The following is a 72,089-nucleotide window of genomic DNA, read 5'->3' as shown; positions in this document are numbered from 1 at the left end:
ATTACTCCTCATCTAAGCACTATTAAATTAAATAATGGTGTAAATAGTGTTCCTTGAGAAAACATGGAAACAATAAAAATTTGCTAAATTACATTTAAGGGATTAAAAGCCGAGCACTTAGTGTGCCGTGGCAAAACATGGGTATAATAGTAACATGCTGTGTTAGTATCGGGCCTGCAGGGGACTAAATTATAGTAATATGGTTCACATAATTAAAAATAGTGGTGACTTGACAATATGTAGGCAAAATGGCAATCCTCACAATACATGGGCAACAAATGGGCAAATGTATACAATAGGCAAGTTGGGTTCCTTTCACGCAGAGCATGTTTATAAATGCCTGGGACCAAGCTGGAACTGCAGTCATGTGAAAGTCCAACATTAAGGCAGTTCCCTAACTTCAACATGAGCGTTCACGTTGTGAGCAGTAAAAGTGCAGAGTTCCTCTAAAAAGTGATTTCTTGTGCCATTACACACTGTAACTTAATGTTTGTTGCATTAGGAGAGATGCTGCTGAGCCCACTCCCTCTCCACCAGTCCAGTAACAACATTTTGTCCCACCATGCACCTATTAACTCCTTCACTCCCATACCCATCTGAACAGGCCATGGATCTTGGTTCTAGTTGCTACTGGAAAGTGACTGCTAGGGTGGGAGTGAGAACACTGATTTTCACTACCGAATGACATGTTATCTTTACCAGGTACCACACCTAACAAACGGTTGCTTGTGTCTTACTAGTGCCTGGTTACTTATAGCAACTGTTACTTGTATAGTTACTTATAGCAACTGCATTGCTCTTCCTTGTCTTGCCACGTTAACCTCTTGGTAGTAGCTGAGTTTCATACCCAACGTGAGCTTTACATTGTGTATAATGTTCCTAACAAGTTCTGAAACAAGTGGCGCATTTATCCTCACCAAGGTGACGGTGATACTAAGGAGTGGTTAGAGATTGCTTAACAATCCTGCATGTCCTGAGTCCACCGTGACCATTGATGCTTCAGCAATCAGCTGTGTAAAGTGTGATGTGGCTTGACATTTGGCGTGGTTATTAATTCTTAAATGTGAGTGCAATTTGATAATAGTTTTTATGTGTGGTTAAAATCCAACCCTTTTTCCACTGAAGTGAAGGTTTATGCATTCCAGTTCACAACCCTGAAAAAAAAAGGGGGAAAGCGTGTCTAGCCAAACACGAAAGTGGGAGGCTTATACAGCTGGTGAGTCTATTCACATAATGGGAGAGGAATCACATTCACAACGTTGTGGTGGAGGAGTGTAGATGGGAGCTGTTTTCCTGTCCAAGAGGCACTGATCATTGTGTTTTTCACTACTTTCATTTGTTATGTGAAGCATGTTTTGAAGATTTATGGACTTTGTAACACTATATTTACATTGGGAAGTGTTTTGTTAATTGTAGCATTCCCAGAGGAAGTGGGTTTGTGTATGATTAATTATGTGGTGCGGTTAATCACTTGGTCACAGGGTGATTTTATTTAATAGATTAATATAATTTTTTATTTGTAGGTTATTTTTTCACAAGATAATTATTTATTTAATTTATTTTCTTTTGAATCACTGAACACTTAGTGAAATATTATTAATTTCATTGATACAGATTTATAGGATTTAGTGGTGGAAATACACACTATATTCAGCACCACTTGTTTCAGTACTTGTTAAAGGAACATTATACACATTTTATATTTTTTAAAGTGGCGGCTTAGAGTTGAGGGTGTGTTTAGCGCAGTGGTGATATACAGGTGACTGGGAAAGTGAGTGTATTATTGGTTTACATATGATCTTTACATTGCCTGGTTCTTTTGATAAGCCAGAATCAACATGCACCCATTTGAATAACTTCAGGCCAGACTCAGAATAGTCGATGCAACTTTACTGAAGAGCTTCATAGTACAGTCTCAAATGAACAGTTAAAATAATGCCCCTAACTGCCTCTAACTAGCTGCCCAGGCATACCCCAGGAAGGTAGTAGTCCATACTGGCATTTTCCATGTTTTTATTGTTCTCTAAAACCCCAGTGCCTCTGGCAGATTGCAAGACGCAGCTTTCCTAATCCATATAAATCACAGCATGTCTTGCCTAATAAGTTGATAAAAGGCCCTCAAAACCAGCCTTCTATATTTATATCATTGGTGAGTAGGCTGAATCCAAAATGCCCGTGAAGTGATGAATACACATTTAACTCTTTTCCCCCTCAGCTTGGACCAGCCACTATCTAATACATCTGTAGGCCACCTGCTTTAGTGCTATGCCTGGGAGGACAGCATATGGACACCCACTTTTATCATACAAGGGACGGACCCCCTTGGCAGTCTATGGGAATTCTGTAATTACACCATCCCTCTGGGGCATTCAGTGCTGTCTTACCCATATGTTATGATCACACAGCACCTCACTCTTTCTTTGAGTACTAACACATCCTTTGGTGTCTGGACATCAGTGGCTCCTCTTGTGGGGGGACCTCTGTGGGGGCTTTCTGGGACCCTGTGGCGGTGACGTTTCACTGATTTCCCTTCACTGATTTCACTGCATCTCCCTTACAATACACCCGAAGAAAGGTTGTTGACCTGAAATGTGTTGGATAAAATGTAGACAACATATAATAATATATATCAATCAACAAGATGTTTGTAAATGAGCTGTGAATTTTATTGTTTATATGTTTCTGTCTCTGTCATTATTGGAACTTTTTTTTAATGTGTAACAATAAACTCATGTTTTTTAATATATGATTCTGGTTTACTGGTTGCCCATAAAGTCCCATTTACCAGTGACAGATTTTGGTTCGTATACCTGCCTAAACTCTGACTAAGAAGACATTTCAAATCCTTAAATATAAATGAAAACAAAAAAATGAAATTGGTTGAAACAACAGCACATTATGTGAACTAACAAATTCTTTTACTTAGTCTTCCTGTCAACAGGCACAACACTACTGGATAAAACTAATATCAGTGTTGTCTACATGCAAACAGAAATCATATTTCACTTTAAAGGTTAAGCCATTCATTTGGCTGCCTTTCTGTTAAATTAGCTCAATAAACCATCTGTCAAAATGTTCTAAATCTAAGATTACAACTAAAGCATTAAAACTGTGTTTTTGTTCATGCTTCAGAAATATGCATTAAGGGAACACAGAGAAATTCTAACACAGTTGTGTATTGCAACAAATTAGCTTCTAGCTTGAATTTTCGAAGCCTAACTGAACAAACTGAAGATAGAATCTGATTAGTTGTCATGCACAGCTGCTCCAGATTTTGTCTTCTCCAGTTTTGATGAATTCTACACATTGGGGTTGCTTTACTAAAGGCAAACCCACTTTGCACTATGAGTGCAGTCTCTGTAGATCTGAGGGGAAGATCTGAAATGAGGGGAACCTCTGCTGATTTTATCACCCAATCAAGTGCAAGCTAAAATTCCATTTTTTATTTATCTTGCATGGTCTCCTTCAGATCTACAGTGACTGCACTTACAAGTGCACTTTCAAGTGCATTTGCAGTGCACTTGTAGTGCAAAGTGGATTTGCCTTTATTAAATAACCCCCATTGTGTTTTTTAGCTTGACTTCTGTATGTTATATTCTTTATATTCAAATATTCATTTGGTTTTAAAAAATATATAACTGAGAATATCCCCTGTAAAATAAATGTGTATGTAAAATCTTTTCAGTTAACCTACAGATGGTGACATTTGAACTGAGTTCTCAATTCCAAGAAGCTGTCAAATTATTTTTGATCGATGTAACTGATTATATTTTCATAAAGTTATCATAAAATTTCTATGTTATTGATACCTTATTTTAAAAGCATATGGCATAGTAAATCAGTATGTGGCAGACAACCCCCTTCTTCCTTTGTCTGCATTTAATTGGAGATGGTGTTCATGTTACATACTTTTAACACCCACCCTTGGAAGGGAGGAGAAGGGAGAGAAAAAGGAGTATTATGGGAGTGTTTGATTTTCTGTGCGATTTCTAACAAAGAAACAGATTGGATTTAAGGAAAGCTTTTCATGAAAAAGGACACCCTTATCTTGCTCTGCACTTCTAACTACTATAGAACTCAGCATAGAGACAACTGCTCTCAGAACAAACAGCAGTCATTTTTTAAGCACATGGTTTGAACTTATCTTTTGAAACAAACAACTTTATCTCATATCTTTAATCATATTTGAAGCTGTATTTATTTTGTATTTGAATGTACATTTTTTTGTAAGTATTTTTGTAACTTTTGTGTGGAAATAAATCACACAGTTTGATTCAAGCTGACTTAGTCACATACAATTAAGAAATCTGTCGCACATTCATCGGGCTAAGGCAGAAGTCTTTCACATTTTTACATTGGCACTGCCAGCCAGAATCAATTCGAGAATCAATTAACTTTGCAAACATTGAATGAACCTAGAGGAAAAATCGATCAATTGATGATTGTGAAGACCTGAGAATTTCAAGTGGAAAACAGAAACAGGTTAATTGATTTCAGCGCAGAACGGAAACAGTTTCATATTTGTTGAGTAGAAAAACATGGATTGTGTTGATTGTTTAGCAAATGAAAGTAAATTGGAGTTTAAAGGTTTAGCCAATAATGTGTCAGACACTATTTTGTGTAAATCAAAGTGTGAGCAATGCTTACAGGCTAATACTGAAATTGATAAGGCTAGATTCTCATTAGCTAAAACAAAAAAGAAATTGCGTAACATAAGGAAGTTAGTTACAGTTTTTAATTCAATGGTTTATGATGTGCCAGAAAAACATATGATTTGTGTAGTGAACAAGTCAGGAGGTCAAAATGGATCAGAAATTAGACATGTGCATTCGTTTTCGTCTGAATGCATTTTCATCCGAATTTCAGGAAAAGAGGGGGAAAGAGAGGGCCCCCCCCCTCCTGAACCATACCAGGCCACATGCCCTCAACATTGGGAGGATGCTTTTGGGGTCCCCCCAAAGCACCTTGTCCCCATGTTGATGAGGACAAGGGCCTCATCCCCACAACCCTGGTCGGTGGTTGTGTGGGTCTGCGAGCAGGGGGCTTACCGGAATCTGGAAGCCCCCTTTAACAAGGGGATCCCGAGATCCTAGCCTCCCCCTGTGTGAAATGGTAAGAGGGTACAAAAGTACCCCTACCATTTCACCAAAAAAGTGACAAAAGTGTTAAAAATTACAAGAGACGGTCTTTGACAATTCATTTATTAAAGTCTTCTTTCATCTTCTTTCTTCTGGTCTTCTTCCTTCTTCCTTTCTTCATCCTTCAGTTTCTTCCTCCATCTTCTTCTTCCTCTGATACTCTCCTTCCTTCGATCTGCTTCTTCTTGCTCCGGTGTTCTCGTCTGGCATCTTCCTCCACAGCGTCTCTTCTTCATTCTCGGGCCGCTCTGCGCAATGGGAGGCTCCTGCTGTGTGATGCTTCTCTTTTTCTGACAGTTCTTATATAATGGAAGATGGGACCATCCGGTGACTCCGCCCCCTTTGATGCATGGAACCGTGCAATACAGTGTAGGAAGTATTTAAAAGCTATTGAGTTGAAAAACATTGGGAAAGAAAATGGATTGATATCTACTCAAACGTCTGCCCCACCATGGTATGAATACACATTTAACCAGTGACATCAATGACAGATAGAGGAAAAATAAATAGTTTCTCACTCTTTAGTTTATGTAGCTCCTATATTTCTAGACAAGAATGGTCATCCTTATTAAAAAGCTGAAATTAATGGACAAAAGGCGAGAACGTTATTGGACACAGGAGCTCAGATCAGTGTCACTGGTTTGAAATGACCTGTTTTATCGGATGCAGAAATTTGTACAATTTTGGGGTTTAATGGAACTGGAGATTCTCAGGCTAAAATGTGTAAAAAAATCTCTTTTGAAATCCCAGGTTGTTTGAAAACTGAAATACAAATGTGGTTTTCTAAGGGAGCTGAACGTATAATTGGAACTGATATTGTATCAAAGAGGGTGGATTATTGATTTAGGCAATGGAGTGATTTGGAAAGGTTCAGCTAATCATAAGCCTGTGGTAATTGATCCAGCCAATTATTCAGAAGTGGGAAGCATCTGTTTGACAGAAGCAGTTGACACTGATTACAGATGGCCTGATACAGGAGATAATTTGAAGTTAAACAAGGCACAGTCACACAAAAAACGATGGAGTCAGAAAAAGAACGAGGTTGGTATATTTAAAGGTATTGAAGTTAACATTGAGGGCAAATATCATCCATTTGTGAAGCCATACAAATTACCACCAGAGTCTGATGAACCTGTTTCAATGATCATTCAAGAGTTTTTGAAACAGGGTATCCTCAGGAAAGCAAATTCTGTGACAAACAATCCTTTATGGGTAGTGGCTTGAAGTTAAAACAAGGTACAGTCACACAAAAAACTATGGAGTCAGAAAAAGAACGAGGCTGGTTTATTTTAAGGTATTGAAGTTAACATTGAGGGCAAGGATCATCCATTTGTGAAGCCATACAAATCACCACCAGAGTCTGATGAGTTTTTGGAACAGGGTATCCTCAGGAAAGCAAATTCTGTGACAAATAACCCTTTATGGGTAGTGGCTAAATGAGATGACCCTAATGCATACAGACTTTTGATTGATCTAAGAATGCTAAACAAATACATACCATGTTATTCGCCTATTGTATTGGAAACACCAGGTATCATGTCGCAATTAAACACTAACGCAACAGTGTTTTCTGTACTAGACATTGCAAACCTTTTTTTTAGCATTCCTTTGGACAAAAGCTGTCAATATAAATTTTCATTTATCTATAAAATGTCCAATATGTTTTTAATAGACTTCTGCAAGGCTATCACAGTTCGCTGTCTATATTTCATCAGGCGTTGGCAAATGTTTTATCAAAGTTCTCAAGACGAGATTGCTTAATTCAGTATGTAGATGATATTCTTCTTTCAAGTGAAAATGAGGAGGAGCATTTGACTCTTGTTTGACACTTCTGAAAGAAGAAGGTCTCAAGCTGAATACATGCAAAGTTCAGCTCATGAAAAGAGAGGTAACAGTTCTAGGAATTTCAATTGGTCTAGGGAAGAAGCAGCCTTTACAGGAACATATAGAGACTATTGCATATTTACCTGTAACAACAACATTGAAAGCATTGAGACCATTTTTTGGTTTGGTAAATTTTTCCAGAGATTTTATCCAGTCATTGGCAGACAAGGCGAAACCGCAATATGACTTGTTAAAACATACAGAGAAGAATGTATTTGGTCCCTGGACAGAAGTCCAGCAAAAAGCTTTTGAAATGCTGAAAAATGATTTGCAGTCAACCCCTGCACAGTGGATAAACAGGCACCATTTGCTTTGCAAGTTTATGCTTCAGAAATTTCCAATCTCAGCTGTTTTGCTTGGGTATTTTTCGCTACTGATTACTCCAGTAGAAAATGGATTTGACGAATGTATATGACAATTAATAAAGGAAAAATAAACTGCGCTTGAGTGAAACAAAACAAACAAAAAATGTATAATGATCTATAAAGAAGGCAGCAGCAATAAGTGAGATACAGACACCTAACAGCAATAAGGAAATACAAAAAGCTGCGCCAACAAGGAAATGATCTATACGTTAACTCCCCAAAATAAAAAATAAAAAATAAAATTGTAAAGGTTATAAATAGTTGATATATTCAAAACTTAAAGATAAAAAATGACAATTAATATGATTTCTTAATCAAAGAGTTCATGAAAAAGTCCATAGATAATCCACAGTTGCGATCCTATGTAAAAACACCACGGTGGTTACACACACTCGAAAAGCGCACAAGTGCCCGTCACCTTATAGTGAGTGCGCTTACCAGATGGAAGCTTAATTAAAGTGTTGTAAATATATCCCCAGTCTCCTCAGAATACTCCTCCTTTTAATGGATCAGCTGACCGTAATGAAAAGCAGTATTCACATATACACATCTTATTCCACGATCCCAAAAATTACTATCAGTGGCTTACAGTTCGCAATCTTTCTTACAGTGTACAGTGCTTGCATTTGCTGGGTGCATAGTAAATGGACATAGGTCAGGGACACATATACAGTGCAGGATGTGCTGGTTTCCCTCCCAGGGTCCTCCACTGATCAGATCTCCCACTAGAAGAATGCAGCAGCAGATCCTATACTCTGACTTCCAGCTCTTACAGCCCAGCCCAGCCACAGCTGTGAGAGCTGGAAGTCAGAGTATAGGATCTGCTGCTGCATTCTTCTAGTGGGAGATCTGATCAGTGGATGACCCTGGGAGGGAAACCAGCACATCCTGCACTGTATATGTGTCCCTGACCTATGTCCATTTACTATGCACCCAGCAGATGCAAGCACTGTACACTGTAAGAAAGATTGCAAACTGTAAGCCACTGATAGTAATTTTTGGGATCGTGGAATAAGATGTGTATATGTGAATACTGCTTTTCATTACGGTCAGCTGATCCATTAAAAGGAGGAGTATTCTGAGGAGACTGAGGATATATTTACAACGCTTTAATTAAGCTTCCATCTGGTAAGCGCACTCACTATAAGGTGACGGCACTTGTGCGCTTTTCGAGTGTGTGTAACCACCGTGGTGTTTTTACATAGGATCGCAACTGTGGATTATCTATGGACTTTTTCATGAACTCTTTGATTAAGAAATCATATTAATTGTAATTTTTTATCTTTAAGTTTTGAATATATCAACTATTTATAACCTTTACAATTTTATTTTTTATTTTGGGTAGTTAACGTATAAATCATTTCCTTGTTGGCGCAGCTTTTTGTATTTCCATATGACAATTAATGGGTGTACATTATGCGGTAAAAGCAACAGAGCATATTGTAAGATTTAACAGAATCGTTTTACAAACCCCACATAGTACCTAGAAGTTCCTTTTTTGAGAAAAATGTCCCTGTTGTCTCCAATCAAAGATTTTCTCAGTGGTTTTTGTCTCTGTCACCTAAAACAAATACAGGTTGAACACATTGTTAAGTATAACCTTCCTCAGTTGATGGAATACAATGGGCTAGAACATGAATGTTTGTGTGAAGTCAATGAAACTATGAAGCAGTAAAAACAGTACTGACAATTGACAAGGGAGAGAATAGAGCCCCACTATTACTGACAATTGACAAGGAAAATAATAAAGTCCCACTAGTAATTTATAGCGATAGCTCATATGTTTTTCGTTCTCTTACTGATTACTTACCTATTTGGAAACGTAGAGGTTTTGTAGATTCATGCAACAAGACTCTTGTGCAGAAAGAGACACAGAGGGTAATCCTCTTGCATATGCTATTGTAAAAATTCCATCACATAAAAAAAGATAATAGTGAGTTATCTATAGGCAATAGAACAGCAGACACATTAGCAGATTTGCATGAGGAATTCATGATTCAACCTGAAACGGTTTCAATCAATGCTGTGAAGAAAACAGGCACACAGATTCTCTCATTTGCAGAGGAACAGAAGAGGGACAAGTCTCTTTTTTCTTCTTCTCCGGGTGACATAAGATCTTTCTTTGTTTGTGAAAACGGGATCCTGTATCATGACTTAGATGGGTTTTTGCATCCTGCTATACCACAACACCTACAGGTGGAATTCACTAAGTTCAATCATGACAGTTTAGGTCACATTGGTAAGCAAAAATTGCTTGAAATTCTTAGAGAAATTTTATTGGGGCAAAATGGAAGAGACTGTAGACAGTGTAATGACATCTTGTCTAATTTGTGTACAAGTGAATCCTAGACCAAAGGGTCAGAAACCTCCTTTACAAGGAATTCCTCCAGCAGATGGACATTGGTCTTCTATACAAATAGATTATATAGGGAAACAGGGATTCAGATTTACATTAGCTTTGGTTGAAATTTTTTCAAAATGGATTAAGATCCTCCCAGTTCACAAAGATGATGCTTTAACAACTGCTAGGATGTTGAATAATCATGTTTTTCCCATTTGGGGTATACCAACAAACCTCAGCAGTGACAGAGGATCCCATTTTACAGGTAAAATCATGCAGACGATATGTAAAATCTTGGGAATGGAACAGAGATTTTATGTACCATATCATCCACAGTCTGCAAGAATTGTTAAAAGAATGAATAGGACTATCAAATCCAGAATTGCAAAAATGTTATCAGACAGAGGAAATACTTGGGTTGATGTTGTACCTTTTATTTTAACCTCCCCGCGCCCGCCCTATAGCCAAATGACGGCCGTAGAGCAGGCGCTTTCGTCCAGGAGGTCGTCCCTGGACGTCCTGTTATTCACTTCCGCAATGCGCGCCGCCGCGGGCGCGCATCTGGGAAGTTCTGTGTTTTTGTAAACATATGAGATCATCTCTCAGCGCCGCTCTCCCTCCTCACACAGACAGCGTGTGAGGAGATAGAGATGAACGGCTGCAGCGACCGTGAGTGTAAAAAAAAAAAAGTTAAAAAAAGTGCCATCCTCCCCCAGTGCCATCCTCCCCCAGTGCTATCCTGCCCCAGTGCCATCCTGCCCCAGTGCCATCCACCCCAGTGCCATCCTGCCCCAGTGCCATCCACCCCAGTGCCATCCGCCCCAGTGCCATCCACCCCAGTGCCATCCACCGCAGTGCTACCTGCCCCCAGTGCCACCAGTTAGTGCTATCTGTCCCCAGTGACACCTGTTGTCACTGCCATTTATCCCCAGTGCCATCTGCCATCAGTGCCATGTATAAATGCCATCTGTCATCAGTGCCACGTGTCATCAGTGCCACATAGTGCCATCTGTCATCAGTGCCACATATTAGTGCCATCTGTCAGTGCCACGTATCAGTGCCATTTGTCATCAGTGCCACCCGTCAGTGTCACGTGCCATCTGTAGTCAGTGTGACGTGTCATCAATGACACTTATCAGTGCCATCTGTCATCATTGTCATGCGTCATCGGTGCCACGTATTAGTGCCATCTGTCATCGGTGGCACGTATTAGTGCCACGTATTAGTGCCATCTGTCAGTGCCATGTATTAGTGCCATGTGTCTTCAGTGCCACGTATTAGTGCCACGTGTCATCAGTGCCATGTATAAGTGGCATCTGTCATCAGTGCCACATATTAGTGCCATCTGTCATCAGTGCCACGTGTCATCAGTGCCACGTATAAGTGTCATCATTGCCACGTATCAGTGTCATCTGTCATCAGTGTCACGTGTCATTGTCCTGGTGCTCCAAGGCCTTCAAAAGTGTAATAGGTAGTCAACAAGTTAGATGTGTAATTTATGCTCCTAGAACATGTGATGGCGCTCCCTGCATGTTGGGCCTCTCTATGTGGCCAGGCTGTGAAAAAGTCCCACACATGTGGTATTGTAATACTCAGGAGGAGTAGCAGAATTTTTTGGGGGGTGTCATTTGTGGTATACACATGCCATGTGAGAGAAATAACCTATTACAATGACAATTTTGTGGAAAAAATAAAAAAAATGAAAAATCTTCATTTTGCAAAGAATTGTGGGAAAAAAATGACAACATCAAAAAGCTCACCATGCCTCTTACTAAATTTCAGGAAAAGTGGATCATGGCAAAGTAATTGGGAAGGTCCATTTGATATCTTGGATGTTCAAGGTGTAATGGTACAAGTTCAAAGACTTCTCAATCCAGTGAAAAATGCACATAGACAACAAAAAATGTGGGTACACACTGATCAAGGCAAATTGTATATGCCGAGATAATGATGCTGCATCCCTTTTTTCAGGAATGAATTATAAAAATCTAACCTGGAGGAATCACGGATTCCAAAAAGAAGAAATGATGACAGCACAACAAAAGAAAAGTTTTAAAGAGAGAAGACTTATCATCATCACAGGATTCATCTTTATTCTAGTGATAATTTTATCTGTGGTGAAATATATCCCAAACTGTTCCAGTTATGCAGAGGTTAACAGGATTGAAGATTTACATAACAAAGACATAACATTATTCAGAAACAAAAGAGATGTAGACATTGATATCAATATAGATGACAAAAGTGATAAAAACATTGATGTTAATACAGATAAATAAATTATAAAGACACTGATATCAATACAGAAGACAAAAGTGATAAAGATATTGATCTTAATACAAATGACAGAAATAACAGTGTTAGATAAGTTAATATCAATACAGCTGAAGATTTGTTTGGATATGTATGCATAGGACCGGGATATGATTGGTGTATGCAATTGTATTTCATTCATAGTAATATTGAAATCAAAGTTAAAATACTATAGAATCCTCTCCCTTTCTTCATCTACTCTTTTCGCCTTGTACTTTGATTTCTGTCTTAAGGATGTACCCAACTGTGATAAAGGTCCACCCTAGTGATGATCCTGGGTATAACCAGATATGATTTGTATGTTTAGTATTTGTTTGCAAACACGAAATTAGATGTTCTGCTTTCCTTTTGAATAATAACATCCTGGCCTTTGTTTAAGATGTTCACGTTTTCTATACACTTTAAAGGTCAGACCATGAGAATATTTGTTCTCAAGAAGCTGTATATTATATTACATGGCTTTTATGTCACCACTATTACAACTTGATGCAGATTTAGGTACTATCTGTTATTATTTTTTCTTAATGTTGTGCAAGACGAATTGTAAAGTTCTCTGCGTTGTATGTACCTTGCATTAATAAAAATTTTTGAAAAGAAAATACTATAGAATCCAAAACAAATTTTGTTAAAATGCAGGGATCTTATAGATTAAACAACAGAACCGGAATTTTTAAATGTAATATATTGGGATAGGGATGAGCCAAACACCCCCCCCCCCCCCCCGGTTCGGTTTGCAGCAGAACATGTGAACAGGCAAAAAATTTGTTAAAACACGCGTTTGAGTCTATGGGACACGAAGATGAATAATCAATAGTGCTCAATTTAAAAGGCTTATATGCAAGTTATTGTCAGAAAAAGTGTTTGGGGACCCCGGTCCTGCCCCAGGGGACACGTATCAAAGTTTTAAAAATAGAATTTTTTTTGGGAGTGGTGATTTTAATAATGTTTGAAACAATAAAAGTGAAATATTCCTTTAAATTTTATACCTGGGGGGTGTCTATAGTATACCTGTATAGTGGCGCATGTTTTCCGTGTTTACAACAGTCCCTGCACAAAATGACATTTCTAAAGGAAAAAAAGTAATTTCAAAGTCCCAACAACACACATAAAAGTCATTGAAAAAAAACAGCATGGGATTCACCCACAGTCCATTACCAGGCCCTTTGGGTCTGGTATGAATATTAAGGGGAACCCGAAACCAAAATTAAAAAAAAAAATGCGTGGGGGTCCCCTTAAATTCCATACCAGGCCCTTCAGGTCTGCTATGGATATTAAGGGGAATCCCAGGCCAAAATGAAAAAGAAAATGGAATAGGAGTCCCCCTCAAAATCCATACCAGACCCTTCATGTCTGGGATGGATTTTAAGGGGAACCCTGTGCCAAAGAAAAAAATGGTGTGAGGTCCCCCAAAAATCCCTACCAGACCCTTTTCCAAGCACAAAACCTGGCAGGCCACAGGCAAAGAGGGGGGAAAGAGGGGGGATGAGCGAGCCTCCCCTCCTGAACCATACCAGAACACATGCCCTCAAAATGGGGAGGGTGCTTTGGGGTAACCCCCCAAAGCACCGTGTCCCCATGTTGATGGGGACAAGGGCCTCAATCCAACACAACCTTTGCCCGGTGGTTGAGGGGGTCTGTGGGTGGGGGGCTTATCGGAATATGGAAGCCCCCTTTAAAAAGGTGTCCCCCTGATCCCAGACTCCCCCCTGTGTGAAATGGTAACGGGGTACAAATGTACCCCTACCATTTCACAAAAAATGTGTGAAAATGGTAAAAATTACATGACTTGGCTTGGGACAAGTTCTTTATTAAAAAATTTAAAAATAAAAATGTCCACAAAGTCTTCTTTTTTTTCTTGCTCCGCCGACGGATCAAAAAAGAAAAAAATGCGGGGGCGTGGCTAACCGCCGAGCAGGATGGACGTCTGACTCCTCAGCTCCCGCACCGACCGGACCATATACCGGAGCACCAATACGAACCCCTCATCGCATAGGGAGACTACCACAGGGCTCAGCCATGCCCCAGGCGAACCGCAAACGCAAAGATTACCGGCCGCCGAAAAAACTGACAGATTACTTTAATCAGCCGCCGGACACAGACATCCAAGATGGCGCCCGCGGCCCTGTCAGAGATTCATCTGCTTACACTGACCTCCCTGATGCGGACGAACCTGCAATGCCTATTCAGCAGCACTCCCCTGAACCATCTCCACATGATTCTCCCTCCTCGGCCAGCAATAGCCCAGCAAAGGCGCAGATGCGGCTGGATTCTGCGGGGCCTAACTCTGAGGTAAGCCCTGCATCCATCTTACCCTCACATTAGCCCTCAGCCATTGCGGCCTTCCCCACATCTGATAAGCCTGTTCTGGACACTACCATGAAGGAGATGCTCATCTCCTTACAATCCTCTATACACACTGAGATAACATCCATGTTCACTAAATTCTCATCTCATATGCTGCATTTGGGACAAAAAATCCAGCGTATTGAACATCATATGAGCGACCTGACTGTCACAGTCAATGATCTTGTGGATGCCCAAGATCACACACATGATGAACAAAAATGGCTGAAATCCAAAATGGCGGACCTCGAAGACCGCTCTCGACGTAACAACGTCAAAATCAGGGGGATCCCTGAATCGGTCCTGCCCCATGATCTTAACTCATACGCCAGGAAAATGATTTCAACTATATTACCTGACCTGTCACCGATGGAGACCATAATTGATCGCATACACTGCATCCCCAAGCCGCCGCACCTAGCTGCAACCATACCCAGAGATGTTCTGATGAGGGTGCACTTTTTCCATGCCAAAGATCAACTAATGTTCAAGTCCCGACATCTGAACAAGTTTCCTGAACCGTTTTCTGACCTCCAATTGTTTGCGGATCTGTCTCAACATACCAGACAACTGCGCAGACAGCTAATTACCATCACCAAACCTCTGTTCAACCACAAAATCCCTTACCAATGGGGTTATCCAACTAAACTCATTATCACCAGAAATGGGTCGAAGAACATTGTCACGTCAGTCCCTGAAGGCATAAAGCTGTTACAACAATGGGATATTATCCCGGAAGAGCCTACCGCGCTGTCCAACACCCGTAGAGGGCCTTCCCAACCCCTCTATTCTAAACCACCACCTAATACTCGCTGAAACCTCCCTACAGGCGATGCTCATTCATTTCACTCTATTTTTTCTGCTACGTTGCTCCGGTTGGTGCCCTGCTCGGGCAGTGTTTACCACAAACTTTTACCCCACTCAGTTGACACAGCCTAGTGTTTTCCGGCTGTTTTAAGATATCGTTTTGTTCAGTTATATATTGCTCTGCCTACCATTAACGAAGTGTTACTCTCTACCTCTTCCATCCACCCCTTCCTCTTCTTTTCTTTCTCCCGGTTTGCCTCCACCTTGAGAACTACACCTACACCGACTACAGGAACTCGCATCCAGGAACCATCTGACGCCTTAAAGAGACTCTCATCTACTGTAAGTACCTACTACCACACCTAACACTCACGCCTGAACTATAAAATGCCAAAATTCCTCTCCCTTAACACTAAAGGACTTAACCACCCAGCGAAAAGATCCTTGCTGTGGAGGACTGCCCTCCAATCCAAACGTGATGTCCTATGTCTCCAAGAGACCCATTTTAAAAAGCTAGATGAACCTCGCTGTTCTAACCGCCATTTCCCCCACATTTTCAAATCTTCAGGACCACACAAACGTAATGGGGTTATGATAGCTGTGAAGGACACTGTTGCCTTCACCCTTCACAACAGTATGATAGACGAGGATGGCAGATATCTGGCTCTGGACTGCACTCTAAACAAAACCAGATACACTATCATAAACATATACTCCCCCAATACTGGCCAAATGAAATTCCTTTCTAGATTGATGAAAAAGCTTGACAAATTTCGGCAGGGATGCTTCATTATTTGCGGAGACTTTAATATAGTTCCGGACAACTTGACGGATGCTTCTTCACGTTCCTCCAGGTTTTCTTCCCCTATGACTACCTTCATAAGAAACAATAATCTATACGACATTTGGAGATGCCACCATACCACAGAGAGAGACTACTCCTTCTTCTCCCACAGGCATAACTGCTACACGAGAATCGATTATTTCCTTGTGGATAAATGGACATTGACCAAATCAATTGAATCAGACATTGGTACGATAACGTGGTCCGACCACGCTCCAATTTCACTCACTGTCACCGACCATCTGAATTCTCCGCGGCACACGGTATGGAGAGCGAGTGCAGACATCATTCACTCTCTAGAATACTCTTCATGCATACGTACCCATCTTGAAGAATTTTTTACTTTAAATGCGGGTTCAGTCTCCAGTGATACTGTCCTCTGGAATGCACACAAGGCATTCGTCAGAGGGATCATAATGCAACTCTCTGCACGAGAGAAGAGGAGGAGATCACAGCGTCTAGACACCATAATAGCCAAGATACATGCACTTGATGTTCAAAACCAAACAAATCCAGACCCTAAATTAAAAGATCAGTTAGTCCTCCTCAGGCAGGAACTCAGGAATCTACTCCTAGAATATCACACTAAAACTAACACGAAATTCAAAGCACACTATTACACTACAGGCAACAAGGCAGGGAAAGCACTTGCTCTCAGGATTAAGGGTCACTACGCTAAATCTAGAATACACCACCTCTTTCACCCTATCTCAAAGCAGAAACTTTTTGACCCTCAAGCTATTGCAGATGCCTTTAGCCATTACTACCAAACCCTGTACAATTTGAAAGATGACCCTGACACAATCCAACCCTCTCTTACAGACATCAATACCTTCTTACAAACAATTGACCTACCAACATTATCACAGCACCACTTATCCGACCTGAACACTCCTTTTACCCAATTGAAAGTTCAAAACATTGTATCAGCTTTGCCTTCCAATAAATCGCCAGGGCCTGATGGTCTAACCAACGAATACTATAAAAAATTTTGTACTACCTTGGCTCCCTACCTATCCCAAGTGTGTAATGACGCTGCCTCCTCCTCTTCTCTTCCCAATGAAATGCTTAACGCTCTGATAATTACACTACCGAAGCCAGGGAAGGAACCCAATACACCACAAAACTTTAGGCCAATTTCACTTCTCAATACTGACACCAAAATTTTCGCTAAACTCATAGCTAACCGATTAGTCCAAATTATGCCCACCCTAATACACCCAGACCAATCAGGCTTCACGAAGGGTAGACAAACTTATGACGCCTCCAGGAGATTGATAAACATAATCCACCATGCAGAGACTAGCAGAACGCCTTCTCTGCTTCTATCTCTAGATGCAGAGAAGGCATTTGATAGAGTCCATTGGGCTTACCTAGAAGCCACCCTTCACAAATTTGGATTCAATGGTCATATATTTTCAGCTATCATGGCCCTATATTCCTCTCCATCAGCACAGGTCTACACGGATGGAATACTCTCCCGCTCTTTTTCAATAACCAATGGTATCCGCCAGGGATGCCCCCTATCACCACTTATCTTTAATCTGATCATGGAACCCCTGGCGGCACATATCAGAAGTTGTAACAATATCTCTGGATTTAACATAGGCCACATCGAACACAAAATTAATTTGTTCGCTGATGATGTCATATTGATGCTTACCAACCCCATAACTTGGCTTCGGTACAAAGTGTTCTCACCAACTTCAATTCGATTTCTTATTATAAGGTTAATGAAACTAAATCATATATTTTAGATTTGGGTCTTGATACTATCACTAGCAATATTCTACGAAACCAATATGCATACCCCTGGGCCGATCACGGTATATCATATTTAGGAATCGTACTCACAAACTCGGTATCTAGGCTATTTCCATCGAACTATATCAAAACCAAACAAATGCTAATCAAAGAATTGTCCAACTTATCCAAATTCGAACTTTCATGGTCAGGTAGGCTAGCAGCCTTTAAAATGCTCATACTGCCCAAAATTCTGTACACATTTCGTACCCTCCCCATCCCCTTAACTAAATCGTACCTAACTTCATTACAATCGATTCTTGCTAACTACATATGGCAAGGTAAGAAACCTAGAAGCAACCTTTCTAAGCTCATCAAACATAAACATGCTGGAGGTATGGGTTATACCGACATCTGGGATTATTACTTGGCCACCATCCTTTCCCAATTACGTGAATGGACTAACCCCCCCCCCCATACTACACTTTGGGGGGATATAGAGAATCATGCCACACCAGGTTCTGACCTCAAAAGCTGGCTATATAGCTCCCTGGACTCAGTGCCAAATCTCCACCTATATTCACCAACCATACAGGCATCGATTTCCGCATGGAAAATACTTCACAACAGTAGGTGGTCATCCTCCCCCATGAAAGATCTACAAGTACCCATACAAACCCTTCAAATCTTATCTCCTGATCTGACCCTCCCTCCATGGCTCACGTCACGGGCCTCTACCACTAATGATCTTAGAATCCTCACAAATTGCAAATCTTTCCCTGAGGTTCAATTCATATATGGGGCACCAACTTCAGACTTTCTCACATACCACAGGATACGCTCCAGTCTGGTTGCGCACACCCGCATAGAGGGAGCCCTACCTTTGAAATTATGGAATTTCTATTTTTCTCACGACTCCACGATTAAAGGTATCTCACTTATCTACCCCTTACTGCAGGAGAAAAATATCTTCTTCAAATCCAAACCTTTCGTAGATTGGGAATCAGACATACAATTCCAATTCTCTGATGCCCAGTAGCAACAAGCGTTAACCTCTATCTACAAAGCTACACAGTGCACAGGCTTATGGGAACTGACAACAAAAATCACACTTCGCTGGTACCTGACTCCTCATAGACTCGCTACATTTCAACCCAACACTGCCCCACTATGCTGGCGCAACTGTAATCATACAGGGACCCTATTCCACATTCTGTGGCACTGCCCAAACATAAGCCCCCTTTGGTCAGCAGTCACACAACTTATTCGAGAAGTGAGCAATGTCCCCATATCCATGTCACCGCAACTTGCTATACTTAACATAATTCCGGAAGCTGTCCCCTACACATTCCGCACGGTCCTTACTCATATTCTCTTAGCAACTAGATTACTTTTGACCAGAAACTGGAAATCCCCAACAATACCTAGTATTCTGGACGTCACCACATTAGTACACTCCCACTACACCTATGAACTACTAGGGTCCAGAGGCCTAACTTCCTATAAGACAACCCAGGCCAAATGGTTTCCATGGCACCAATGGTACAATTCCCAGATAAACTGATCTCATTTCTGATGACTACCCTTCTTGCTACTATACCTGAGATTGCTGGTTTCCTCATTTTATATTTTGTTCTCAAGACTCTACCCCCCCACCCTATTCTCCACCCCAATACCAATACTGTATTTTGTTAAGTGGCACACTCATAGCGTATACACTGCTAAGACCTGTTTTCTGATATCTATGCATTTATGTGCCAAGGTTATTGTTACTGTTACTACTGATAATCTCTGTTGTGATATACAAGAATTGTAACAGATGGAATTGTTACAGTCTTACTACTATTGTACCTTGTGAAAACTAATAAAAACTACTTTGAAAAAAAAAAATGAAAAAAATGCGACCGACCCGCCTCCATGGGAGGCTCCCGCTGTATGATGCGTCTTCGCTTTGACAGTTCTTTTATAACTGAGGGCGGGGCCACACCGTGATGTTCTTGGGTGACCCCGCCCCGCTCTGACACACAAGGACTTCCCTATGGCTTCCCCATAGCGTCAGAGGGGGGCAGGGCCACCCGGTTATGTAAACATTTAAATATAATAGGAAATTAAAAAGGGGACGTTTTAAGAACATGGGATTTTGAAGTAATAAGACAAATAGATCAAATAAGGGTTAAAATTAGGATTTCTGTGGTAGATATGATTGTTTCAGAAGTTAAAGTATCTCCACAATCTTTAAAAATCATTGAAGACAAAGATCATTTGCATTTGATATGTAATACAGAAATATATTTACCTCAAAGTTCATTATCAACTTGGAAAAGGAATGGTGAATTTTTGGGTAGCTTTCTTTACAGTACTACTAATATAATTCATAAAGGAATTTTTGGTAGTGTGGATTGGATCAATGATACATTTGTTTATCACCTTTAAATGATACTAGTATATATGAATGTTCCATATCAATAGGAAATTATCCAGAGAAATGTGCTAAGGCAAGTGTTGTTGTAATGTCTCCAAGGAAAACTCCATGTATTAATAAGAAAAACGTTTCTGCTAATCCTTTTCAGATTAACCGTTTCCAATCCAGGGCACTCTTGAGAGATTGAAAGTTTGCCATTATATTGTGGAACTTTAATGTTTCAGAATGGAAAATTTATACAAGGATTCCACAGTGTAAAAGACATTTGGTTAATATGAATTGGATATTGAAAGGTGGTTTGGAATTAATAGTAGAAAGCATAACAGAAATAAAAGTGGTATTGTTGAAGGTATTTTAGGATGAATTGGCACAATTGGAAGTATAACAAATAGTATGGATATTAACACTTTAAAGTCTGATCTTGAAACAGCTGGTTTAGTGGGAAGTAAAGGTATTAAGATACAAATAAATTTAAATCAGATATTAGAAGAGATGGTTATTAAACCAGATATTATAATGGGTCGATCTATATTACATCTTCAAAATATTACTCTTAATTTTATGACAAGTGAACAACATTCTCATATAGCCAGAGCATGTTTAGAGATCCAGACTGAATATTCCACTCATTTTAAAATAATTGTGCAAGCATTTCAAAGTGGAATAACTCCTCTTGGCATTTTACAGCGTTTACCCAGAGAATATGTATATGCTACAAATCATACAGATTTATGGGTAAATGGATGGATAGGATGCAATCAGGGTGTATGGTACAGTTCTTCTATGATTCCAATAGCAGGGAAAGAACAAATATTGGTTTCAATTACTGTCTTGGGATTACCGGTCAGCAATACACAATTATTATATTATAAATTACAGTATACAGATTTTGCATTTAAAAATGAAAATTCGGAATTAGAACAATTAGATCTGTCATCATGTTTACAAGTCCATTCTAAAGTTATCTGTTTACCTAATCAATATAAAAGTATATTTCATTCTTGTTACCATAATCATACATTATGTTCAACAAGAATAGAAAAAGCTGAAACTATTTCTGAATTAAATACACTTTCAGATAAAAAGAAGGTGTGTTTCCAAATCATGGCAGACACAGAAAGGGTTAAATCTTTTTTCCCTTCTTGTACAAATACAGACACCCTAAACCAAGGCTTGTATTGTATAGAAGGAGACAATGTAGCAATAAGTGTTAATGGGTTAAGAACAAATTTAACAAATATGCTTATGAAAAATATAAGTGCTCTTCCCACACAATATAATATATCTCAGATAAAAGAATTTCCTTGGGAAAAATGGGCAAATGTAATTCAAAAGGATAAAGGTTTATTAATAGCTTTAGCTATGGAACTTCAGAATGCAGAAATATTGTTTAAACATGAACAAGGAAATTTACAAGAAATAGCTCATCAATGGTCAGAGTTTTCAGGAAATAATTGGTGGAAATTCAGTAAGAGTATATCAATTTGGGGAACAACTTCAATAACTTCAGCAGTAGCAAATTGTATCGCATCCTATAGCTATTAGTTTTATTATTATTACGTTATTCATTATGTTTCAGTTATGTTTAATGTTCAGAATGAAAAAATTCTATTATCGAATTATAAATGAAATCAGGAGAGGAAATCATTTGTTGCAAAATAAGCTTAAAAGAAGAATGGCTTTTGGAGTTGCAAACTCAGTTACAAATGAAAATAGATCTGGAAATATTAGATCAAAGACAGAGTATCTGTGACATGAATGAAGTATGAATGATTAGAACATAAAATATGGTTATTATTCATATTTCAAAGGGCGATGTTACATACTTTATATTCAAATTTTACTTCGGTTTTAAAAAACATATACCGCATTTATCCGCCTATAACACACACTTTTTTCCCCTTAAAATCATGGGAAAATTGTGGGTGTGTGTTATACACCGATCCCCCGCCGATTGTGAGCTTCTTTGTGGCTTTTGGACGTTCTCGGTGGCTTTTGGCTATTTTCGGCTATTTTCGGCTGCACTCAGCCGTTCTTGCTGGCATTTGGCCTTTCTCTGCGGCTTTTGGAAAGCTGAAAGCCGTGAAGAACGGCCGAGTGCATCCGAAAGCCAACAAGAACGGCCAAGTGTAGCCGAAAATAGCCAAATATAGCCGAAAGCGGCCGAGAGATACCAAGCGCTGCCGTGATACACATGACATCCGCTCTGTATCTCGGTGGCACCATTTTTAATTGGCAAGCCTGCAGCAACACTGACAAGGCTGCAAATGACTGACAAGGCTGCAATGCAAGGCTGCACATGACTGACAAGGCTGCAATGCAAGGCTGAAAATTACACTGACAAGGCTGCATTGATGTGCACTTAAATGTAAGTTTTTTCCTTAAACTTCCCTCCTAAAAGTTTGTTTCCTTAAATTCCCTCCTAAACTTGGGGTGCGTGTTATACGCCAGTGCGTGTTACACACCGATAAATATGGTAACTGAGGATATCCCCTGTAAAATAAGTATGTATGTGAAGTCTTTTGAGTTAATAACCTACAGATGGTGACATTTGAACTGAGTTCTCAATTCCAAGAAGCTGTCAAATTATTTTTGATTGATGTAACTGATTATATTTTCATAAAGGAATTTCTATGTTATAGATACCTTGTTTTAAAAACATATGACATAGTCAATCAGTATGTGGCAGACAACCCCCTTCTTCCTGTGTCTGCATTTAATTGGAGATGGTGTTCATGTTACATACTTTTAAAGTGGTTGTAAACCTTTACAAACCACTTTGACCTACAGGTAAGCCTAGATTAAGGCTTACCTGTAGGTCCAAGAAATATCTGCTAAGCCTATACGGTTTAGGAGATATATACCTGAAGACAGCCACCTCTGTCTACAGCGCATGCGCCGTACACAGCGCCGCGCAGGCGTACTGGGTAAGCCGCAGATCGCGGTAATATGCCGCGAGTGTCGGCTCCCGTGCACATGCGCGGGAGTGACGTCATCGCTGCTCCGGCAAATCACAGCGCCAGAGCAGCAAGACCCACCAAGAAGATGGATGCTCGGAACTACAGGGGACAGCGGTGACTTCGCTGGCTCCTTTGTCAGGTAATTGACACATAATGGACTACTATGCGATGCATAGTAATCCATTATGCTTTACCTTTGCAGGGAATGAAAGAGGAAGTAAACCCATCAGGGTTTACTTCCTCTTTAACACCCATCCTTGGAAGAGAGGAGAAGGGAGAGAAAAGGAGTATTATGGGAGTGTTTGTTTTTATGCATGATTTCTAACAAAGAAACAGATTGGATTTAAGGAAAGCTTTTCATGAACAGGGACACACTTGCGCTACACTTCTAACTACTACAGAACTCAGCATACAGACAAGCCATGTTTTAAGCATATGGTTTGAACTTATATTTTGAAACAAACAACTTTATCTCATATCTTTAATCATATTTGAAGCTGCATTTATTTTGTACTTGAATGTGCAACTTTTGTAAGCATTTTTGTAACTGTTGTGTGGAAGTAAATCACACGGTTTGATTCAAGCTGACTCAGTCACATACAATTAAGAAATGTGTCACACAATCATTGGGCTAAGGCAGAAGAGTCTTTCACAGCTATTTAGCGAGATTTTTACACTGTATAGTCTTAACAGTGTACAGTATGTAAACTCTTGCAATGAACTTCTCTTATTTACTTTCTTTTGGTCTGTTTAACACTGGAACTCTCAATTGCAAGGAGCTGTCAGATTATTTTTGATTGATGTAACTGATTATATTTTCATAAAGGAATTTCTATTTCAGGTCTGAGGCTGCATGAGTGCTGCCAAAACTGGGGAGCTACAGTTCATTGAGGGAACCATGAATTGCAATATGTATTATGACATACTGAAGCAGAGCATGATCCCCTCCCTTTGGAGACTGGGCCACAGGGCAGTCCAACATGATAACGACCCCAAACACACCTCCAAGATGACCACTGCCTTACTAAAGATAAAGCTGAGGGTAAAGGTGATGGACTGGTCAAGTATGTCTCCAGACCTAAACCCTATTGAGCATCTGTAGGGCATCCTCAAATGGAAGATGGAGGCGTGCATGGTCTCTAACATCCACCAGCTCCGTGATGTTGTCATGGTAGAGTGGAAGAGAACTCCAGTGGCAACCTGTGAAGCTCTGGTGAACTTCATGCCCAAAAGGGTTAAGGCAGTGCTGGAAAATAATGCTGGCCACACAAAATATTGACATTTTGGGCCCAATTTGGACATTTTCACTTAGGGGTGTACTCACTTTTGTTGCCAGCAGTATAGACATTAATGGCTGTGTGTTGAATTATTTTGAGAGGACAGCAAATTTACACTGTTATACAAGCTGTACACTCACTACTTTACATTGAAGCAAAGTGTAATTTGTTTATTGTTGTCACTTGAAAAGATATAATAAAATATTTACAAAAAATATGAGGAGTGTACTCACTTTTGTGAGATACTGCATATAGCTTCAAGTGTGAAGCACTTTCTCATTTGGAGAAAAACGGCAGTAGCGCCACATTGACAGCAATGTTTGCTCTATGTCTGTGAGTGCTGTACATACCTTCACAGTGGAAGATGCATAAGGAATAACAACTCAGCCGCCCGGAGGCAACCACTCTGCAGTACTGGTGTCCTTTATCCAACTTATCCTCCTGTCATTCCCTGTCTGGTGGTGATGTAGCTTGGGTGGCTGGGAGTAATCCAAAGAGGGCTGACTGCCTCATAGTTTACACTATGTGATGTGGACAATCCCGTCTGGTAACAGTTTGCAGCTTGCAGCAGTTGTGGTATGTTAGGACCACGTGTCAAACAATGCTGGTCCAAAGGAGTGCACGGTGATGCTTGGCATCCTGGTGCACTGGTTACGGCAATGCATTTTGCATACTCCTACATATGCTTTGTCAGGACATAGAGACATGCACCAGCAGCACCGAGGCCAGCCACACCCCCTTCCCTAGTCTTGCCAACGTAAGTTTCTGAACATCAGCTTCTGGGGGAAGAGGTAAGGAGAGAGATCTTTCCCTGGCAATAAATTCTTGTATCTCTTGCAGGCAGCACAACTGAGCTCCTGTCATGCTTGCCCAATGTGACACAGCCATATCTGTGTACAGGCACCCACAGCAGTGTCTGTGATTGGTCTGAACAAGGTTGTATCAAGTCAGCTTTTTAAAATCTGTGACAGCGTGAGCTTAAAGGGCAGTTGCTTCGGGCCCCACAACAATGACTGGGAAGTGAGCAGCTTTCCCTGCGTTAAAGAGGGCCCTGATAAATCTAGACATATTATTATTGCACATACAATTGATTTCTTTAAATATTAGGATTATGTCTTCTGGTTGTTCTGGTTGCATGCAAACTGCAGATAACAGCATAGTCTTTTTGTAAGATTGCTAAATCAGATTACGAAACTACAGCAAGAGAAAGTTTATCTACACATAATTGTGTCTGGGTTTATCTCTTTCTGTTATCACTGTCTCCTAAAGCTTCTTGGATGCGTGTGTCATTTGATGGCAATACATAGAAACTTTTTAATCGTCTAGGAGAATTTTGATAACAAAACAAAGTGTTCCTCCAAATACTATCTTATCTGATTTGTTTGAACAGATACCATGGAGTACAGGTGTCCTATTTAAACTATAGTTAACATAAAAAATAAAAATAAAAGAATATCACGCTAGGGAGTTTTAAAAGAAAGAAGAAAGCTGCAACTGAAACACCATCATAATATCTACCTAAAATAAAATATAACTGCGCTACCAGAAATTCAAAACACAGTACAAGCAGCCAACATTGACAATAATACAATTGCATAAAACATAAAAACCAAAAAATGTAGCGCTTAAAATAGAAAACACCTCATGGAGAGAAGTCTTGGCTACGCTATCTATTACATTAATATTTTTTGTGTGTTATAATAACACTTCTCTCCACGAGGTGTTTTCTATTTTAAGCGCTACATTTTTTGGTTTTTACCATCATAATATCACTACGGAGAAAAAATCTGAAAATATATAATGTTGTGCTTGATATATATAAGTGCTGTGAAGCAATCAAAATTAAAATTAAAATAATTATAATGAAGAGTGGATATACCTGAATCCTATATAGGGTCCATGTTGAATATCAAGTGTTAAAGTGAAACAAAAAAGATGAACCCGTGCATGTAATTCAAAAAGTGATGGACAAATATTCAAAACACGAAAAAGTCCCAAAAAATAGTGTTCAATTTCTTTCTCTGGGTTACATTAAAATGAAGCTCCCAAGTCTTGAACCGTTATAACTTCCAGGCAACATAAGTAAATATTGACCCTTACCACAGCTGACGGACTCCCAAACAATCAGAGTCGGTAATGCTGGCAGATATAACCCTCTGCGGGGATAAGCATGTCTTTCCTGGGTGCGCGCTCCACCAAGGTCCCTCGAGCCGGTAGAGCATCCTTGTGTGTGGACAGCATGGGAAATCCCGAACAAAGCCGATATCTTCCAGAGAAAACGATCCTCCTCACTCGGACTTTGGCAGTGCTGAGAAGATAGACAGGTCAGCCAACCAATCACTGCCGATTTTTCAGTGTGTCTTCCTGTTACAATCTGAAGTACTCTTCGAAGTGGGGCTGCGCTCGGAGGCTCTTCAGTTGGCGAACCTATGAAAAAACACAAACACTCGGGCCGCCCGGCCACGAGTGGAAGTGGGAGGGGGAGAACAAACAGGCTCCAATTGTGAATGTACCGTTTGAAAAGTGGCTCTTTATTTATTAAAATAAGGTAGGACCTGGGGTATTAGCCACCATGGCCATAGTACAAAAAACTATTGCACAGCAAAAATAATATATCATTTAAAAAACGGTTAAATAAAAGCAAATATACACCCGTGCAAGGGGATAGTATAAACGTGGTGGTATCAGCATAAACAGCCCAACATATTTTCGTAATACCTACATCCTCCGCCCCAAGACATCGGCTTTGTTCGGGATTTCCTGTGCTGTCCGCACACGAGGATGCTCTGCCGGCTCGAGGGACCTTGGTGAAGCGTGCACCCAGGAAAGACACGCTTATCCCCGCAGAGGGTTATATCTGCTAGCATTACCGATTCCGATTGTTTGGGAGTCCATCAGCTGCGGTCCATATTCACTTATGTTGCTTGGAAGTTATAACGGTTCAAGACTTGGGAGCTTCATTTTAATGTAACACAGAGAAAGAGATTGAACACTATTTTTTGGGACTTTTTCGTGTTTTGCATATTTGTCCATCACTTTTTGAATTACATGCACGGGTTCGTGTTTTTTGTTTCACTTTAACACTTGATATTCAACATGGACCCTATATAGGATTCAGGTGTATCCACTCTTCATTATAATTATTTTAATTTAAATTTTGATTGCTTCACAGCACTTATATATATATCTAGTGCAACATTATATATTTCCTATTCTTAACATAAACCTTGTTTGTAATGCTTTTTAAAATATCAGCTTTCTTTAATTATTTTAACTCGCATGCCAAAAATTGTATTTCATTTTTTTTAAAAAAGATAAAACAATTCTATATGTTACCAATTTAGGCTAGCTACATTACTTGTACTTGTCATCATGCTTAAAGGAGTTGTAAAGGCAGAAGTTTTTTTTATCGCAATGCATTCTGTGCATTAAGATAAAAAAAAAGTTTGTGTGTAGTAGGGATGAGCTTGATGTTGAGATCGAACATTAGTTTGACTCGAACATCGGGTGTTCGCCAATTATCAAACATTATGGGGCGTTTGCGGGAAATTTGTGCACCTGTGCACCTGTGGAATGCCCCATAATGCACTGCGAGGTCGCAGTGCATTTCTGTGTGATGATTGGAAAAAGCATGCACCTGACCTGGATGCTTTGGCCAATCCCAGTGCCCTCTGCTAAGAGAGCCATAATTGGCCAAAGGCCTTTGCCCAATCATGGCTCAGGGGACTAAGTTCACGCCTCACACTATATAAGGCTGCCTCTGCAGCGTTGTTGGTGTGGACAGAGACATAACTTGATTTTGATTTCAGGAGGCAGGTTATTCAGTTAGTGGCAGTGTATTTAATATATATATATATATATATATATATATATATATATATATATATATATATGAACAATCTATACATCCAGTCAGTGTAGCCTAGAGATCTACATGGTGTACTATTTTTAATCTACTTCAGGCAGTGTATTTGATATTAAGGCATACCCCACTTTTAAGTATGCAATGGGGTTTATTTACTAAAGTAGGGTATGCCTGTATAGATAGATATAGATACTCTGCATACAATCAGAATAGCCTAGAGATCTACATTCTACTGTGCATTTTGTGGTGTACTATTTTTAATCTACTTCAGGCAGTGTATTTGATATACAGGCATACGCTGCTTTTAAGTACACAATGGGGTTTATTTACAAAAGCTGGAAAGTGCAAAATCAACTTCTGCATAGAAACCAATAATTTTTTAACCTCAGCCTGTTCAATTAAACTTTGGTAATAAAACCTGGAAGCTCATTAATTTCTATGCAGAAGTAAGCCTTATTTTGCACTTTCCAGCTTTAGTAAATAAACCCCATTGTGTACTTAACCAGTTCCCGACCGGCGTACGCCTATGTACGTTGGCAGAATGGCACGGGCAGGCATATTGGTGTACAGGTATGTCCAATCTTCAATACCGCCCTGCCATCGCGAGCGCGCCGCCGGGTCCCGCGATCGTTTCACGGGCGGCTGAATGGAGGAAAAGCTGAGAAAAACAGCATTTCCCCATTCTGCCTAGCAACTAGTGACACTGATCTGTGCTTCATGTGATTGGAGCAGAGATCAGTGTTCACTAAATGAAAGCCCAGCCCCCACACAGTTAGTAATACACCCCCAGGAACACTTAACCCCTACACTGCCACCCACTGGTTAACCTCTTCACTGCCAGTGTCATTTGTACAGGAATCACTGCATTTATATAGCAGTAATTACTGTATAAATGACAATGGTCCCAAAAATGTGTCAAAAATGTCTGATGTGTCCACCGCAATGTCGCAGTCACAATAAAAATCGCTCATCGCCGCCATTTCTAGTAAAAAGAAAAAAAAAAAAAACGTATTAATAAAAATGTCATAAAACTATCCCTATTTTGTAAACGCTGTAACTTTTGCGCAAACCAATCAATAATCGCTTACTGCGATTTTTTTACCAAAAATATGTAGAAGAATACGTATCGGCCTAAACTGAGGGAAACAATTTTTTTTTATATATATTTTTGGGGGATATTTATTATGACAAAAAGTAAAAAATAATGCGTTTTTTTTTTCAAAATTGTCGCTCTATTTTTGTTTATAGCGCAAAAAATAAAAATCACAGGGGTGATCAAATACCACCAAAAGAAATCTCTATTTGTGGGAAAAAAAGGACATCAATTTTGTTTGGGAGCCACATCACATGACCACGCAATTGCCAGTTAAAACGACGCAGGGCCGAATTGCAAAAAGTGGTCTGGTCTTTGACCAGCAAAATGGTCCGGTCTGTAAGATAAATACTCTGTATCCAGTCAGTGTAGCTTAGAAATCTACATTCTACAGTGCATTCCGTGGTGTACTGTTTATAATCTACTTCAGGCAGTGTATTTGATATATATATATATATATATATATATATATATATATATATATATATATATATATATATATATATATATATATACAGTCAGTCTAATATAAATATAAATGTGAAAAAAAAGTGCAGCGCTAAGTTATAATAGGAAAAATGGTACAATGTGAACCTGAACAACTGAAAACATTCCATATAAAGGCACAATGTGAACGTAAACCATTAAAAAGAAAACAGTAAATATAAAACAATGTTGGATATTTAAAAAAATGATAAGTGAGTCACCAAAAAAGTGATCAGAAATGTCCAGAGAGTCCTTTAATGCACATTTCTGAAAGTGTGAAAAAGGAATCAGTTAGAATTGGCGCTATACCTTTAAATGAATATATTTATTGCCACTAATCCTCAACTTGTTAGCACTATAAAATTGCTATCATTGTTATACAAATTGTTAAGATATTAGTGTCCATACCCTTTTTGCAGGGACCTCCTGCTGAAAAATTATATACGTGTATATATAATAGTGATGATTAACCACTTGCTTACTGGGCACTTAAACCCCCCTCAGTCCCAGACCAATTTTCAGCTTTCAGCGCTGATGCACTTTGAATGACAATTGCACGGGCATACAACACTGTACCCAAATGAAATTTTTATCATTTTTTTCCCACAAATAGAGCTTTCTTTTGGTGGTATTTAATCACAGCTGGAAGTTTTATTTTTTGCTAAACAAACAAAAAAAGATGCAAAAAAAAAAAAAATCGTGTTTAATAGTTTGTTATAAAATTTTGCAAACAGGTCATTTTTCTCCTTCATTGAAGTGCGCTGATGAGGCGGCACTGATAGGCTGCACTGGTGGGCACTGATGGGCTGCATTGGTGGGCACTGATAGGCTGCACTGGTGGGCACTGATAGGCATAGTTAAGGCGGCACTAATAGGCACAGATAAGGCGGCACCGATGGGCACAGATAAGGCGGCACTGATGGGCAAAGATGGGCACAGATAAGATGGCACAGATGGGTGGCACAGATGGGTGGCATGGATGGGTGGCACGGATGGGCACTGATAGGTACCACTGATAGATGGGACTGATGGGCACTGATAGGTGGCACTGATAGGTGGCTCTGATAGGTGGCACTGCTGGGCACTGATGGGCACTGATGGGCACTGGTAGGTGACACTGATGGGCACGGATATGTGGCACTGGGGTGCAGCACCTTTGTTGAGGCAGATTGTGGGCACTGCTGGGTGGCACTGTGGGCACTGCTGGGTGGCACTGCTGGGTGGCACTGTGGGCACTTCTGGGTGCACTATGGGCACTGCTGGGTGGCACTGACGGGGGGCACTAATTTTTTATTATGTATAGTTATGAGGGAGCAGGTGGGCACTGGCAGGGGGCAGGTGGGCACTGGCAGGGCTGGCCGTGATCGGGACTGATGTCCCGATCACGGCCGCCGGTGATCGGCTTTTTTTTTTCTCCTCACGCTGTCAGCGCGAGGAGGAATAATAGCTGATTACCGGCTCCGTTATATCACATGATCAGCTGTCATTGGCTGACAGCTGATCACGTGATAAGGGGTCAGGATCGACCCCTTGCACGGATCGATGATCAGGCGAGTCTCAAAGACTCGCCGATCACAGAGCGCGCCGCACGCGCCCCTCAGGGGGCGCGCAGGCCGCTCGTGCACGGGACTACGTCAATAGACATAGTCCCGGCAAAGGAGATCCGCGCTGTAGCCGTCATTCGGCTATAGTGCGGGTCTCAAGTGGTTAAACAGCCCCAAATCGGTATTTGGTAAAAAGTGAAATTACATATAAAATTGTGATACTACTGAAAAATTCTTAAATGTCTTAAGATGTTTTGGGGTACGAGCTGCCTCTACTTGGTGTACCCCCTGGAAAAAACAGGTGGGGCTTATTAGCATGTGAAAAAAAGTCAGGTAGAATTGGCGCTATACCCTTAAATAAAATGTGTGTCACTCTATTAATTAATACAATTATTCCTAATCCGTGCAATTGGTGAAACAGTTATACATCCATACCAATAAAGGTTGTGAAACAATTAAAAAAAAAAAAAAAATTGGTAATATACTCTTAGTGAAAAATTCTGAATAAATAAATAAATGCAATATTATTATCCTATAAACATAAAATGCTGACAAGTCCTTTATAATATATTAAACAGTTCATAATCCAAATGGTGCCTCGTGCAAATATCCAAAGAAAATCCCTGGTGCGCTTTGGTGAAAATGAATTATATTGCACTCACCAGATCTTTACCCCTACTGGGGGAAAACCGCCTTCACAGTGTATAGCCCCTGTGTCACTCTCTGGCATCTCCCTGGGAATTTGGTTATTCATCCATCCACAGTTTAGATTCTCATTTAAACGTTACATGTAAAAAGGAGGAGAATCCATAGTGTAGTATGTCTTTAACCACTTGCTTACTGGGCACTTAAAAACCCTTCCTGCCCAGACCAATTTTCAGCTTTCGGTGCTCTCACAATTTGAATGACAATTACTCAGTCATGCAAATGAATTTTTTGTCCTTTTTTTCCCACAAATAGAGCTTTCTTTTGGTGGTATTTGATCACCTCTGGGGTTTTTATTTTTTGCGCTATAAATGAAAAAAGACCGAAAATTTTGAAAAAAAACGCATATTTCTTTGTTTCTGTGACAGAATTATGCAAATTATAAATTTTTCTTCATAAATTTTAGCCACAATTTATACTGCTACATATCTTTGGTAAAAATAACCCAAATTAGTGGATATTATTTGGTCTTTGTGAAAGTTAGAGAGTCTACAAGCTGTGGTGCGAATCACACAAAATTGATCGCATCTGATGTACTGGTGGCCTATCTCGCTTCTTGTGACCCGAACAAGTCAGGAAAGTACAAATACCCCCCAAATGACCCCTTTTTGGAAAGTAGACATTTCAAGGTATTTAGTAAGAGGCATAGTGAGCTTTTTGACGTTGTCATTTTTTTCCCACAATTCTTTGCAAAATTAAGATTTTTCATTTTTTTTCTCCACAAAATTGTCATTGTAATAGGTTATTTCTCTCACGTGGCATGTGTATACCACAAATGACACCCCCCCAAAAATTCTGCTACTCCTCCTGAGTATTACAATACCACATGTGTGGGACTTTTTCACAGCCTGGCCACATAGAGAGGCCCAACATGCAGGTAGCGCGTCATGTGTTCTAGGAACATAAATTACACATCTAACTTGTTGACTATTTATTACACTTTTGAAGCACCAGGACAATGACATGTGACACTGATGACAGATGACACTGATACGTGGCAATGATGACACTTATACGTGGCACTGATGACAGGTGGCACTGATGACAGATGGCACTAATATGTGGCACTGATGACAGATGGCACTAATATGTGGCACTGATGACACGTGGCACTTATACGTGGCACTGATGACACGTGGCACTAATACGTGGCACTGAAGACACGTGGCACTAATGCGTGGCACTGATGACAGATGGCACTAATACGTGGCACTAATACGTGCCACCGATGACAGATGGCACTAATACATGGCACCGATGACGCGTGACACTGATGACAGATGGCACTGATAAGTGGCATTGATGACACGTGACACTGACAACAGATGGCACGTGACACTGACAGGTGGCACTGATGACAAATGGCACTGATACGTGGCACTGATGACAGATGGCACTAATACGTGGCACTGACAACAGATGGCACTATGTGGCACTGATGACACGTGGCACTGATGACAGATGGCACTTATACGTGGCACTGTTGACAAATGGCACTGACGACAGGTGGCACTGACAACAGGTGGCACTGGGGGCAGGTGGCACTGGGGGCAGGTAGCACTGGGGGCAGGTAGCACTGGGGTGGATGGCACTGGGGGCAGGTAGCACTGGGGTGGATGGCACTGGGGCAGATGGCACTGGGGCAGATGGCACTGGGGCGGATGGCACTGCTGGGGGCGGATGGCACTGCTGGGGGAGGATGGCACTGCTGGGGAGGATGGCACTGCTGGGGGAGGATGGCACTTTTTATTTTTTTACCTTTTTTTTTATACTAGAGGCAGAACGGCAGCCGTTCATCTCTCCCCTCTCACACTGTCTGTGCGAGGAGGGAGAGCGGCGCTGAGAGATGATCTCATATGTTTACATATGAGATCATCTCCCATTGGACACGCCGATCACGCTGTAAATGGCCGCTGTGATTGGCCGTTTACAGCGATCTGTGTTTGCCTGTCCCCGGGGGACACGACGAACACAGAACTTCCGCGATGCGCGCCCGCGGCGGCGCGCATTGCGGAAGTAAACATCAGGACGTCCAGGGACGACCACCCGGACGAACGCGCCTGCTCTACGGCCGTCATTCGGCTATAGGGCAGGGCGCGAGGTGGTTAAGAAAGGTTTATTGAAAACAGAAAACTACTCACATCTTATCAGAGCAAGATTCACTATAAGAAATCCTCACATTTTATATTTTTTATATAAGGTTTTCCACATAATGTTTTTTATTTTGGTATTTGATTGTAATGAATAAAACATTGTGAACCTGTGCCTCTGCGGGGGCACAGGTGTTAATCATTTTAGCTGTGAGCAAATGTATAAGGATGCAGCGTTCCAATTGTTTAACTGAGCCCATAGTAATGCTTTTTTACATTTCTAGTAGCAGGGGGCGGGGCTTCGCGCGTTTATTTTTATTTTTCTCCAGTTTATTATACAACCTAGCGGGAAGGATGATTGGAGACCCCACAAGCCCCGGCTATAATAGGCACCCAGGGGAAGAAAATACAATTTGGGGAATCAGTATATATCTGCAGACCTGGCCAGTTCCCTTTACAAAGATGGAACTAGATAACTCTGTGCATGTGTGGAACACTGCATCCTATATAAATGATGAGTTGCACTCATATGGCAGCTCTTAATGACGTCAGCATGACGAAACAGGTAGGCGTGGCTATAGAGAAGTGACCTCTTTTGAATACACCGCAGCAGCTGATGGTGTGAGGATTTCTTATAGTGAATCTTGCTCTGATAAGATGTGAGTAGTTTTCTGTTTTCAATAAACTTTTCTTAACCACTTCAGCCCCGGACCATTTAATAGCCTAAGGACCAGAGGTCTTTTTACAATTTTGCACTGCACTGCTTTAACTGGTAATTGCGCGGTCATGCAATGTTGTACCCAAACGAAATTTGCGTCCTTTTCTTCCCACAAATAGAGCTTTCTTTTGATGCTATTTGATTGCCTCTGCGATTTTTATTTTTTGCGATATAAATGGAAAAAGACCGAAAATTTTGAGAAAAAATTATATTTTCTACTTTTTGTTATAAGAAAAATCGAATAAACTCAATTTTAGTCATACATTTAGGGCAAATGTATTCAGCCACATGTCTTTAGTAAAAAAAAATGTCAATAAGTGTATATGTATTGGTTTGCGCAAAAGTTATAGCGTCTACAAACTAGAGTACATTTTCTGGAATTTACACAGCTTTTAATTTACGACTGCCTATCTCATTTCTTGAGGTGCTAAAATGGCAGGGCAGTACAAACCCCCCCAAATGACCCCATTTTGGAAAGTAGACACCCCAAGGAAGTTGTGGAGAGGCATGTTGAGCCCATTGAATATTGTTTTTTCTCCCAAGTGATTGAATAATGACACAAAAAAAAAAGTTTACAAAAAGTTGTCACTAAATGATATATTGCTCACACATGCCATAGTTATATTTGGAATTGCACCCCAAAATATATTCTGCTGCTTCTCCTGAGTACGAGGATACCACATATGTGGGACTTTTTGGGAGTCTAGCTGCATACGGCACCCCGAAAACCAATCACTGTCTTCAGGGTTTCTAAGGGTGAAAATTTTTGATTTCACTCCTCACTACCTATCACAGTTTCGAAGGCCATAAAATGCCAAAATAGCACAACCCCCCCCAAATGACCCCATTTTGGAAAGTAGACACCCCAAGCTATTTACTGAGAGGCATGTTGAGTCCATGAAATAGTTTATATTTTGCCACAAGTTGCAGGAATATTACAATTTTTTTTTGCACAAAGTTGTCACTAAATGATATATTGCTCACACATGCTAAGGGCATAAGTCAAATTACACCCCAAAATAAATTCTGCTGCTTCTCCCGAGTACGGGGATACCACATGTGGGGGACTTTTTGGGAGCCTAGCCAGGTACGACCCCGAAAACCAAGCACTGCCTTCCGGATTTAAATATAAAATAAAAAAAAACTGTTTGCGATCAGGCCTGACTCTGTGATCGCTGCAGTTATGTGTTTAGTGTTTTGTAAGTGACAGTGATCGATCGATACTGCACTTGGGTGGGCTGGGCAGAGGGGCAACAGGTATCTGGGCTGATCCCGCTAACAATGCGTTTTTTTGGAACCCTAAACTGCTGGGGATGCTAGTATAGATCTGATCAGATATTGATCTGTTCAGATTCTATACCACTACGGGAGGTTTATGCTTTGCACGTGGGTGTTAGCGGTACTGCCACTTTGTGTACCTATGTGTTAGAGTAGTGTTTGGTGCACTTACTTTTAGTCTTCTCCTCGTAGTCCGGTCAATAATAATTTATTATAACAAAAAGTAAAAAATAATGCGTTTTTTTCAAAATTGTCGCTCTATTTTTGTTTATAGCGCAAAAAATAAAAACCGCAGGGGTGATCAAATACCACCAAAAGAAAGCTCTATTTGTGGGAAAAAAAGGACGTCAATTTTGTTTGGGAGCCACGTCGCACGACCGCGCAATTGTCAGTTAAAGCGACGCAGTGCCGAATCGCAAAAAGTGGTCTGGTCTTTGACCAGCAAAATGGTCCGGTCTGCAAGTGGTTAAGTGGTTAAAGAAATACTCACATAGTGAATCTTGCTCTGATAAGATGTGAGTAGTTTTCTGTTTTCAATAAACCTTTCTTAAAGACATACTACACTATGGATTCTCCTCCTTTTTACATGTAACATTTAAATGAGAATCTAAACTGTGGATGGATGAATAACCAAATTCCCAGGGAGATGCCAGAAAGCTACACAGGGGCTATACACTGTGAAGACGGTTTTCCCCCAGTAGGGGTAAAGATCTGGTGAGCGCAATATAATTCATTTTCACCAAAGCGCACCAGGGATTTTCTTTGGATATTTGCACAAGGCACCATTTGGATTATGAACTGTTTAATATATTACAAAGGACTTGTCTGCATTTTATGTTTATAGGATAATAATATTGCATTTATTTATTTTTATTTCAATATTTTTCACTAAGAGTATATTACAAATTTTTTGTTTTTTTTTGTTTTTATTGTTTTACAACCTTTATTGGTATGGATGTATAACTGTTTAACCAATTGCATGGATTATGAATAATTTTATTAATTATTAGAGTGACACACATTTTATTTAAGGGTATAGCGCCAATTCTACCTGACTTTTTTTCACATTTCTGAAAATGCACAATGTTATTTAAATCCGGGTGACTTCATAAATACATGAATAGATGTAGAAGTTCAAACTCAAGTGTAGCTCTTTCAAAGAGGAAAACACCACCACCGTGATAAGGAGGAGGCTTACCAGATGATGTTGACCAGGCGGGGCTTATGCCACCCAAGTCAAAAAGTCTTATCAGTTGAATGAATACGATGAATATATTTATTCATTTAGTAGTAGCAATTTATGTATAGATGATACCCCTGCGCTACAATGAGATATTTGATATAAATGCAAGGTGCTGCAGATACCGTGTGAGTAAACAATTCTCAAAGCAAAAATCAGTACAAAAGCAGTGGTGTTGCACACCTGGCTACAGTCAATCTGGTGATAATAAAGTGCTATTTGTAAAGTAATACAGGTGTGACTTTTCCTATATGGAGGTCAAAATTGCATGTGTATATATAAAACAGCCATATAATAAGGTGCAAATTCATGTACACAAAATGTATAAAGTGCTCACGTGGTAATATAAATATCATGCACAAGGAAAAACTTCAAACTTTGAACTGCAAAACATTAAAAGCAACTTATGTGTATAAAAAATATATATAAATATAAATCAAAGTCCAAAGTGCAAAGGTGCAATTGTAGTACAAATTCTTGTGGGAACATTCAGTGAAGATTTCTTAAATAAATCACATCTGGTGATGGTGTGAAAAAAATGTGGTTTCTTCAATGTCGGTGACACCCGTGAAGTATAGTGGGTAAATTACCTTACCTGTAAGGTAAACAGCATATAGGAATTGTATAAAGATGTTCCTCCTGTATAGTAGTATCTGGTTTCAGCAGAGGTTGCTCTTATTCCTTTCTGGGGGTGGATGCCTAAACCTCGTTCGGGTACTCAGTATCTGCTCAGCTCCAACAAGACTCTTACACAGACAGATTAGGAAGAGGGATCCCTCTTCTAAACAACACAGATTAGCTGTAGTGCAGTTACTACTAATTTTCTGGTGGTGTACACATTACACAATACAGTGCAACCATAGTGTATTTGCTACTACTTTTCTGGTAGTGTAAACATTACACAATACAGTGCAACCTTAGTACAGTTGCTCCTACTTTTCTGGTGGTGTACACATTACACAATACAGTGCAACCGTAGTGCAGTTGCTACTACTTTCTGGTGGTGTACACAATACAGTGCAGCCATAGGGCAATTGCTACTACTTATCTGGTGGTGTACACATTGCCCAATGCATTGCAGACATGTGCAGTTGCTACTATTTTTCTGGTGGTGTACACATTGCGCAATATAATGCAGCCTTAGTGCGGTTGATACTACTTTTCTGGTGGTGTAAACATTGCACAATACAGTGCAACCGTAGTGCAGTTGCTACTAATTTTCTGGTGGTGTACACATTACACAATTCAGTGCAACCATAGTGTAGTTTCTAATACTGTTCTGGTTGTGTAAACATTACACAATACAGTGCAACAGTAGTGTAGTTGCTAAAACTTTTCTGGCGGTGTACACATTACACAATAGAGTGCAGTGTGGTGCAGTTACTACTATTTTAATGGTGGTGTACACATTACACAATACAGCGCAGCTGTAGTGAAGTTGCTACTACTTGTCTGGTGGTTTACACATTACACAATACAGTAGAGTGTTGTACAGTTGCTACTACTTATCTGGTGGTGTACACAGAACAATACAGTGCAACCATAGTGCAGTTGCTACTATTTTTCTGGTGGTGTACACAGCACACAATTCAATGCAACCACAGTGCAGTTTCTGCTACTTTTCTGGTTGTGTACACATTATACAATACAGTGCAACCATAGTGCAGTTGCTACTACTTTTCTGGTGGTGTACACATTACACATTACAGTGCAACTGTAGTGCAGTTGCTTCTACTTTTCTGGTGGTGTACACATTATACAATGCACTGCAGCCATAGGGCGGTTGCTACTATTACTAGAGCATTCAGTGTGGACAGACATACCAACTTGAGAGAAAAGCAGAAAGTATTGAGGCAACTTTGGACCTTTGTGGTATGGTATGGATTCACCAACTTCTTGCTTTCAATGGTTGCTAAGAGAGCAACAGGTGCCTACACCTGCCACGTCCTTAGACACTCCTGAGGTCACCATTTACTTACATGGCCGAGAATTCCCAGCTACAGGTAACCACAGGTACCAGCAGAATAACAGAAGCAAAGAGGTTTGGGCAAGCCATAAGATTGTGGAATTACAGCTACCAACAGAATAACAAGTGACAGATGAGCGTCTGTTACACTCTGTGCCTCTGGTTGTTATCACCATTGCTGGAGCAAAAGGCAAAGTTATCCCGTTACTGTTAAAGTGCATCTAAACTCAAGATCAAAAATGTAATTTTGCAGTTTTTGGCTTTCCTAAGTGGAGGGACAAGCCTGTGTGCGGGGCTTAACATGTCAAATCAGAAGACTCGCTCATAGCCCTTGCTAAAGCCTGCTGCTACAGGCTGAAGATGGCAACACATTAAATCATTGTTAAGGCAGTGCTCTAACTTAGAAGCGAGCACACTCTAAACACGTTTGGTTAAATCTCCGGGTCTAAGTACAGTCACAGTACAAAACTCGCTAATCCCTGAAGTCCAGGCTGAGGCTATAGTCACATGATATCAGCATTAAGGCAGCACTCTAACTTAGAAATGAACAGGTTCCTATTGCACCTTTAACCCTTTGTGTATGTTTCACTTCCCCTAAATTCTCCCAATTGATGCAGCAATTCTGTGTGGGTACCACAGAGCCTGTACTCCACTACACCAGCCCAGCCCAACATGTCAATTCGTTCCCAGTGACACTATGAGACTTCTCCCTGACACATAGAGATTATCTATTCACATTTTCCTGAGCTTCTTCATTCCTTCCAATCACATCTCCTCTTCCATTACATGCCATGATATTTAAAAAAAAAAAAAACAATTTGTTGAAATTAAAGTTGTTTCCATACAGAAATTAGCCATGTATCAATTACAAAGTAAAAAGTCATTTCTGTAAGCAAAATGGAGATATACGGTATTCAATGTACAGTTTACAGCAAGAATCTGAGGTGTGTCCACGGGTAGGGATGAGCTTCGTGATCGAGCCGAACCCATGTTCAACTCGAACATCAGCTGTTCGACTGTTCAGCGAATTCTGAACATTATTTCACATTGCAGTGCATTGCTGGCTGATGATTAGTCAAGCATGCACTATGACCCACATGCTTGGCCAATCACAGTGCCGTGTGTCTAGGGAGCTGTAATTGGTCAAAGCCAGGGTGGCTTTGGACAATTATGGCTCAGGGGGTTTAGTACACGGCCCACACTATATAAGGCCGCCTGCGCGGTGGCCTTGTGTAGTGTGTTGCATTGGCGGAGAGAGATAGACCGAGAAACAGTGTCTTTGAATTTCTTTGAAGCTGTTGCAATTACAGTTGGTGTATTGTGCCACCTGCACAGTGTACATCTAAAGCTACCCTAATTTCTGGTATTCTGCTGGTCCTATACCACAGGCAGCTGTAGCAATTACAGTCGGTGCATTGTGCCACCTGCACAGTGTACACCTAAAGCTACCCCGATTGCTGTTGTTCTGCTGCTCCTATAGCACAGGCAGATGTAGCAATTACAGTCGGTGTATTGTGCCACTCGCACAGTGTACACCTAAAGCTATCCCAATTGCTAGTGTTCTGCTGATCCTATACCACAGGCAGGCAGCTGCAGCAATTACAGTCAGTGTATTGTGCCACCTGCACAGTGTACACCTAAAGCTACCCCATTTGTTGGTGTTCTGCTGATCCTATCTGCAGGCAGCTGTAGCAATTAGAGTCTGTGTATTGTGCCATCTTCTCAGTGCACGCCTAAAGCTACCCCAATTGCTGGTGTTCTGCTGATCCTATACCGCAGGCAGCTGCAGTAATTACAGTCGGTGTCCTATGTCATCTGCATAGTGTGCACTTAAAGCTACCCTAATTGTTAGTGTGTTTCAGATCCTATACCACAGGCAGGCAGCTGCAGTAATTACAGTCAGTGTATTGTGTCATCTGCACAGTGCACACCTAAAGCTACCCCAATTGCTGGTGTTCTGCTGATCCTATACCGTAGGCAGCTGCAGTAATTACAGTCTGTGTCCTATGTCATCTGCACAGTGTACACTTAAAGCTACCCCAATTGCTGGTGTTCTACAGATCCTATACCACAGGCAGGCAGCTGCAGTAATTACAGTCGGTGTATTCTGTCATCTGTACAGTGTGCACTTAAAGCTACCCCAATTGCTGGTATTCTGCTGATCCTATACCACAGGCAGGCAGCTGCTGCAGCAATTATAGTTGTGTATTGTGCCACCCGCACAGTGTACACCTAAAGCTATCCCAATTGCTAGTGTTCTTAAGAACCTATACCACAGGCAGGCATCTGCAGTAATTACAGTGGGTGTATTGTGCCATCTGCATAGTGTGCACTTAAAGCTACCCCAATTGCTGGTGTTCTGCTGATAATATACCACAGGCAGGCAGCTGCTGCAGCAATTACAGCCAGTGTATTGTGCCACCTGCATAGTGTACACCTAAAGCTACCCCAATTGCTGGTGTTCTGCTGGTCCTACACTGCAGGCATCTGTAGCAATTACAGTCGGTGTACTGTGCCACCTGCACAGTGTACACCTAAAGCTACCCCATTTGCTGGTGTTCTGCTGGTCCTATACCACAGGCAACTGTAGCAATTACAGTAGGTGTATTGTGCCATCTGCACAGTGTACACCTAAAGCTACCCCAATTGCTTGTGTTCTGCTGATCCTATCTACAGGCAGCTGCTGCAGCAATTACAGTCGCTTTATTGTGCCTTCTGCTCAGTGTACACCTAAAGAAACCCCAATTGCTGGTGTTCTGCTGATCCTATACCACAGGCAGCTGCTGCAGCAATTAAAGTTGGTGTATTGTGCCTTCTGCACAGTGTATACCTAAAGAAACCCCAATTGCTGGTCTTCTGCTGATCCTATACCACAGGCAGCTGCTGCAGCAATTACAGTCAGTGTATTGTGCCATCTGCACAGTGTACACCTAAAGCTACCCCAATTGCTGGTGTTCTGCTGATCCTATACCACAGGCAGCTGCTGCAGCAATTACAGTAAGTGTATTGTGCCACCTGCACAGTGTACACCTAAAGCTACCCCAATTGCTGATGTTCTGTTGATCCTATACCACAGGCAGCTGCTGCAGCAATTCAGTCGGTGTATTGTGCCACCTGCACAGTGTACACCTAAAGCTACCCCAATTGCTGGTGTTCTGCTGATCCTCTCTGCAGGCAGCTGTAGCAATTAGAGTCTGTGTATTGTGCCATCTTCTCAGTGCACGCCTAAACCTACTCCAATTGCTGGTGTTCTGCTGATTCTATACCGCAGGCAGCTGCAGTAATTACAGTCGTGTCCTGTGTCATCTGCACAGTGCACGCCTAAAGCTACCCCAATTGCTGGTGTTCTGCTGATCATATACCGTAGGCAGATGCAGTAATTACAGTCGGTGTCCTATGTCATCTGCACAGTGTGCACTTAAAGCTACCCCAATTGCTGGTGTTCTTCAGATCCTATACCACAGGCAGGCAGCTGCTGCAGCAATTATAGCCAGTGTATTGTGCCACCTGCACAGTGTGCACCTAAAGCTACCCCAATTGCTGGTGTTTTGCTGGTCCTATACCATAGGCAGCTGTAGCAATTACAGCCGGTGTATTGTGCCACCTGCACAGTTTAAACCTAAAGCTACCCCAATTACTGGTGTGCTGCTGATCCTATACCATAGGCAGGCAGCTGCTGCAGCAGCAATTACAGTCGGTGTATTGTGCCACCTGCACAGTGTACACCTAAAGCTATCCCAATTGCTATAGTTCTGCTGATCCTATACCACGGGCATCTGTAGCAAAAACAGTCTGTGTATTGTGCCACCTGCACAGTGTACACCTAAAGCTATCCCAATTGCTGGTGATCTGCTGATCCTCTACCACAGGCAGGCAGCTGCTGCAGCAATTACAGTTGGTGCTTTGTGCCACCTGCACAGTGTACACCTAAAGCTACCCCAATTGCTGGTGTTCTGCTGGTCCAATACCATAGGCAGCTGTAGCAATCACAGTCGGTGTATTGTGCCACCTGCACAGTGTACACCTAAAGCTACCCCAATTGCTGGTGTTCTGCTGGTCCTATACCACAGGCAGCTGTAGCAATTACAGTCGGTGTATTGTGCCACCTGCACAGTGTACACCTAAAGCTTCCCCAATTGCTGGTGTTATGCTGATCCTATACCACAGGCAGCTGCTGCAGCAATTACAGTAAGTGTATTGTGCCACCTGCACAGTGTACACCTAAAGCTACCCCAATTGCTGATGTTCTGTTGATCCTATACCACAGGCAGCTGCTGCAGCAATTCAGTCGGTGTATTGTGCCACCTGCACAGTGTACACCTAAAGCTACCCCAATTGCTGGTGTTCTGCTGATCCTCTCTGCAGGCAGCTGTAGCAATTAGAGTCTGTGTATTGTGCCATCTTCTCAGTGCACGCCTAAACCTACTCCAATTGCTGGTGTTCTGCTGATTCTATACCGCAGGCAGCTGCAGTAATTACAGTCGTGTCCTGTGTCATCTGCACAGTGCACGCCTAAAGCTACCCCAATTGCTGGTGTTCTGCTGATCATATACCGTAGGCAGATGCAGTAATTACAGTCGGTGTCCTATGTCATCTGCACAGTGTGCACTTAAAGCTACCCCAATTGCTGGTGTTCTTCAGATCCTATACCACAGGCAGGCAGCTGCTGCAGCAATTATAGCCAGTGTATTGTGCCACCTGCACAGTGTGCACCTAAAGCTACCCCAATTGCTGGTGTTTTGCTGGTCCTATACCATAGGCAGCTGTAGCAATTACAGCCGGTGTATTGTGCCACCTGCACAGTTTAAACCTAAAGCTACCCCAATTACTGGTGTGCTGCTGATCCTATACCATAGGCAGGCAGCTGCTGCAGCAGCAATTACAGTCGGTGTATTGTGCCACCTGCACAGTGTACACCTAAAGCTATCCCAATTGCTATAGTTCTGCTGATCCTATACCACGGGCATCTGTAGCAAAAACAGTCTGTGTATTGTGCCACCTGCACAGTGTACACCTAAAGCTATCCCAATTGCTGGTGATCTGCTGATCCTCTACCACAGGCAGGCAGCTGCTGCAGCAATTACAGTTGGTGCTTTGTGCCACCTGCACAGTGTACACCTAAAGCTACCCCAATTGCTGGTGTTCTGCTGGTCCAATACCATAGGCAGCTGTAGCAATCACAGTCGGTGTATTGTGCCACCTGCACAGTGTACACTTAAAGCTACCCCAATTGCTGGTGTTCTGCTGGTCCTATACCACAGGCAGCTGTAGCAATTACAGTCGGTGTATTGTGCCATCTGCACAGTGTACACCTAAAGCTTCCCCAATTGCTGGTGTTATGCTGATCCTATACCACAGGCAGCTGCTGCAGCAATTACAGTAAGTGTATTGTGCCACCTGCACAGTGTACACCTAAAGCTACCCCAATTGCTGATGTTCTGTTGATCCTATACCACAGGCAGCTGCTGCAGCAATTCAGTCGGTGTATTGTGCCACCTGCACAGTGTACACCTAAAGCTACCCCAATTGCTGGTGTTCTGCTGATCCTCTCTGCAGGCAGCTGTAGCAATTAGAGTCTGTGTATTGTGCCATCTTCTCAGTGCACGCCTAAACCTACTCCAATTGCTGGTGTTCTGCTGATTCTATACCGCAGGCAGCTGCAGTAATTACAGTCGTGTCCTGTGTCATCTGCACAGTGCACGCCTAAAGCTACCCCAATTGCTGGTGTTCTGCTGATCATATACCGTAGGCAGATGCAGTAATTACAGTCGGTGTCCTATGTCATCTGCACAGTGTGCACTTAAAGCTACCCCAATTGCTGGTGTTCTTCAGATCCTATACCACAGGCAGGCAGCTGCTGCAGCAATTATAGCCAGTGTATTGTGCCACCTGCACAGTGTGCACCTAAAGCTACCCCAATTGCTGGTGTTTTGCTGGTCCTATACCATAGGCAGCTGTAGCAATTACAGTCGGTGTATTGTGCTACCTGCACAGTTTAAGCCTAAAGCTACCCCAATTACTGGTGTTCTGCTGATCCTATACCAGAGGCAGGCAGCTGCAGCAATTACAGTCGGTGTATTGTGTCACCTGCACAGTGTACGCCTAAAGCTACCCCAATTGCCGGTGTTCTGCTGATCCTATCCAGAGGCAGCTGTAGCAATTGGAGCCGGTGTATTGTGCCATCTGCACAGTGTGCACCTAAAGCTACTCCAATTGCTGGTGTTCTGCTGATCCTATACCACAGGCAGCTGCTGCAGGAATTACAGTCAGTGTATTGTGCCACCTGCACAGTGTACACCTAAAGCTACCCCAATTGCTGGTGTTCTGCTGATCCTAGACCACAGGCAGCTGCTGCAGCAATTACAGTCAGTGTATTGTGCTACCTGCACAGTGTACACCTAAAACTACCCCAATTACTGGTGTTCTGCTGATCCTATCTGCAGGCAGCTGTAGCAATTAGAGTCGGTGTATTGTGCCATCTTCTCAGTGCATGCCTAAAGCTACTCCAATTGCTGGTGTTCTGCTGATCCTATACCGCAGGCAGCTGCAGTAATTACAGTCGTGTCCTGTGTCATCTGCACAGTGTGCACTTAAAGCTACCCTCATTTTTAGTGTTCTTCAGATCCTATACCACAGGCAGGCAGCTGCAGTAATTACAGTCAGTGTATTGTGTCATCTGCACAGTGCATGCCTAAAGCTACCCCAATTGCTGGTGTTTTGCTGATCCTATACCGTAGGCAGCTGCAGTAATTACAGTCGGTGTCCTATGTCATCTGCACAGTGTGCACTTAAAGCTACCCCAATTGCTGTTGTTCTTCAGATCCTATACCACAGGCAGGCAGCTGCAGTAATTAAAGTCAGTGTATTGTGTCATCTGCACAGTGTACGCCTAAAGCTACCCAGATTGCTGGTGTTCTGCGGATCCTATACCGCAGGCAGCTGCAGTAATCAGTCGGTGTACTGTTTCATCTGCACAGTGTGCACTTAAAGCTACCCCAATTGCTGGTGTTCTGCTGATCATATATCACAGGCAGGCAGCTGCTGCAGCAATTACAGCCAGTGTATTGTGCCACCTGCACAGCGTACACCTAAAGCTACCCCAATTGCTGGTGTTTTGCTGGTCCTATACAATAGGCAGCTGTAGCAATTACAATCGGTGTATTGTGCCACCTGCACAGTTTAAACCTAAAGCTACCCCAATTGCTGGTGTTATGCTGATCCTATACCACAGGCAGGCAGCTGCTGCAGCAATTACAGTCAGTGTATTGTGCCACCTGCACAGTGTACACCTAAAGCTATCCCAATTGCTAGAGTTCTGCTGATCCTATACCACAGGCAGCTGTAGCAAAAACAGTCTGTGTATTGTGCCACCTGAACAGTGTACACCTAAAGCTATCCCAATTGCTGGTGTTCTGCTGATCCTCTACCACAGGCAGGCAGCTGCTGCAGCAATTACAGTCGGTGTATTGTGCCACCTGCACCGTGTACACCTAAAGCTACCCCAATTGCTGATGTTATGCTGATAATATACCACAGGAAGCTGCTGCAGCAATTACAGTCGGTGTATTGTGCCAGCTGCACAGTGTACGCCTAAAGCTACCCCAATTGCCGGTGTTCTGGTGATCCTATCCAGAGGCAGCTGTAGCAATTTGAGCCGGTGTATTGTGCCATCTGCACAGTGTGCACCTAAAGCTACCCCAATTGCTGGTGTTCTGCTGATCCTATACCAGATGCAGGCAGCTGCTGCAGCAATTATAGTCGGTGTATTGTGCCACCTGCACAGTGTACACCTAAAGCTACCCCAATTGCTGGTGTTCTGCTGGTCCCATACCACAGGCAGCTGTAGCAATTACAGTCAGTGTATTGTGCCACCTGCACCGTGTACACCTAAAGCTACCCCAATTGCTGGTGTTATGCTGATCCTATACCACATGAAGCTGCTGCAGCAATTACAGTCGGTGTATTGTGCCAGCTGCACAGTGTACGCCTAAAGCTACCCCAATTGCCGGTGTTCTGCTGATCCTATCCAGAGGCAGCTGTAGCAATTGGAGCCGGTGTATTGTGCCATCTGCACAGTGTGCACCTAAAGCTACCCCAATTGCTGGTGTTCTGCTGATCCTATACCACAGGCAGGCAGCTGCAGTAATTACAGTTGGTGTATTATGTCATCTGCACAGTGTGCACTTAAAGCTACCCCAATTGCTGATGTTCTGCTGATCCTATACAACAGGCAGGCAGCTGCTGCAGCAATTATAGTCTCCTCTTCTTCTTCCACCATGGCCTCTTCCTGTGCTTTGTCCTCGGAACCAGCAGTGCTCCGTAGGCTTTCAAGGGGCTACGCATGTATGCAGGAAAAAAGATGCCATGCCGTGCTTGCGCTGGTGTGCTTGGGGGACAGAAGCCACACTGGGGCAGATATGTTGTCAGCTCTGCAGAAGTAGGCCGAGAGGTGGTTGACACCACGCCAGCTTAAGCCAGTAATTGTGGATTGCGACAATGGCACCAACCTCCTCTCCACCCTCCGACAGGGACAACTGACCCATGTGCCCTGTGTGGCTCACGTCCTTAACTTGGTGGTGCAGTGGTTCTTTGACAGGTACCTTGGCTTACAGGATGTCCTGAGGCCGGCCAGGAAAGTCTGTGTGCATTTCCGCCGGTCATATAATGCCAGTGTTTGGCTGGCTGACCTCCAAAAGGAAATGAACCTGCCCAAGATCCACCTAATCTGTGACATGCCCACCAGGTGGAACTCAACATTGGCCATGCTGCAGTGGCTGCACACGCAGCAGAGGGCCATCTATGAGTACCTGTGCGACTACAGCCCCAGGACAGGGTCAGGGAAGCTTGGTTATTTCCCCACACCAGTGGGCTATGATCAGAGATGCGTTCACTGTCCTGTCATCATTTAAGGAGGCCACGAGGATGGTGAGCAGTGACAGTGCATGCATCAGTGACACTGTCCCTCTTGTCCACCTGTTGGAGCACACGCTGCATGGAATAATGGACAGGGCACTTGAGGCAGAACAGAGGCAGGAAGAGGAGGACTTTCTTGCCTCTCAAGGCCCCCTTTATCCAGACAGTGTTCCTCCTGGCCCGCCGATCACACAGGAAGAGTAGGAGGAGGAGGTTTGTGTCAGCATGGAGGTGGAGCCTGGCACTCAGCATCAGCAGCAGTCTTTTAGGGATCATTTACAATCCCAAGAAACCCCTGGACTTGTACGTGGCTGGGAGGAGGTGGGTGCGAATCATGTTGTCCTTGGTGACCCAGAGTACTCCAGACCGAATGCCTCAGCTAACCTACGCCTGCGGAAGGATCCTTGTATTCATCAGATTAAGGAGAGGGATCATTACTGGCTGGCAACTCTCCTTGATCCACATTACAAGTGTAAGGTTGCGGACCTTATCTTGCCATCACAGAGGGTGCAGAGGATGAAACATCTTCAGGAGGCCTTGCAGAAAGGTCCATGCAACGTGTTCCCAGAGACTGGGAGGTTAAAAATTCCTGGTCCTGGACATGTTGCTGAGGCTTCGGTCAGTCACAGAAGGAGCTGTGGAGAAAGTGTCCATCTGACCGTGGCAATTTTACATGGTGCAGGAATACCTAGGGTCAAGATCAGACTTGGACACCTTTCCCACCAAAAATCCTCTGGGTTACTGGGTCTTGAGGAGCTTGCACAGTATGCAATTGACCTACTGGCCTGTCCTGCATCCAGCGTTCTTTCGGAACGCACCTTCAGTGCTGCTGGAGGCTTTGTAACCGATCACAGGGCACGCCTTTCCACCGACAAGGTTGATTGACTGACCTTCATAAAATGTAATCAGTCTTGGATCACCTCCAGCTACCAAGCACCTGATGCTGATGTAACCAAATAATTTTTTTTGAAATGTCAGATCCCTTCAATACTGCCTATGCTGATGCTGAGTGACTATCCTCTTCCTCCTCAATGACCATGCTGATATCTTGTAAGAACATTTTTGATTCTGGGCGCTGCCACCAGTGGCTAAGTAATTGCAGTGTTGTGGCACCAGCACCAGTGCCTGAGGCCCAGTTGTTCAGCCCCTGTTTAACAGGGGCATGTAATTACAATTTTTGATGCAATATTTTGCTGGAGTGTTCATTGGTGCACTCAACTACAATATTTGTGAGTGGTTGCAGTGTTGATACAGCCAGCACCAGTGTCTAAGGCCCAATTTTGCAGCCCCTGTTTAACAGGGGCATGTAATTACAATTTTTGATGCAATATTTGGCAGGAGGGTTCCTTGCTGTGCTCAACTACAATATTTGTGAGTGTACAACATTTGGAGAGAGAGGGAAATGGGACTTTAAATGAGGCATGTCCTGAATAAATACTTTAATTACATTTATTTATAAAATACAAATCAAATCATGAAATGTGTCAGTCTGGGATACAGGACACAGTAAACTATGATACACTTGTTTACATACACTTCTTTAAATATACAGTTATTATACAGAATAGAATGCAACATGGTTAACAATGTAAATGCATAGACACACTCATGCATTTATAAAATCAATAAACATAAGCGATTGTTCATGGTGAGCCAAACTTGTCTGGGCATCAGTTGGATATATACTCGACGCACGTTTCATGGCTCATGCCAATCATCAGGAGTAAAAATGCTCTGAAATGAAATTAAGGATATCTATAAATATGGGATAACCTTTAGATGGAGAACTATCTCTCAAATAAAGGGAGGCCATCTTACAATCCGGCCCAAAAATGATGCCCAGCCTATGTCCAGGGGATGCAAAGGACAGAAACATCAATCTCCCCCGGGGCTGAGGTGAGGAATCGCATTCCAAATCAAGGACAGCAGTTGGGTGGAGATCAGGTAATCATATCACGACCATATGTGTCTGATGTATGTTTAACAGTCCATACTGCTCTGCAAGGATATAGAGATAAAACCTTGTAAAATAAATGTATTATTAGTGGGAAAATTCCATACTTGTAGATAAATTAATAAATAGTATGCAATTAATGCAATGATGTAAAATGTAATAATTGAGTAGACTACAACCGGAGCGAATGTGCAATGTATACCCACTGTGGGTGAATACAAGGCAAACCCACCATATGGTGGTAAACTGGTGGCAGTATGGACTGTTAAGCATACATCAGACACATATGGTCGTGATATGATCACCTTGTCTCCACCCAGCTGCTGTCCTTGATTCGGATGCAATTCCTCACCTCAGCCCCAGGGGAGATCGATGTTCCTGTCCTTTGCATCCCCTGGACATAGGCCGGGCATCATTTTTGGGCTGGATTGTAAGTTGGCCTCCCTTTATTTGAGAGATAGTTCTCTGTCTAAAGTTTATCCCATATTTATAGATATCCTTCATTTAATTTCAGAGCATTTTTACTCCTGATGATTGGCATGAGCCATGAAACATGCGTCGAGTATATATCCAACTGATGCCCAGACAAGTTTGGCTCACCATGAGCAATCGCTTATGTTTATTGATTTTATGAATGGATGAGTGTGTCTATGCATTTGCATTGTTAAACATGTTGCATTCTATTCTGTATAATAACTGTATATTTAAAGAAGTGTATGTAAACAAGTGTATCATAGTTTACAGTGTCCTGTATCCCAGACTGACACATTTCATGATGTGATTTGTATTTTATAAATAAATGTAATTAAAGTACTCATTCAGTGACATGCCTCATTTAAAGTCCCATTTCTCTCTCTCTCCAAATGTTGTACATATATTAGGGATGGATGCTTTGCCGCTGTCACAGATAGATTGTGTCAGGTCGCATCACAATATTTGTGAATGGTTGCAGTGTTGTGGCATCAGCACCAGTGCCTAAGGCACAATTTTTCAGCCCCTGTTTAACAGGGGCCTGTAATTAACATTTTTGATGCAAAACTTTGCAGCAGGACTCATTCCTGCGCTTCAACTAGATTATCTGTGAGGGGTTGCAGTGTCGTGGCACCAATACCAGTGCCTGAGGCCCAATTTTTCAGCCCCTGTTTAATAGGGGCCTGTAATTAAAAATTTTGATGCAATACTTTGCAGCAGGGCTCATTCCTGCTCTCCAACTAGAGTTTCTGTGAGGTGCTGCAGTGTTGTGGCACCAGTGCCTAAAGCCCAATTATTATGTAATTACAATTCTTGATATAATATTTTGCAGCAGGGCCCGTTCCAGCGCCCACCAAGAGTAACTGTGAGGACTTACAGTGTTATGGCACCAGCACCACCACCACCACCAAAGGCCCAATTTTTCTACCACTGTCCAACAATGGCATGTAATTACAATTCTTGATATAATAGTTCACAGCAGGGCGTTCCAGTGCCCACCAAGAGTAACTGTGAGGGCTTACAGTGTTGTTGCAACACCAACACCTTAGACCCAAATTTCTGCAGAGCATTACGGTCCCAAGTGCAACATTTAAAGGGACGCTGTCCCAAGCGTGGGTCATCTAGCATGGGGCAAATAGCCCCTTGTTATCCCGGAGAGTCAGGTTCTATGTGGCAGAAATCAGCAGTGTCCTTGGTGTGCGGGCGGCCGGGCATCCATCCATGGCCATGCGGCGCCGATCAGTGAGAGGCTTAGCCAAGGTGATCAATGATGGCCTAGGACTTGGAGAAGAGCTCCGCCTACCTCTTGACCTCCCACCCTGACCCCGTGCTCCCGAATAAGCGAGTAACAGGGGGCACAGCATACCCTGTGCCTCCAGAGCATGGACTCCTCCAACTTCCTCTGTGCTGTAACTTGAGGCCCAGAGGACAGGCTGACTGGAAGCACAGAGGACGGGTGGGAAGAGCAGGCTGCTGTGGGAGCCACTGGAAGGATCAAAGCAGATCAAGAAGGAGACAGACTGGCATCATGGAAGGTGCTGTCACCATACACAGACCTGGCTTGCAGATCTATGGACAGAGACTCCCCCATCACTCCCCTCTCTCTTTGTTTCAGCCTTCCTCTCTCAACTCCCCTCTCTCTCAGACCTTTCAGCCCTCCCCCTCCCCTCCCTCTCCCAGCCCTCCCTCGCTCAGCCCCCCATCTTTCAGTCCCCCTTCTCTCAATCCCCCCCTCTCTCAATACCCCCTCTCTCTCAGCTCTCTCTCTTTCAGCCCCCCTCTCAGCCCTACCTCTCCTCTCCCTCTCTCAGCCCACCCTCGCTCCGGCCTCCTCTCTCTCAGCCCCACTCTCTCTTAGCCCTCGATCCCTCAGCCCTCCCTCTCTCAGCCACTGTCTCTATCTAGCCCCTATTTTTCTCTCATCCCCTCTCTTTTACCCCCATCTCTCTCTATCCCCCCTCGCTCAACCCCACTGTCTCTCTTAGCCCCCTCTTTCTAGCTCCTCTCTCTCTCTAGCCCCACTCTCTTACCACCACTGTCTTTCTCGTCCCCCTGTTTCTCTCTCTCATCCCCCTCTCTCTCTAGCCCCCCTCTAAACCCCACTGTCTCTGTCAGGGATCAGATTGGAGACTGAGTTGACGAGGTCAGCCTCTCTTATATCTCCTGTCTTGGCTCCGCTGAAAGTGAAACAGAGGAAGCCAAAGGGCAAGAGGGACACGAGTGTCTGAAGAGGGTGGTCCCGGGTGGACTGTTTGCCAGGATCCAGTAGTCTGGAATGAGCTGTGGTGTGCAGAGCAGGAACAGAAGGCAGCCAAGCTTGTAACCGAGGGTTAAATGAAGTCAGGGACTTAGACAGGAGCAGGGTCTCAGGAACAGCCGGGTTCATCAGCAGGCGGGCAGCACGGCACCAAATCATCAGGCAGAAGCAGGATCAAACAGGAAGCCGGGATCAGAAACCAGTAATCAGAGGTATGGAGAAGTCCAGGAGCAAGGACAAGGATAGCCAGGGGTTCAGCAACGGGTATCAATCAGGCAAGGCAAGGATCACTAGATACGGGTACGGGACAGCTGAAGATCAGTCAGCAAGATGGTGGGGACAAGACTCCCCTTAAATAGGCCGTCTGGCACCAAGGGGAATTAGGGGCATGTGCGCATGCATGTGAGCGTGCGTCTGTGCGCATGAGGGCATGCGTGTTGATGGGTGGAGTGGATGGGTGTGGTCAGGGCATAGCCAAGGGGGGTAGCAAAATTAAGCTTGCCTAGGGTGTCAAAAATCCTTGCACCGGCCCTGCCTATGCCCAGAGCATTTTTGCAAGTCACACCTGTTCACCTAGCCACATTTCTAACTTGTTTCAAAAGAATCCGTTGCTTCTCAATCTCATCTGCGCCTTCTCACGCAACCCTTTATCTGCTTAAAGCAGAGTTCCGGACACTTTTTTTTAAAGACACCTCTGCACTTGTTTAATTTCCGGGATTTCAATGCAGCTGACTACCCAGCATGCACCTCCAGATCTTGCGCCTGTGCAGTAATGCCAGACTGTTCCCAGGCAGATATGCTCCACTTCCTCCCGGAAAATGCAGTTCTTTGAGAATGGTACCTAACTCCTCCCATTCGCATAATTTCTGGTCTGGAAATAACGTGAGATTTTGTCACTAGGTGATTCACAAGGACTTCTGGGATACATGATGCCAGGAGCCCTTGTGAATTGCCTTGTGATGTAATCTCCTAGCCGGAAGAGCTGCTGAAAAAAGAACAAAAAAGGTATTTACAAAAAAATAAAAAAATTACCATTGGTAAAAACATTTTCAATGGTGATAACATACATTGCAATGATAAAAAATGGGTGAAACGTTGTTAATATAAATTCAATGTAGGAACAGTTTTTTTACCATGTGATCAGCTGTGGCCAATCACAGCTATTCACAACAATACACAGCATCTACACACTGTCATACAGTAAAAATATTTGCCTGATCAACTCCCTAGAGTGGTACAGTGTTATTATGATCACAGTCAGTGTTCCTGGTCACCACCACACCAGTTATCTGATGACGTTGTACTGCATTGGTGACAGTATGTAAAAATTTAAAAAAAAAAATGTTTTTCTTAATTTTCCCAAAAAATTACAACTTTAAATAACTAGCCCCGCCAATACTAAATACCCCAAACTGCCTACTTTTCAAAACAGTCATTTGGGGGGTATTTTTTACTGTCCTCCCGTTTTTAGGCCTCAAGAAATGAGATAGGCCATCAGTACATCGGGATTGATCGATTTTCAGATAAACATCCCATAGTTTGTGGACTCTATAACTTTCACAGGCTAAATAACGTATTTTTCGTTCCATAAGACGCACCTAGGTTTTAGAGGAGGAAAACAAGGAAAGAAATATTCTGAACCAAATGTTGTCAATGTAGATATGGGAAAAAATGACAGCCATTAAAAAAGTAATTATTTAATAAATTACATGTGGTGAACTTATATAGGATCTGCCAACCCAGTGAAAAAAACAACACGAGAAGCGTTGATCCAGTATGTTGTCAATAAACCAGAAAATTCAAGTAAAAAGGTAAAAAGTGACAAGCTTTAATGACAAATGTATCCTTTCCTACATTATCCAGATGAGCAAATGGGGAGAAGCCTGGGAATCCCTAGCATATCAGCCTCTGCAGTCAACTCAACGGGGGGGGGGGGGTGCTGTGGCTGGTTGTCATGACCCTGATCCTTTGTAGAGACAGTGAGATGTTCACGGAGGGTGTGGAGGAGGTTCCCACTCTCGAACTGTCAGGTGTCAAATAGGGGGTAGATATTGGAGGATCCAAATACTCCAGGGTCAGCCCAGGAAAGGCGCACTCCTTTCCCAATGGTCAGAGGGGGGGGGGCAGTGCTATGGAGCAGAGCCCAACAGTTGGATAGTGTCTGGGTCTATACAAGCAGCTGTGCAGTGGCAATCACTGACGGGATTAACACACTCTGTTCCTGATGGTCAGAGAGAAGAGGAAAGACAGAGCTGTGCAGTCACAGATGGAGGGACCCAGCCAGGAAGATAGCTTGTATCCAGTTCTGGGGGAGTCTGGTCAATATTTGCTCCATAAGACGTACAGACATTTCCCCCCATTTTTTTGGGGGGGGGGAGTGCATCCTATGGAGTGAAAAATACTGTAATATACACTGATTTGAGTTATTTTCACCAAAGAAATGTAGCAGAATACATTTTGGCCTAAATTTATGAAGAAAGATTATGTATTTGCAAAGTTCGATAACAGAAACAAAGAAAAAACATGTTTTGTTTTCAAAATCTTTGGCCTTTTTTTATTTATTTACCAATAGATAAAACACCTAGTGGTGATTTAATACCACCAAAAGAAAGCTCTATTTGTGTGAGAAAAAAATAAAAATGTCATGTGGGTACAGCATTGCATGACCAAGCAATTACGACAGCGCTGAAGGCTGAAAATTGGCCTGGGAAGAAACTGATAAAAGTGCCTGGTATTGAAGAGGTTAAACAGCTCTAAATGCTCAGGGGCTAGAAGGATTTGCAATCATGTGACCACTGTCACAGTGAGCTCACTCTCCACACAAAAATATGATTCCACACAAAAACATGATGCATATGTGCAATAAATGAGCATTAACATGGATGTAAACCTGAAAATTCTTTTTTTTTTTTTTGTCTGGCACAATATAGAGTATGGAATTTCAGATCATCTGTGCCCAGTCTTGCCACAAAGAGTTAATCCAGCTCTGAACAATGCTCATATCTTTTTTCAGTGAAATAAAACAGACAAACTTGGAAAACTTTGGCGGTTGCTGTGATTGACAGGTGATTTACATATCTCGTGCACTAGCCTAAGACATGCATTATTTTTTAATTCCCACCCCCACTCCTTTCTTCAGCAGCTTCGGCAATAATTGTCTGTTCCCCATCTCAGCATGATTTGGCATGCTGAAGTCATGTAGTTACTTTCCTGTCTTTTCACTGGATGTTAGCCCTTGTACACGTGGTTGGAGATTCCATCGGAATGTGTCCGATCGGAGCGTTTTGTCAGATATTCCGACTGTGTGTGGTCTGCATCGGACTGTTTCCATCGGAATATACGTCGGACCAAATTTTCCAACTTGCCGGAAATATTTTCCGACAAACTGCCCCGATCGGACATACACCGATCATGTGTAGAGAATTACGATCGGACAAAGTGCCATGCATGCTCAGATCAAATTCCTACATCAAAGCTATTGGCTACTAGCCTGAACATAGTCCCATCGTAACGAAATTACGTCATCACATTCTGAAAGATCGGATTTTCCGACAACTTTGTCCGACCGTGTGTATGCAACAGTTTCGGACAAGATCCGTCCGACAAAATCCGACAGACAAAATCCGACGGATTTGGTTGTCGAAATGTCCGATCGTGTGTACAAGGGCTTAGAGATCATAGCAGAAGTTCAGTGTAAGCTATACACAGGAAAAAAATACATGTTGCAGCTCCCAAGATGCCAGTAGAAATATCAAACACAGACAACTGATCCAGTGGAGGTTTATCTACTGAGAACTTATAAGAGAAGCTACAGTGATTTCATGGGAAGGGTTTTTATTGCTATGTCCTCTCTTTTCATATCTACATGGAAAGTCAATGTGTGACAACACAGGTGATGTTGGCACTCATTCTCTGTGAGTGTTACATTACATAAGGATGCACACTTTCACAAAACGGTCCCCACAGCTTACAACGGTGGACATTTTTCTTTAGACTAATTATTAGATTCCAAAGGCCCTTTTTGAGAGTCTTCTTTCCAAAAGGAAGTTGCTGTAGAGATGTTTATTGCTTTATTATCATCAACAAGTCTGAAGACAGAAGACAGTATTCAGTAATTTCAAATCAATATGATAGAACAAATTGTACTCTCATTTTCTGGTGGAAATCAATTCCGAATCAATCTGTCTAACCTTTTCCTTCTGTCACTATTTTAATATGTTACATCGCCTATACTAGGATATATATATATATATATATATATATATATATATATATATATATATATATATGCAGTATCACACAAAAGTGCGTACACCCCTCACCTTTTTATAAATGTTTTATTATATCTTTTCATGTGACAATGCTGAAGAAATGACACTTTGCTACAATGTAATGTGGTCTGTGTACAGCTTGTATAACAGTCTAAATTTACTGTCCCTTCAAAATAACTCAACACACAGCCATTAATGTATAAGCCGCTGGCAACAAAAATGAGTACACCCCTAAGTGAAAATGTCAAAAATTTGGCTCAATTAGCCACCTCAATTAGCTCAATTAGCCACCTCCCCTCTGGTGTCATGTGACTCGTTAGTGTTACAAGGTCTCAGGTGTGAATAGGGAGCAGGAATGTTAAAGTTGGTGTTATTGCTCTCACTCTTTCATACTCGTCACTGGAAGTTCAACATGACACCTTATGGAAATTTGGCAAAGAACTCTCTGAGGATCTGGAAAAAAAAAATGCTGCTCTACGTAAAGATGGCCTAGGCTATAAGAAGATTGCCAAGACACTGAAACTGAGCTGCAGCACGTGGCCAAGACCATACAGTGGTTTAACAGGACAGGTTCCACTCAGAACAGGCCTCCCCATGGTCGACCAAACAAGTTGAGTGCACATGCTCAGCATCATATCCAGAGGTTGAAGGGGTGGAGGGTCAGCCTGTCAGTGCTCAGACCATACGAAATGAAATTGGTCTGCATAGCTGTCTTCCCAGAAGGAAGCCTCTTCTAAATATGATGCACAAAAACGCCTGCAGTTTTCTGAAGACAAGCAGACTAAGGACATGGATTACTGGAACCATGTCCTGTGGTCTGATGAGACCAAGATACATTTATTTGGTTCACATGGTGTCAAGCGTGTGTGGTAACAACCAGATGAGGAGTACAAAGGCAAGTATGTCTTTCCTACAGTCAAGAATGGTGGTGGGAGTGTCATGGTCTGGAGCTAAATGAGTGCTGCCAGCACTGGGGAGCTACAGTTCATTGAGGGAACCATGAATGCCAACAAGTACTGTGACATACTGAAGCAGAGCATGATTTCCTCCCTTTGGAGACTGGGCTACAGGGCAATATTCCAATATAATAACTACCCCAAACACACCTCCAAGATGACCACTGCCTTGCTGTAAGAGAAGTCTGGCTAACAGATGCGCACTTGGACCTTCACACAAGCACGGGCACACCAGTGTGTGTAAAAGGGACTTGTATGGGCGCATGTGCGGGCACGTACAGGCGCGCACCAATGCGTACACACAGTTTGGAGGCACCGCTTGAGATTTTAGAATTTAGGATTTTTTAATTAAAAAAAAAAGAAGAGAAGTGTGAGACGGACCATGCTTTTAAGAAGTGGCTTTTGGGAAGCCCCTGGCTTTAGGTAAGCCTTTTAATAACTTTAAAATGTAGTGTGGGTTTTGGAAAGCCCCTGGCTTTAGGTAAGCCTTTTAAGAAGTCCTTTTGGTAGGACTGTTGAGAAGTTTAAAAACATAATATTGCACTCCTTTTGGCAAGGAGAATAAGAGAAGGGTGTAATAAGGCAATTACTACCAGGACCCACAAACTTTTACTCTATCTGGCTTTTCTTGTCTATCGCATTGGCATAAAAGTATAAGATATCTGTTTTTCTGTTGTGTGAAACACTGCTGCGAGGTAAGGCAATCCTGTTTCACTGTGTTATATGCCCCAAAAGGGGCAAATTAAATTAGAGTGAAGTACATTTCCCTTGTTATGTTCAGGTATTGTGGAAGGGGTGAGTACTGTTTAAATGCATGTTCATATAAGTTTGCTAAGGTTTTCTTTGAAGAGACAATGGTATAGTATATGATTAATATGACTTCTCCCCTTTGCTAGTATGTTGGATATAGAGCTTTAGAATGATAAGTGCTGGATTCTGCTTGAAAAATGCATAATTTGTTTGTTCATGTTTAACATGTGTTTTGGTAACTCTTGGAATGGTATCGGAGAGGTATTTTGAAGTTTGTGGAAGAAATGTGTTTAGTTGGGAGGGGGTTGTTGTAAGGTAAGGCAATGTTTCGGAAAATGCCCTAAGGTGTGATTAGATAAGTAAGTGAGTAGTTTAAAATGTGTTTTTAATAAAAACATCCTACATTGTAGAAGGTAAAGCAAGTGAAGTAAGAAGGTAAAAGAGAGATTTGAGTTATTTATTAAAAGAAGGTTTGCATTTTGCAAGGTTTTTTTCAATGCATTGTTCTTTTTAGACAAGCCGATTCCAAAGCTGTTTTAAAACTGACACATTGAGAAAGAAAAAAAAGTGAAGGAAAGTACTTTTAAAAACAGAAAGTGAGCAGTCAGAGTTGTTTGAGAGTTAAAGGGGACATTCCTACCGGCATGGCATACCAAGCTTGAAGGATTGATTCTTTCGTGATTTGCTGTAGCGAGTGCGAGAGATCTTCGTGGTCATGTATTTATTGACTACAAAGTATCTTTGAGGAAACAACCTTAAAGGACAGCCGAGATTGGAGGTTTTGGGCAGTTAAGGAAATTAACACAGAACGAGTTTTGTTTAAAATAAGGATTTTAAAGTGTCACAGCTAGTTTAATTTGGATCATCAGATAAAAGGTGTTGTTAAAATAGGTATTTTTGTGTAGACTTACCCTTTTACCCTGTTTGTTCATTTGTTTGTTGATTGTTTGTTTATTGTTGTTTGCTGAAGTTATAATGAGTCGGTACAGTTGGGTCGGTAGAATGTGCAGATCAGGGCAGATCACTATTCAGCAACAGGCACAGGAAAAGGTTCAACCAAGGGTAAAAAGAGAGAGAGCTGGTGAGTTTGGGGGTGTGAGTTCTGACACGGATCACCAGTGAAGCGCTGGGGTCGCAGCTTTATGGACTGACCGTTTCTGTGTCAATCAGTGAGGATTCTCAGTGTGCGGAGATCATCAGAGGGAGAACATGTTTAAACACTTCTCCTGCGATTGTCTCTGTTTCATAGACTTTTTGTGAACTGTGATCAGTGGCAATCCTTGGGATCGCCACTGGTCGCAGTTTCATAAGACGGACACCTAGGTAGAGGAAAGTTGTTGTTAATAGAGAGAAATACTTAATTTTATGTGTATGTGAATTTTTGTTTTGTCTTGGAATTACAATTTAGAGTGTAAGTTGTTTTTTCTTCTGAATGCAGATGAATTGTTGGGTAGTTGATATATGTCCTATGATCCGGCCAAAATAGAGTGTTGCTAAAGTAGTGGGCAGGTGAGAGGGACAGAGTAGGGTACTCATCTGTGGGTGGTGCTTTAAGAGGATTGAATCGTGGATTTGGACAAGGACAAATTACTATTTGAGCGATTCCTCCTGTCCAAAGTACTGTTTAGCTCAATACAGGAGGTACATATCCACTCGCAGAGATCTGCTATTTTGCTTTAGGTGAAAGAGGGGATCAAACCACCAACCATGCCTTGACCACCTCTTTTGTGGAGAGCATAACTGCTATATTTCCATTCCATAGTCAGCGTGTCAGAGAATCTTGCTGAGGTGGAGAATGAATGTTAAAGAATGATATGATTCAGAAAAGTTATCTATAAAGGTACATGTTTATTGTTAAAATGTTGCAACTATCATCAGTCTGTTTATGAAATGTGTTGGGCACATATTAAGCCCATGCCCACTGCATAGTTAATTGGAAAAATTAAAAGGGGAATGTGAAATGCCACTGGTAAAATGATATGTGTGCACTGGTACCAAACGTTTTTGTTTTTTTAAAGAATCTGATCAGATACAATTTCTTTGGGAGTAACATTTCAATTTATGCATAGGGTGTTTTGATTGTTTCAGTTGGGCTCTGCTTCCACTGTTGCAGCCCGAGTCATCCACTTTGCAATGCAACTTTGCAGTGTGATTTAATGCGACCAGTGAAAACTGCTTATGAACAAGTCGCACCGAAGTTGGAATAAGGTAGTGCAAGAGCCTTTTTTGAAAAGGTGATTTTTTTCAGTATTGGCAAATGTGCTATAGATTGGATTGATATAATTGTCCCGGGTTCAGAGGTGTTCAGTAAATTACATTATACTTTTATCAATGAACAGAACCTAGAGTGGTGTTTTATGTAGGGAAAAAATATGTTATAAAAAAATAGATCATACGTTTGAGGGGAAGTTGGGCTGACTGGCACATTTGTTGATGTCAAAATAGGGAAAAAAATTGGAGTTTTGCATTGTTGCACTGTTATGAAGCAAGGGGATGATCATTTGTGCAAAATGGGTTTGTTGTGTTTAAGCCCTTGTACACACAGTTGTACACACAGTTGGACATTCTGACAACCAAATCCGTTGGATTTTGTCCGACGGATTTTGTCTGAAACTATTGCATACACACGGTCGGAAACTCCGATCGTTCAGAACGTGATGACGTAATTTCATTACGATTGGACTACATTCAGGCTAGTAGCCAATAGATTTGGTCTAGGAATTTGATCTGAGCATACGTGGCACTTTGTCCGATCAGAATTCTCTACACACAATCAGACAAAGTCCAATCGGATCATGTTGTCTGAAAATTTTATAGCCCAGCTGGAAAACTTGGTCCGTCGGATATTCAGACGGAAACAGTCGGATGGAGCCCACACACGGTCGGATTATCGGACAACACGGTCCTATCGGACATTGACCATCGGAATATCCGATCGTGTGTACAAGGGCTAAGATGTTTTAACATTGATTGGGAATTTTAAAATGTTTGATTTCGTCTTTTTTGGTTAATGCAAGTTTAAGAATATTATAATTAAGAGTCCAGAATTCAAAAGTAAACAAAGGGAAGTTATATATTCTGGGAACTATGCCAGATGAATTGTGGTTGGTAAAGAAAAAGGAAGTGATTTAAGGTTGTATAATTCCATGCACTAGAAAAAAAATATTAAGGTTTAAAGGTTTAAAAAAATGAATGAAGGATGAATGGACTGCCCAAACGCACAGGGTATCATTTCGATTAGTAAAGTATTTTAAGTGTGTGTTTAGTGTTGTTCAGGCCCATGTTATATTTTCCCTAAAAGTTTGGGGTTAAATTAAAAAAATCAATAAAGGGATTTTGGTAACAGAAGGGTGACATTTGGGAAATTTTTTGAAGAGTTACTGAAATTAAGTAACCGGGATCGAAACACATTGCTGCATATATTGAGTTCATGGGATACTAAAATGGGATGGGAAGGATTTGTATGAAATAAGCAATCAGAATGACTATTCTGGATATTTACCTTTGAATTCCCAGAGTGTCAGTCAACTGTTGATGAGGAAATTTTGTCTATCTATCGATGTTTTGTTTGTCGCTGATGATGAGACATATTTGCAAAGTTGAGAGACTTCTGAGTCAGAATATATGTTTGGGTAAAATGTTCTGTCCTAAGTCCCTCAAGTCCACTTGGGTCTCGGGAATAGAAGATGCTAAAGAGGTTAAAATTGTGTTGAAGTTTTGCTGTAATTCTGAATTTGGAAAAATGTTTAGTTAAATATATTGAATCTATGTAATGCAAACCCTTGCTGAGAAACATTTTCATTCCTGCATGCTTTACTTATGTTTGAGTCAATGAAGAATATTATTTTTAAAACCTCCAATGGTTAAGGCCTGAATTGATCAGGTAGATTCTGTGATTACTCATGTTGGATGAGGAGTATCTGCCCCAGCCAGCCAGCATTCACCCTAGCCCCATACACATGAAGAAATGCCCACCCCAGTCATACCCTACACTCCATTCATACCCTGCCCTATACCCTCTCCGGATGAAAAGATGACTACAGCTTTTACATGGAAATCTTCATTGTTCATCTTTGTTGTTCTCGAGGGTATACACGTTGCTAATTACCCCTTCAGAGGACTTTGAGATGGCCGGAATTGGAAAGTGGGAAAGAGACCTTAATAAGACTTTTTTGCCGACTCAACGACAGAAGATAATATATCTGTCATTGAACTCATCAATTTGTACATGGCCCCAGGAGTCCAGGATATTGTTGTGTGTATTGTAGTGATTTTGCTTCTGGCGTTATTTCTGTGTGCTTGTTTTGAGTTTATGTGTTTGTCACAATGTAGAGAGGTCAGTCAACTTCGTCACTTCCGTGATCTTCGTGCCTGAAAGAGGGGATTGTAGTAATGACTGAACAGAGGCGACTCCATTTTGGATTCATGTATCTTAACTTGTATATTTAGACAACTAGTTAATAACAGGTTCTCTATAAGGCACACATATAGGAAATTATAGCTTATGGCAGCACCTGTGCTCTGTACTTTTCTATATAAAGCTTTTTTGGTAAAGAAGTTGTCTGGGACACTTTCCTGTGTAAAAGGGAACCAGGACCCATGACTATGAGTCATGAAAGCAGATGGCATAATTAATGATATGTAATGATGTGAAATGTACACCTCTGTATTAACCACGCCCATGTTCTATGCGATGATTGGCTAATAATAACATATATAAGTTGTATACCCGCCCAGAATTAAATGAGATTTGAACATCGACTTTGACTCATCTCTTCTTGTGTTCAGAAAGAGGCTATCTCCTCAGTACTGAGGTTCTTGTGAGTGTAGTAATTGCCATGATTATACCTAGCTGGTCTTGTCGGGTATATAGAAATACTGTTTTATTCTACTACAATAACGACTCCAAACACACCTCCAAGACAACCACCGCCTTGCCGTAAGAGAAGTCTGGCTAACAAACGCACACCTGCACACAATCACAGACACACCAGTGTGTGTAAAAAGGACTTGTATTGGCACATGCGTGGGCGCACATACAGATGCGTGCTAATGCGCACACACGGGCATGTCTGTGCACCAAGTAGTTTATTTAAAATGAACACTGACACATGAGCCTTGCTGAGCTAGACTTTGAAAAAGCGCATGCACACAAAACATGTTAGTTGGGGTTGCCATGACAACGCGAAGTTGTACGATCCAGCCTGCCTAGTCCCAGCCACTCGGAGATCATGTCTATCGCCCGAGGCATCCCAGCGCCGTGGTCCGTATTAACACAACTTCTGGTCGTGGCTTCGAGCCTTCTGCACATCTGACAGTAGTGTTTGGAGACAGCAGTAGCCCTGAAGAGTGTTACGATAACATCTTAATTGCACAAACCGGTACAATAGTCTGGGGAAATTTTACCTCACATAGCAAAGACTCGGACACTACATTAATCGAGCACCATACTTTGCCTTTCACCTCGGGACACCAGCTCACCCAGAAGACCAGGAGCCTAGATGGTTTTAACCCCATGTGATCTGGCTTACTGACGGTATTGTATGTTATTTATGTTCCAGTGTTTCAATTCACACAAGGTTTCACAACCATGATATGGATTCTTGCTTTCACATAGACATTTTTGGATAAGTTCCTGAGTTGGACTTTTTTATATGTGTATGGTTTTTAGCATTCAATAAATTACTATTTTATGTACTATTTTTACGTATAGGCCCCTTTAGTGCGCTGTTGTTTGCTTTTTATTAATTTTCATCCATCTTCTTTCCCGAATGGTGGACAGCTGCACAAAGGCGCTTAAACTTTACATTAACATTCGTATATGATTAGTTCTAATCTTATTTTGTTATAGACTGTTCATGGGAGCGCCTAAAGACTCTTTTTTCATATCACGGTCTTTCAGCTAGTACCTGTTACCTGTATCTGATCTGTTCCAGTGTTCCTGTGTTTGACCCGGCTTGTACCTGAACCTTCCCTTGGACTTTTGCCTGCCTTCCTGTGACTCCGGCTTGTGTTTTGACCCTGTTCCTGCTTCATGCTCCTGTACTACACTGCCTGACTGTGTACCGAACCCGGCCTGTATCCTGTCATTGATTCTGTCTCACATTCCGATACCTGCTCTGCTCAGCCGTTGATGATGTCCTGGCTTATGTTACAACCACGACTCTGCCTGCTGATCCAGCAAAAGGGAGTTCCAGTCCTTGGTGCCTATCCGGAGATCTGCAGCTATCAGGTTCCTGCCAAGACCCGTCCTGAGCCACCTGCTACATTTGCCCTCATGCCACTCTGTGTCTTTCACTCCCTGTCATCTCTACCAGGGGTGCTAGACAGGAGGTGCATCCTCAAACAGGAGGTGGAGGAGTGCAAGGTCTCTAACATCCACCAGCTCTGTGATGTCATCATGGAGGAGTGGAAAAGGACTCCAATGGCAACCTGTGAAGCTCTGGTGAACTCCATGCCCAAGAGGGTTAAGACAATGCTGGAAAATAATGGTGGCTTCATAAAATATTGACACTTTGCACCCAATTTTGGATTATTTATAGAGTGTACTCACTTTTGTTGCCAGCGGCTTAGACATTAATTTCTGTGTGTTAAGTTATTTTGAGGGGGCAGCAAATTTACCTGTTATATAAATTGTACACTCACTACTTTGTAGCAAAGTGTAATTTCTTCAGTAATGTCACATGAAAAAAATATTTACAAATTTTTGTGAGATACTGTATATATATATATATATATATATATATATATATATATATATATATATATATACATACAGTGCCTTGCGAAAGTATTCGGCCCCCTTGAACTTTTCAACCTTTTGCCACATTTCAGGCTTCAAACATAAAGATATAACATTTTTATTTTTTGTGAAGAATCACCAACAAGTGGGACACAATTGTGAAGTGGAACGAAATCTATTGGATTTTTGAAACTTTTTTAACTAATAAAAAAATGAAAAGGGGGGGCGTGCAAAATTATTCGGCCCCTTTGCGTTAATACTTTGTAGAGCCACCTTTAGCTGCGATTACAGCTGCAAGTCGCTTGGGGTATGTCTCTATCAGTTTTGCACATCGAGAGACTGAAATTCTTGCCCATTCTTCCTTGCAAAACAGCTCGAGCTCAGTGAGGTTGGATTTTATATCTTTATGTTTGAAGCCTGAAATGTGGCATTTTTCCCTTTATTTGCAAGTAGTGATTCTGTCAGGAACACAATTTTCCAGTCCTATGTAACTGTCATGCCTCTAGCATACATTTTATAATAGGTATTTACTTGATTTTTTTTCTTGGACACCACCTAGTGGTCATAGTGCACAATCCTACATTAATTCATGGAACGTCTTAGTGCTTGTACTTGTAAGGTTGTAAGGTACTTGTCTACAGCTGAAAACTGCACATTTGTCATGTGGCAGTAACAGCACAGCAAGTACTGGATCTACTTGTAGCTAGTATCTACCATGAGGTGCACTCAGGGTAACTTGTATCAAGGACATTTCTCACTCACTGTACTGTGTCTATGAAATAGTTCCCTCACTGTACTGTGTCTATGGAAGAGTCCCCTCACTGTACTGTGTCTATGGAAGAGTTCCACTGTCTGTGGAAGAGTTCAGTCGCTCTTCCACTGTCTGTGGAAGAGTTCACTCACTCTTTCACTGTCTGTGGAAGAGTTCACTCGCTCTTTCATTGTCTGTGGAAGAGTTCAGTCACTCTTCTACTGTCTGTGGAAGAGTTCACTCGCTCTTCCACTGTCTGTGGAAGATTTCACTCGCTCTTCCACTGTCTGTGGAAGAGTTCCACCATCTATGGAAGAGTTCACTTGTTCTTCCACTGTCTGTGGAAAAGTTCACTAACTGTACTGTGTCTATGGAAGAGTTCCCTCGCTGTATTATGTCTGTAGAAGAGTTCCCTCACTGTACTGTGGCTGTGGAAGAGTTCCCTCACTGTACTGTGTCTATGGAAGAAATTCCTCTCTGTACTATGTAAGTGGAAGAGTTATTTTGCTCTACTGTGTCTGTGAAAAAGTTACCTTGCTGTACTGTGTTTTTTTGGAAGGGTTCCCTCACTGTACTGTGTCTATGGAAGGGTTTCCTCACTGTACTTTGTCTGTGGAAGAGTTCCCTCACTGAAGAGTTCACTTGTTCTTCCACTGTCTGTGGAAAAGTTCCCTCACTGTACTGTGTTTATAGAAGAGTTCACTGGATGTACTGTGTCTGTGGAAGCGTTCCCTCACTGTACTGTGTTTGTGGACGAGTTCCCTCGCTGTATTATGTCTATGGAAGAGTTCCCTCGCTGTACCGTGTCTATGGAGGAGTTCCCTTGCTGTACTGTGTCTATGTTTGAGTTCCTTCACAGTACCGTGTCTATGGAGGAGTTCCCTCACTGTACTATGTCTATGGAAGAGTTCCTTATATTGTCTATTGAGGCGTTCCCTCTCTATACTGTGTCTATGGAAGAACAGTATTGTCATCCTAGGATGCTAGCTTCTGATTTGGAGTACAAAACACCTTACCCCTCTCTTCATCTGTAAACCTTATTTGGGGGGGTAGCAGATGTTCTGTATCCGCATAGGTGAACTGGACGGTGCCTATAACACATGCACAAAAATTGCACAATAAGTTGTATACTCACTTTTATTCTCACAGGATCAACAGTTTTTCTTTTCATTTATCAAACAGCATAACAAAGTACTTTTTAAGGTATATTTATGACCAAAAGGAGCAAATAGGAGAAATCCATTGTGATTTACATACATTTAAGCATTTACCAAGAAGCCCGAGGGATGAGAAAGTTTGTAAACATGAAAAAAAAAATCCAAAAAAATGCTTAACCATATAAAGTCTATGAAACAAATTGTGTGCTTTAGGATTTCTGTAACATCTGACCATACACAAGGTAACTATAGTGCTTAATTTTTTTTTTAAGTCAGCAGCTACAAATACTGCAGCTGCTGACTTTTAAAATATGGACACTTACCTGTCCAGGGCACCGCAATGTCCTCACCCGAAGCCGATCTGTCCCTCAACTCTCAGGTGGAGGTGCCGCCATCTTCGGTAAGGGAATCAGGAAGTGAAGCCTTGTGGCTTCGCAGCCTGGTTCCCTACTGAGCATGTGTGAGTCACGCTGCATGTCCTTACTGGTCCCTGCTGTCTTCTGGGACCTGTATGTCTCCCAGAAGATAACAGGGGGATGGAGGAGGGGCCGGACATAGCGTAGGTCACCGCGGAGCCTGCGCCGATCTATGTCCGGAAGAGGGAGCAAATACCTGGATTAGACAGGTATCTGCTCCCCCCGAAAGGTGCCAAATGTGACACCGGAGGGGGGAAGGAGTCCAATCAGCGAAAGTTCCATTGTTGGGTGGAACTCTGCTTTAATGGTTTTGCCGTAATAACCTTAACCACTTCAATACCTTAGGGTGTCATATGACATCCTTGAGTTTTTGAGGGGATATATGGATGATTCCTGTAGCTACCCTGTTTCCCCTAAAATAAGACCTAGCGTGATTGTCGGTGTTGGCTGCAATATAAGCCCTACCACCCAAATAAGCCCTACTCTGTTTCCTCAAAAATAAGCCCTACCCTGAAAAGAAGACCTACAAGGACTTTAACTAGGGCTTATTTGGGGGGTAGGGCTTTTATTGCAGCTATCACCGACAATCACACTAGGTCTTATTTTAGGGGAAACAGGGTACAGGCATCATTCAGATATCATTCTTTCCAGCCAGCGATTCTGTGCACAATAAGAATGATCATAACATCAGTTCCGCTGCTTGATTGCTCTTATAGGCGACGGGAGGGGACACCCTCCCTCCCACCGCTATACGGTGCTTCTCTGGGCTCTCCTGTGCCATCGGGGGCCCAGAGAAAGAATCGCCCACTGCTGGATGATGACGATAGAGATTTTCGGTGACCAGATGGTCACCAATCATCTCTATGACCGTCTCTATGATCGTCTGAGGCACGGGCGCGACGTTATGACATCACGCCCGGGTTCCCAGAAGTAAACAAAGATCGCGGCTGTCAGCATGAGATCAGTGAATTTTTTTCACAATCTCATGCTTTCCAGCCTGGAGGACAGATGTGGGGTCTTATTAATGCAATTTCTCTCCATAAAGTGGACCTGTCACAATAGATTCTTATTACAAGGGATGTTTACATGTGTTGCAATAGGAATAAAAGTGATAAAAAAATGTAAAAAAAAGTGTCAAAATAAAAAAAATGAAGTAAATGTAAAACATTTTTTTTTAAATGCCCCGGTAGCTCGCGTTCAGAAGTGAACACACGTGTAAGTCCCGCCCATATATGTAAACACCATTCAAACCACACATGAGAGGTATCACCGCATGCGTTAGAGCGTGTGTAACAATTCTAGCACTAGAACTCCTCTGTAACTCTAAACTGGTAACCTGTAAAAATGTTCAAAGCATTGCTTATGGAGATCTTTAAGTACTGAAGTTTGGCGCCATTCCATGAGTGTGAGCAATTTTAAAGCGTGACATGTTAGGTATCTACTTACTCGGCGTAACATCATCTTTCACATTATATAAACAAATTGGGCTAACTTTACAGTTTTGTTATTTTTAATTCATGAAACCGATTTTTTTTTTTTTTTTTTAAAGGCGTTTGAAACATGATTGCACAAATACAATGCAAGATAAAATGTTGCAATGACCACCATTTTATTCCCTAGGGTGTCTGCTAAAAAAACATATATAATGTTATAATGTTTGGGGGTTCTGAGTAATTTTCTAGCAAAAAAATTATGATTTTTACACGTAGGAGAGAAGTGCCAGAATAGGCCCAGTATTCCAGTGGTTAATGGCATCGTATTTTCACTTCCAACAACTTTAAAAAGAAAATCATAGGTAAAAGTGTTCAAGTTGTAAATCACGTTTTTGTCAAGAGATCTGCCATCGAAGCGGTCACACTACTACATCATATACAACACATTAAACACATTGTGACCTTCCACAAATATTGTGATCTTGACAGTTTTTTCAATACCACCTTAAGTTATATTCTAGTAAACTTAAAAAAAAAAAAAAATATATATATATATATATATATATATATATATATATATATATATATATATATATATATATATACCGTATATACTCGAGTATAAGCCGAGATTTTCAGCCTCTTTTTTGAGGCTGAAAGTGCCCCCCTCGGCTTATACTCGAGTCATCGCTGTCTGCCCGCTCGATCAGCGTGTCGAGCAGACAGACAGCGGCCATTCTATGATTCAAAAGCCGCGCCTCCGGCTCCGCCTTCGCCTGTGATAGGCGGAACACTGAATTTCCCAGCAGCCTGTGTTCCGCCTATCACGGGCATCTTCTCATCCTCGTACTACGGACGAGGATGATACGACGTCCGTGATAGGCGGAACACAGGCTGCTGGGAAATTCAGTGTTCCGCCTATCACAGGCGAAGGAGGAGGCGCGGCTTTTGAATTTTACAATGGCCGCCGACGAAGAGGGCACGGGACGGAGGCAAGGCAAGGCACGGCACGGGACAGGACAGGACGGGACGGGACGGGACGGGACGGGACGAAGGCAAGGCACGACACGGGACGGAGGCTCGGGACAAAGGCTCGGGACACAGGTAGGCTGGACACACACACACACACACACACACACACACACACACACACACACACACACACACACACACACGGATGGAGACACACACACACAGGGATGGATGGATGGATGGATGGATGGAGACACACACACACAGGGATGGATGGATGGATGGATGGATGGAGACACACACACACAGGGATGGATGGATGGATGGATGGATGGAGACACACACACACACAGGGATGGATGGATGGATGGATGGAGACACACACACACAGGGATGGATGGATGGATGGACACACACACACACAGGGATGGATGGACGGACACACAGGGATGGACGGACACACAGGGATGGACGGACACACAGGGATGGACGGACACACACACAGGGATGGACAGGCATGTCTCACCCTCGGCTTATACACGAGTCAATAAGTTTGCCAGTTTTTTTGGGGGTAAATTGGGGGCCTCGGCTTATATTCGGGTCGGCCTATACTCGAGTATATACGGTACATCTTTTCAAAAGTTTAAGGATTTATGTTGTTTAAAACAAGCACTCTTTCATTTCCTATAAAAATGACTTAAAGCTGACCTTGCACTGCTTGCTATTTTCATACCATTGTAGCAGCCTGCTGTGCAAGACCCATCTACATCAAAAAAAAAAATGCAGTCATAGGTTAAGTTATTTTTCTTTATTTATTTAAATATTAAGAAAGGGGCTCTTAAATGAGAGGAGCCAGAAAGGTCTGCTTTAGGTTAGAAAAGTATGAAAAAGTTGAATGTTCACACCATTTATGTGTACATATTTTCTCAAATATATCTCTTTATTTTTACTTATTGTTTTATTGTTTAAAAAATGTTTTCCATGTGCAAAAAAATAAAATAAAAATCAAGTTGTTGTGTTTCACCTATTAAATAAAATGTTGTGTACTGTATTAAGTTATTAATGTTCTGGTATATACTGACATCTAATGATAGTTAAGTGTCATTACAACTTTTTTCTGAAATGTGGCACATTCCTTTGAATCTCCTCTTGTTTAGTGCTAGTTAGTACAGTCCTGAGCTAGACCATCCCTGCTCCCCTTGTGTTCCAGATGAATAGTTTAAATTTCTAGGCAGACATCGGTAAAATAAACAGTGCTGGATTGAACTTCTGTGTCTTTTTGGAGAGTTAAAGTGGTTGTAAACTCTCCACAATAAACTCCTTTCATAGGTTCTCTCATGAGGGAATAGTAATATAGTAATGGTTGTGTTTTTTTTTTAGCAATATAATCTTTCAATACCATTTCCCAGCCTGCCATGTTTGCTATCTCTTTACTCAATGCTCTATCTTATTTTACATTTGGGTATTCCAAAAAAAAAATTGCATTTCAAAAACCACTGCGCAAATACCGTGTGACATAAAAAGTTGCAACACTCACCATTTTATTTTTCAGGGCCTCTGCTAAAAAAATATAATAGGGGTTCTAAGTAATTTTGTAGCAAAAAAAATACAGATTTTTACATGA

This window comes from Lithobates pipiens, unplaced genomic scaffold (assembly GCF_037356315.1).
Source record: "Lithobates pipiens isolate NorthernLeopardFrog02 unplaced genomic scaffold, aLitPip1_a1.2 Scaffold_13, whole genome shotgun sequence".
Lineage (NCBI taxonomy): Eukaryota > Metazoa > Chordata > Amphibia > Anura > Ranidae > Lithobates > Lithobates pipiens.
The sequence above is the reverse complement of the archived record's forward strand: the minus strand, read 5'-3'. Positions refer to the sequence as shown.